Consider the following 60,948-nt stretch of genomic DNA (forward strand, 5'->3'; position numbering starts at 1 on the left):
TGACATTACACACATGTGCTCTTGGGCTATTTATAGAGCCGTGTTGTTATCTGCTCATTTATTTTCCTACAAATTGCAACAGGACAAACTGTATTGGCATAGGAAATATTACTGAATACAAGCAATGACTATTTGGTATTATCAGAAAGCTGTGTTGGACCAGAAACATTTTAAGAGCCAGTTTTCGCTGCTTAACTTCATCTTTCAAGATCTCCCAGGCATGGAAGCCCGTTTCCCCTACTGAATAAAAAATATAAAAAGGTTACTGTGACTTTTTATCTCACAATTCTGCCTTTTTTTCCTCAAAATTGCATAATACAAATACATAAATGATGTTTAGCTATAAACAAATTTCGGGAGGAGCACGCACTGATAATTAACGCGGCTGGCTTCTCGTTTCCTAATCACGCAATTATCCAACCAGAGCAAGAGAAGCCTACTATAAATTCGCACAAGCTTCTTACCTCGATATCTCGTTTCCGAGCATGGTATCCAGCATGTCCGAACAAGACCAATCGCCAGAAACCTACGAAATCGAGGACACCGAGCCCTCCACGACTCCGCTGAGCAAGCACGCTAACGCCCCGGCCGGAACTTCAAACGAGCGCGCGGCTTCGCCCAGAGGCAGAAAACTAACGCGAGTGACTATCCTTTCGCCAACGCGATTAAGATCACGTTCGCCTCCACCTGCCAGACGTCCTCAAGCTTCCCGGCTTCTCCTACCGTGCAGCCTTTTCTTCCGCTCCATCCGCAACAAAATGGACAATTCCGGCTTTGCGTCAAGCACTCGCAAACGCGAACATTCCGTTCTCCCGCCGCGCTAACAAAGCCGAGCTTCTCTCGCTGTACTCGACTTATCAAACAGGCGCAGCTTCGCCAAACATTTCTCCTCCAGCCAAAAGAAAGGAAACAACTAGAAGAAGCCGTAATTCTCCCAGGGAAGACCGAGAAGTCAGCATCTGCACCCGTATTAAGCCTCCGCCCACCAGGAGGCGGCAGAAGGCTCCCAGCTACTGCTAGCAAAGCCCAGGACCCAAACACCAGCAGCTCTTCCTCCAGTTTCCAGCAAACAACCCACGCAGCAAGCACCACGGCTCCAGCCCCCACAAGCCATCAGCCTAGCCTGTACCCACTCTGTTCATTGGATCAGTTGAACCCACACCAACAGTACTCTGCCCAAGTCTCTCCCGACCATGCCTGGCAACCAGACCCCAATCCACTGTCCGTTATTTACCAGCCTCAAGTTTCTCCTATTCCTCCAGGACCTAACTCGTCCATTTCTGTTCCCACAGCCCAGCCAGCCATAGGTGCCAGCACAGGCACACAGATGCCTCCACTGACGATCCCAGCCGTACCACCTCCTATTCCTCCTCCCCTCCCCTAATTTTCTGCTACCAGTCTGAACCCAGGTTCAAGACCCCCCCCCCATCATCTTTACACACCTATTCTTCTTTACCTCCCTATCTTTTCCACTCTTTTCCCTAGATCCCCTGCCATAGCCGCCGTGAGCTCCAACCCACCCCCACAAGTAGCTCCCATGAGTTACCCCCGCCAACTCTCCCATCGCCCACCACCCTTTCTCAGTATCCACTGCTAACCTTCTTCCTATGCCCTCAAATGCCGCCGCTTTGACCCCACCCCGTCCCCAATTCCATCAAAGCACAGATCCTTGCAGAAATCCAGGATGCTGGCACCAGAAGCGGAACCCTATGCAACCCAGGTGCTTCTCTTTTCACAACTAATATTCCAGCGAACCATCCTTTAAGGTCCCTCCTCGAAGCCTCCTCGACTCAATCCTACAAGCAGTTTCTCACAGAACCCTGCAATCTTACCTGACCGCTTGGAAATGCTTTAAATCTTTCCAGGCAAGGTATAACCTCCAATTCCTGATTTTTCCTGCTATCCATCACTTCTTTCATCTCCTTTCTTAACACCTCAAAAAAAAAAAAAAAAAAAAAAAAAAAAAAAAAAAAACCCTGCAAGTCAGTTCTATTAAGGGCTACTTGAGTGGTATCCAATTTTCCATGAACTCATCCACGGCATCGCCTCACCTCAAATAACCAATGCTCAGACTTCACTTTTTAATCAAGGGCATCCAAAGAAGGCATCCTCCCGATCCGACTCAAGGATGCCCATCACCCTCGAAATTCTCTCAAAATGCATATCCACCCTCCATGAGAGGCTACTCTTCTATCCATACTGCTCGCACTCTCGATGCAATGTTCATTCTGGCCTTTTCGGTTTCCTCAGATGTTCAGAATTTACAGTCAACTCCAGATTCGACCCAAATATTCACCCCACTATTTCCGACCTATCTATCGTAGACCACTAAACCGTATCCTTTTTCATCAAACAAAGTAAAACGGACCAGACCAAAAATGGGCATTTCATATGTATTTTTAACCTCCAAACTCCTACTTTTCCCCTTCAAACACTTCTAGCTTTCCTCCAATACAGGAAATCCCAAACTAAAACTCCACTCGACCCTCTGTTCACAGATGATTCCAACCACCCCGTATCTCGATTCTGGTTCCAAAAGCACCTCAAATCAGTCCTATCTTACTGCGGAATCCCAAAAAAAAAAAAAAAAAAAAAAAAAAAAAAAAAAAAAAAAAATTTCTCCACACATTCCTTCAGAATAGGGGCAGCCACCACTGCAGCAGAGAAAGGTCTCTTCCAACAGCAAATCCAAACCCTCGGCCGCTGGTCTTCTAACGCATACAAAAGCTACATTCGTTCAGACCAATCACTCATCAAAAAAGCCCTCCAGACCCTAACCAGTCCCAACAGAACTCCAAACCTACCACCCCCGCAGGGGATCACCCAAGGCACGGCATCACTCCTTCTACAACGGCCAGCTCTCGCTGTATACGACCAAATACAAAATCCGCCACGCAGGCCACACCAAGCAGGAACATCGCACCCACCGCCCTGGGACGGCTCCGCTATAAACAGCCATATTCAAAATCTGCCACCACAGTGGACATACCAAGCAGGAACATTGCACCCACCGCCCTGGTCAGCTCCCGCTATAGACGTTCGTATACAAAATCTGCCACAGGAGTGGCAATGCCAAGCAGAACATCGCATCCACCGCCGTGGACCGCTCCGCAGCAAGCGACCATATACAAAATTCGCCACTGCAGTGGCCAGCTCAAGCAGGAACATCGCACCCACCGCCATGGACCACTCCGCTATAGGCGTTCGTATACAAAATCTGCCACAGGAGTGGCAATGCCAAGCAGGAGCATCGCATCCACCGCCGTGGACGCTCCGCAGCAAACGACCATATACAAAATTCGCCACTGCAGTGGCCAGCTCAAGCAGGAGCATCGCACCCACCGCCATGGACCACTCCCGCCGTAGATGACCCTATACAAACCTGCCACCGCAGTGGCCAACACAAGCAGGAGCACTGCACCCACCGCCGTGGACCGCTCCCGCCGTAGATGCTAATACACTCCCACCGCCTTAACAGCGGACCACTCTAGCTAGAGTACTGCACCCACCGCCATGGACCGCTCCCGCTGTTCACGCGACAGTATACAAAACCTGCCACCGCAGTGGCCAACACAGGCTGGAGCATTGCACCCACCGTCGTGGACCGCTCCGCTGTAGATCATGGTATACAAACCTGCCACCGCAGTGGCCAACACAGGCAGGAGCATTGCACCCACCGCTGTGGACCGCTCCCTCCGTACACAATAGCACACAAAACCTGCCACCACAGTGGCCAACACGAGCAGGAGCATTGCACCCACCGCGCGGACCGCTCCCGCTGTAGATGACGGTATACAAAACCTGCCACCGCGGTGGCCAACACAGGCAGGAGCATTGCACCCACCGCCGTGGACGCTCCCGCCGTAGATGACGGCATACAAAACCCGCCACCGCGGTGGCCAACACAGGCAGGAGCATTGCACCCACCGCTGTGGACCGCTCCGCCGTAGATGATGGTATACAAACCCGCCACCGCAGTGGCCAACACAGGCAGGAGCATTGCACCCACCGCCGTGGACCGCTCCGCCGTAGATGACGGTATACAAACTTGCCACCGCAGTGGCCAACGCAGGCAGGAGCATTGCACCCACCGCCGTGGTCCACTCCCGCCAGAGCGCACACTTGCACCCACTGCTTCTAGCAGCAGACCGCAAAGCCGGAGCTCTGCACCCACCCGCCGTGGGCAGCTCCGCCAGAGGCGGTCATTCACACAAGCTGCTATTACAGTGGACTGCTCTAAGCCGGAGCCCTGCACCCACCGCCGTGGACCGCTCCGCTAGAGACGCACACTCGCACCCACTGCTTCTAGCAGCAGACCGCAAAAGTCGGAGCTTTGCACCCACCGCCGTGGACAGCTCCGCCAGCGGCGGTCGTTCACACATGCTGCTATTACAGTGGACTGCTCTAAGCCGAGCTCTGCACCCACCGCCGTGGACCGCTCCGCTAGAGACGCACACTCGCACCCACTGCTTTTAGCAGCAGACCACAAAAGCCGGAGCTTTGCACCCACCGCCGTGGACAGCTCCCGCCAGCGACGGTCGTTCACATGCTGTTATTACAGTGGACTGCTCTAGCCGAGTACTGCACCCACCGCCGTGGACCACTCCCGCTAGAGCGCTCACACGCACCCACTGCCTTCAGCAGCAGACTGCAAGCAGGAGCATTGCACCCACCGCCGTGGACCGCTCCCGCTGTACATGACAACATACAAACCCGCCACCGCTGTAGCCAACACAGGCAGGAGCATTGCACCCACCGCCGTGGACCGCTCCGCCCGTATCGACAATATACAAACCCGCCACCGCGGTGGCCAACACAGGTAGGAGCATTGCACCCACCGCCGTGGACCGCCCCGCTGTACACGACAATATACAAACCCGCCACCGCAGTGGCCAACACAGGCAGGAGCATTGCACCCACCGCTGTGGACGCTTCCACTGTAAATGACATTATACAAAACCTGCCACCGCAGTGGCCAACACAGGCAGGAGCATTGCACCCACCGCCGTGGACCGCTCCCGCCGTAGATGATGGTATACAAAACCCGCCACCGCAGTGGCCAACACAGGCAGGAGCATTGCACCCACCGCCGTGGACCGCTCCCGCCGTAGATGATGGTATACAAAACTTGCCACCGCAGTGGCCAACACAGGCAGGAGCATTGCACCCACCGCCGTGGACCGCTCCCGCCAGAGGCGCACACTCGCACCCACTGCTTCTAGCAGCAGACCGCAAAGCCAGAGCTTTGCACCCACCGCCGTGGACAGCTCCCGCCAGCGACGGTCGTTCACACATGCTGCTATTACAGTGGACTGCTCTAAGCCGGAGCATTGCACCCACGCGCCGTGGACCGCTCCGCTAGAGACGCTCACTCGCACCACTGCTTCTAGCAGCAGACCGCAAAGTCGGAGCTTTGCACCCACCGCCGTGGACAGCTCCCGCCAGCGGCGGTCGTTCACACATGCTGCTATTACAGTGGACGCGCTCTAAGCTGGAGCATTGCACCCACCGCCGTGGACCGCTCCGCTAGAGACGCTCACATTCGCACCCACTGCTTTAGCAGCAGACCGCAAAAGCCGGAGCTCTGCACCCACCGCCGTGGACAGCTCCCGCCAGAGACGGTCGTTCACACATGCTGCCATTACAGTGGACCGCTCTAAGCCGGAGCACTGCACCCACCGCCGTGGACCGCTCCCGCAAGAGACGCTCACATGCACCCACTGCTTTTAGCAGCAGACCGCAAAAGCCGGAGCTCTGCACCCACCGCCGTGGACAGCTCCTGCCAGAGACGGTCGTTCACATATGCTGCTGTTACAGTGGACCGCTCGAAGCCGGAGCCCTGCACCCACCGCCGTGGACCGCTCCTGTAAGAGACGCTCACTCGCACCCACTGCCTTTAGCAGCAGACCACAAAAGCCGGAGCTTTGCACCCACCGCCGTGGACAGCTCCCGCCGGAGACGGTCGTTCACACATGCTGCTAATACAGTGGACCGCTCTAGCCGGTACTGCACCCACCGCCGTGGACCACTCCCGCTAGAGACGCTCACAACATTTTCATGCCCACTCTCCTACACCTACATAATATCATCCTAATACCATTCCAATTTCAACTAACATATCCATGCTCTTCCTCCTTTCTAGCTAAGCCAGTAGCTTTTTTGGGGGGCCGCTTACACGTGTTTTCGGCTGCTGTCTTAATTGGCTTTTTGGGGGGCACTCAGGGATCGGGTCGGACACGAGTCCTGTCGCTTTCACGGACAAGAGGAAAAACTCTGGACTCGGTAGTCCACCTAGTTCGAGCCCTCTCCTGACAGCTCGCCAAACACGCTTACTTTTTACCGTTACTATGATTAATTATACGTAAGTGCGAACTCGTGAAATGATGTTTAGCTATAAACAAATTTCGGGAGGAGCACGCACTGATAATTAACGCTGGCTGGCTTCTCGTTTCCTAATCACGCAATTATCCAACCAGAGCAAGAGAAGCCTACTATAAATTCGCACAAGCTTCTTACCTCGATATCTCGTTTCGAGCATCCCTCCACCACCCCAATCTCCATTCCTCCTAGTTCTACTATCCCCTCTCGGGGCACTCAGGGATCGGGTCGGACACGAGTCCTGTCGCTTTCACGGACAAGAGGAAAAACTCTGGACTCGGTAGTCCACCTAGTTCGAGCCCTCTCCCTGACAGCTCGCCAAACACGCTTACTTTTTACCGTTACTATGATTAATTATACGTAAGTGCGAACTCGTGAAACTTGCAATTGCGAGTTATAAAATCAGAATTGCAAGATGTGAAGACAGAATTGCGAGTTATAAAATCAGATTTGAGAGATATATTCTGAGAACATAGTCTTTTTTTCTTCTCAAAACTGAACCTTATAACTCACAATTGCTAGTTCATCTCACAATTCTGAGAAAAAAGCGACTTTATATGCAATTCTCTTTTTTTTCTTTCTAACTTTCTAACTCGAAATTGCAAGTTTTTATAACGCAATTCTAAGAAAAATAGTCCGAATTGTGAGATTAAAAGTAACCTTTGTTACATTTTTTATTCAGAGGTGGAAACAGGTTTCCATACCCAGGCCTCTGACAAGTGAGTAAATTCTCTTTTTTTTACAGCACCGATGCAGTATCAATTCTTTGGCATCACAAGTATTCTGTGTTAAACACTATAGGCTTTTAAATGACTGTTATTTCATTTAAATGGCAGTTATTTCATCAGAAGGTTGTTTATATTGCAATTAACCTCACATTCTATCAATTCCAGACACACCGAGAGGAAAAACTGTAATCAAACCACCAGCAAAACTGTGTCGTTTGTCAGAATGATGATTCGCCCCTAAGTGGTGCACCTTCTCGTAACCTGACGGATGTGCCGCGAACATATAACAATACATCATACATCCCCGAGTCCACTGGGAACTCTGCAGAGGATGCATATTAACCGTCTGAGTTCATGCCATGAAGGAGAGAGTGAAAATGACCTAGTTTAACGGCCTCTAATTCACCTTCACAAGCAGTAAAGGGAACGGGAAGGGGGGCTTGCTTGGAAGAACCGGGGCCCACCTGCTCAAAAAGAATTAATGTATTTCAGAGGCGAAATTCAGTGAGCTCAGCATACTGTTGTGCAGTGTGATTCAAGACTCGCACAGCGCAATACATCATAAAGACGCTCTAAACATCCTGCAGCTGAAGTAAAGCGAAAGCCTTTCGGATCATCAGATATTGGTGTAAAAAGTATGTGCATGAAAGAGTAACAGTGGAGAAGGTCTTTTATGGAAGTAACCAAAATGCACACGATTTGTCAAGCCTTGTGTAAAAGTTCAAGAACCCGTCAATGAAATATCAATTGGATGCTAACGTGAAAATTGGAAAGGATGCACTCCCCTTTAAACTCTACTTGGTTGCGACCCATTTTTTTTTCTTTACAAGTGGACACGGCTAGAAGGACAATTGACTGAAACTGAGAGTATTTGTCACTTAGTGAAATGGATTTATTTGTTGGAGTTGAAGATGTTAAGCATGATCTTTCATAGACCTGGTGTGCCTAATAATCGCCATCTAATTTAACACGATCGTGCCTCTTTATGTGCCATGTTTCACCCTCTCAGAGTTAAGAGAAGGAACCTAGTCCTCCCAGACCGTGTCCTCTCGAGACCTGAGATCTTTCAACAAATTCGACAGCCACAAACAGCAACAAGTATTTAACCCGGCTCGTTCGGTCCTCTCGACTTCTGCAAGCCCTGCAAAAACTGCAGCATTTGGCAGCCGCCCCACTAGGCAAGCGTAGGACGGTGGGCTCAGGAGTAAACAGATAGAAAAGAGGACAATGTAGACTCACCAATCAGAAGTGTGACGACCAGACCGGCGTGGACCACATCGCCGGACCGCGCACACCTGTGCAGGAATGATCTTCTGTCTTGCAACTCCATGCCCGCTGTCTGTCTGTCTGTCCTTGGTCAAGTCCTCCGCTGTACGTCTTTGCTGGGATACTGTAGGTTTTGAGGGGCCACACGGTGACCCGTCGCGACTTTCAGCTGAGGAAGTCTTTGCCGAGTACCTCCCTGTCCTCGATCCTCCTTTGCAGTATGTCCCGGTAAGGGAGGGAGAGGGAACTAGAGAGCGAGGAATACGGAGGCAGCACCTGATCCTCTGATGGCTCAGTGTCTCGCTGATACTCTGTCTCACTCAGCGTGGTTGTAGACGCAGGAAACGCTGCATTCATTTAGCGGCTGCTGCGGCGCAGAGCTCCACTTTCAGTCTGGGGAAGAGACTGTCGGTCTTACCCCTGAATAGGTGCCGCATGCTGGGATGAGTGGCCAGAGGAGGGGTGGAGGGGGGCCGTGTGTGTCTGTAGCCGGCGCAGGAAAGAATGAGCCACTGCAGAGGCACGGGACGAGTGAGAGGGAGAGAGAGAAAGACGGAGAGAAATAAGGGAGGGCGGGAGAGTGTGTGAGGTGGGGATGGGTGTGTGTTGTGAGGGGGTATGTCTTTTAGACTAATCACATCTGTGGAGATCATAAAACCTTCAGTGTGTCCCGTTATAGCCTGTGCCTGTGAACATGGGATTCTTTCTTCCTGCCCCTCTCTGTTTTAGTGTCGGTGTGTGATTGTATAATTTCTTCAGTTCGGTCAGTTCTCTTCTCATTATTCTACATTTGCTACTGCCTCCTTTGGTTTTTCTTTCTTATCCGTTTGCTGTAAGTTTGTTGCACTGCCGATACATTTTTATTTTGTATTTTTTTGCTCAGAGGTTGCTCTTTCACATCTTAGGAGGAAGGTCAGACAATGAAAACAATGCGGGCCAAAAACTGCAAAAAATGTCCCAGATATTAAAATGTGGGGTCCAACATGTTTCTGTAAAAAAATGTTCTTCCTTTCATTTATCTGTTGTATCGTCTGCTCTAGATCAGTTTTCATTCTTAAGAGTGCCTTGTGGGTAAAGTACAGGAGTCTCGTCCCTTATTTAAAAAAATACATAAGAAATATATTATATATATATATATATAAACGAAGAGACTGCATTTTAACAATTTTATATATATATATATATATATATATATATATATATATATATATATATATATATATATATATATATATATAATACTGGTAATAAAACTGATAATAAAATTGCAATTCAGGAATAATAGAAAAATAAAAAAGGATGGCTAAAAACGGAAGATATCTGTCAACCTCAAGATATATTCCTGTAAGTCATTCTTACGTTCTATTTAGTGTGTTATGTGGCCTTCATTATACTGTACAAGCAATTGCGAATGATTGAACAAGTGAGTAATTTGGGCCAGCAACAGTGAGCGAGGGGGTCCAGGGGATTAATATTGTTCCATTTATTAAAAAGGTTAATTTATGACAATTCGCAGGAGTGTTTCCCTCCGATGTTTCTTCCAAAATTCCATCAGAGAATAAAAAAAAAAATTAATCTGTGTCCAGTAATAATAAGGAGCTAGCAAATTACCAGGGATATCACAGCCCAAATAATTTGGTCTTGAGAATAGTTTGTTCATTTTAAAATCTTAGGTATCTTGGGAAATTTTTTGAGACATTGTTGGGACCTCCTTTTAAACTCAGAAGGAGACTTTTTTATTAAACATTATTATTATCATTATTTTATTCCACCCCCTTCCTCTGAATATCCAGCTCTATCTGTCAGTTTCTCTATCTGGTGCTTTGCCAGGTCTTGAGTAAAACCAACCACAAACTGCCCCACAATGCAGGGCTGGATCAATGATTAAGGTTCCAAGAAAAGAAACTAGATCGAACACTGACTAGGCTTGACTGAAATACTAAATATGCATGATAAATGAAGTAATGGACACTTCTGAGTCCTGTAGTATCCCAGCTGAGCTCATTCAGGATATCAAATGTATTATATAAATAATTTATGATGCCGTTTTAATCTTTGTAGTAATGCATCCAAACAGTTTTGTTTTCCACAGTGGCCATTTCAGGCTTGTAAACAGATGACTGGCTGTTGAAACCTCTCTCCATCACACTATTTATATCCAAAACCCTCATAATTTATATAATAATTATTTACTAAATAATATTGTTCAATTCCATAAATATGATCATTATACATTTTTTTAATTTAATTTATTTTATTTTATATTATTGTAGAACTGAATTTATCTATTAGGACAATGGCTATTCTTCATTTTAGCTCAAAAATGATTGTATTTTCCCTATTAAATTCACGATTAGTCATATCCTTTTTATCAAGCATAGCCCCATATATATATTCTTATCCCAAGAAAATGTTGAGTTAAGCATTCTGTTGCTTCAGCTCACAGACCGCAGTCTTTTCATTGAACGTCTCATGCTTACTGTACTCAAAAACTGGCTCAAATCTCTATCTCTGATTGGCTGAATGGTGCGCAAATACTAATGTTTATCATTTTTGCGCCGTCGCATCTTTGAAAGATGAAGATGCTCGATCTATTCTATACATATTTCAAAGCAAAACTGTATCCGTGCTGTGTTTTGAGTTACATCTGTGAATCATTAGGTATTCATAGAATTTTTTTATCAAATTTCAAATTCAGCCATTGCTAAAAGTTGCATAAAAACATAACAAAGAGTGGAAATCCATCTGCAATCCATCTCTTTATTCTTCTAAAAACCTGTCTCTGTGAGTCTAAGCAATCTGAAACGTGCTAGCTCATGGATTATTTGATTATTTGTGTCTCATCTCCCCAGAATTGCAAAAATTGGATTTAAACGACAGATGAGCCAGCAGTGCAGCTGTTAAAATGGAAAGCTTAATAAATGGGGAAGTGGTCTGGGACCCTTGTGGTCATAGTTTTATAGACTGAGACACTCGACTCGGCTAGTCAATCACTTTGACCGTTCGAGAGGGGGACAAAAACATAACAGTTATGACTCAATCATCAAATAAATGTGGCATACTATAGCCATCCTGGAATTCCTCACAGTATTTGGTTATGTTAAGATGAATATACGCTCGGTTTCTGATGACTGTGATTCAATCTTTAGGCCTGATCGTGGGGAGCATTTGCTGATGAACAGCGCCGTCGCTTGATGCAGATGTGACACCAAAAAGAGACAGCAGCTGTTTCACAGACATATGATCCAAACAGAGACATACACACACACACACACACAGATATTCTGACAGAATTTCGTCCTGTGTGGGCCGATGTGATTTATAGTATAACACTCGATATCAACCCCCTGTGGTCACACTCTTGTACACACACACACACAAGCGTATTCAGGACAATGTGACCTTGGGAGTCCATATCACAGCATATGTGTGTGTGTGCTTGTGCAGGGTGGAGTATCAGAGAGAGAGAGAGAGAGAGAGAGAGAGAGAGAGAGAGAGAGAGAGAGAGCAATTCCCATAATGCAATCTACTGTATAGAACCAGTAAGAACGAGAGAGATTGGACAAGAGAGACCCACTCACGGTTGAAGAATGGAGGAATGGATTAACAGGACTGAGTTTGGGACACTTTGGAGCAAGAAACGCAATCATGGGATTTGGATCGAGATTGACCGCGCGGCAGTAAAGGAAAAGAGAAGAATATTTTATTAACGTGACCTAGGTATTGATGGATTTCATTTGGGGCGCCACGCGTAAAATTATATGCAAGCAACTGAACGCGCCAAACGCTGTCAACGAAAAACGAGCGGCGATCGCGAAGATGCCGGACTCCCCCGGACTGCGCCGGAGAGGGAGCATGATGTTGCAAAACTTAGCCAGAAGGGAAAGGCAGAGAGGGATGGAGGGGAGGGGTGGAGGAAGAGGAGGAGAGGTGTGGAGGACAGCAGGAAGAGGGAGAGGTAGAGAGAGAGAGAGAGAGAGTCTCTGCATTTCAAGTGCTTAACAGTGACCTTAGAATCTCCCTCTATGTCTCTAGCTCTCTCGCTCACTCTGCATTAAAGTACAATGCTGCAGTTCTTCGTCCCGGGAACTACTACATGAGTGCCTGCAGCCCTCCCTGCCTCAGTTTCTCTCTTCCTCCCTGTTTTTCTATAACTTTATGATGCGTGGACGGTTAAGAGTGATGCTGAGGCCTGAGAGAGGAGGTGAAGTTTGGACTTGTGGGCAGGACGGGTTTCACAGGACGGGGCTGCCCTTTAAAATCTGTTTGAATTTGAGAGCGAAGACTTCTCGTTTAACGGTAAGTTAAACAGTCCTTTTATCCGGTCGTGCTTTGAATGCATGCGTCTGGATCTCTTTTAACTCTAGTTTTTTGCTATTATTCGGTGCATGTAGTGTAGACGTTTCTTTAAGAACTATTTGTACTTGATCTGATACTTCACGTTTACGTATGTTGGTGTAACTTCATGCAGAATTTTTAAATCGAATGATTTAGATGAAGCATATGTTTAGGTTCACTGACAAATGTTCAAAATTATGTTGGATTTGTGGAAAATGTATGTGATGGAGAGACGCTTTTAATGATTCTTTATACACACACAAGGAATGACTCACAAAGTTCATGAGGAAATGTAGCAATGTTTGTCAGCATCAGTAATGAAAAATGGTCCTAATATACATTTTCATAAACCAAATACACTTGAGACACAGTTGAAGGTGAGGCTATGGTGTTAAACACTTGTCTTGCAAAATACTAATATAAAAGTGTTATATGTTTAGATGATTGCTTAGATGTTGTTAGATGAAGTTATACAAAGAGATTAAATGCATTTTTTATATGAATAACGTATATAACGTGAATAACATTTGCCTCAAGTATTTAGATTTGTGTTTTTAGGTTACCGTTTATTTCAATGTAGAAGAATCAAATGGTCACATTTCTATCCGTTTATGAAAATGGCATACGCTTCATTAATTAGAATTTCTTTGAAAGAGAAAGAAGACGAAAATGGAGAGAGAGGGAGAGAAAGAGAGAGAGAGAGAGAGAGACACTTCAAAATTTACTCTTGTACACTGACAATATGTGGAGAAAGTTGGAAAGAGGAACCCTTATGGAAACAATACTACTAATAAATACTTTGTTGGGGTAGTTATTCGTGAACAATAACTCTAATTTTGAAAGGAAGGTATACGAAAATGAGATTTTCTGACTATTCTAAATAGGACTAATTGTAGAGAGATTGATTAGCTGAAGGGATTCTGCACCAGTTTGAAATTACATTTGTCTTTCTGACTCACTGTAAGAACAGAGCATATTAAAACATTAACATTAAAAAAAAAGAAACTTTTATCAGTACTGATCAAGAGATCATAACTCATACTTAACTGAAAGAATGACTTAAAGCGCTCAGCACAGATTTGTTTCTAAATTAAGATTCCCTGATTTTTTAACTTTAAGCTGTCGTGTTGTTGCGGTCTGATTTTGCCACTTTGATAAATATCTATGTATATTTGCATGCATGAGTCACCTTCACTTTTGCCTGTGCAGCAGTTTTCTCCAGCAGTAGCTGCTGTTCATCACACTGCGGAGTCAACCCCCTCTGCCAGCTTCTCTCTGTAGAACGTATTTAAAACACCTGCACGCCTACCTGGTCCAAATTTACATCTTCTGCACATTGCTAAGCACAACATTCACCTTTTTTTACATTTTTATTTTTATTTTTGAAAACATAGTCGGAAATGGCTTGGATGGCTGTAAAAAAAAAAATTAAACAATCGATATTTCGATGCAGTAATTGCAATAATTGCATTATTTGCTTTTTTATTGTTAGTTCTAAAAATTTTAATCTTTTTTGTATTATTTTAATGGAATGGGCCAAATCTCTTTAAATATTAGAAAATACTTTTATTAATAAATAATTTTTAGTTAAAAGGTTTAAAAAAGAGTCAATAACAAAATGCTTTGTTTCATTGTTTTTATTGAAAAAACAATCAGTGATGCAGCTCTTATTTATGGTGCAGTGCAAGCATACAGTATGTATTTAAAGTAGGCCAGAGTCAGACATTCAGCGACACACTAAAACAGAGGCATGCATGATGGAAAAACAAGCAAAAAACTGGTCCCCGAACCATTCCAACCAACCTCACTGGATTGCTGTCATTGTTTATGCCCACAGAAATGTTACGTTTGAACGATCTTGTTGTACAAATTAAAACTTGAAGGCAAATGCATTAAAGAAGACATCAAGGCAGTACAATCAATAATATGGTATCATGATTTCATCATATATGTGATAAAATTCGCCTTCAGCATAATACCAGGCTTTTAACAGTTCAATAACCCAGTTGTTACATCATTACATATGAATATGTGCAAACAAGTAACTAGGATATGGTTGTCTAATTCTAATAGAAGATAATCAGGGATTTAGAGTAATGCTTCCTGGCAACTCAATCTATGAATGGCAACCACTAAAGTGCTAGCCATAAAATCATTGTGCCACAGTCTGGATTTCACAAGCTGCTTAATGTTAACTGCTGCGCAGCAAATCAAATTATGAGCTTATGGTTTTGTTATATCCTTCAGAAGACTTTTTTGTCGTTTTGTGGATGCCTGATGTTGCTCATATTACGTAAATATCTAATACATGGTAAATACATGTGTAAGTGAACAAAGTAACTGAGTGTCATTGAATACATGATTATCATTGGATACATAGCAATAACAGTTAACAGCAATGATTACACAATACAGAAATCTCTGTTTAGGTTCATGATACAATAAAGCATTACTGAATTAAACGTTAAAATCAACAATGATATAGATACATTCCATAACAGTGAATTTGAGTTCAAAATGGAGCTAAATTATAAAGGTAACACAACAATCCTTCATGATACTTTTTTATATAACAAGAAGCAGTACAACTTGATTTATTTAATACTTATTGGAGTACAATATGATTTAGGAGTGTAATTTAAAATAAATAAATAAATAAAATAAGCCAGTCAGAAGGGGATTGAGTGAGTTAAAGTGTGAGTGAACAGAAGCCAGTGTGGGTGTCGGCTTTGCCCAGCAGAGGGTGGGGCTTCCTGGCCACAAAATCACTGTGGCTCCAGGCTTTGGGCCTGTGCTGCATGAATGCAGTGTTACAGCATGCACACCAAGCAATATACATGAAGTAAAATGAATCCTGACATACTTTACTCCTATGGTCTGTAGGCAAATAATGTATATCTTGTACAAGGATTTATATCAGAACTAAGAAGAAAAAAATGTAAATGAGCCTACATCTTTATGACATTGTCTTCAATTTAAATATACAGAATGTTTAAATTAGACATATACTGCTACTTTTCAACATCATCCAAGATTACGATATACAAACATATTATATATTTTTTATATATTTATTTTTCATTGAATATAGCTATTTAATACTCATGTTTCCTGATCATAACACAAAATACTATTGAGGCTATTCTTTGAAATTGTTTGATTTAGCAGATGGTATGTAGGGGACCTGTCCCTTCCCTACATAATCTACTACACAGTCTGCAGTCTATTACCACGAGTCCACTAAAGGTTTACAATCACTGTGTTTCAAACTGGATTACCATTACATGATGGATTCCCAATTACTTGAAAGTTTACTTCAAAGTTTCTTATTTAATCTGTATGATGTCATACAGATTCGATTTTTTTAATTCCTTTGATCAAATGCGCATTCCTTAATCCATTATCTTTAATTTGCTTTTTACTCAATTTAAAACCATTTTAGCCTCTTTCAGAACAGATTATATGATGTGTGAAATTTGATTATGAGGCTAATAAATTCAGTATTGACAAAAAATTAATTCCACAGTTTATACGTTCAATAAGATACTCAATTAAAATAAATTCACACATTCCCAATAACACACCACAACATACATGTTAAACACAATTGGTAATATTAACAATCAAATTTCTGAATAGGTTGTTTTTTGGCTTTTATCTATAAATAGATTTATATAGATGTAACTTGCCACATAATAATTGCACCTGAAATGATGATGCTAAGTGTGAAAGCAATGTTTTGGAAATGGCATTTTCCATAAATAGGGTACAAAATAGCTTCATTTGTTTTTCTTCAGGGTTGTAAATTAGAGCAAATTTAGCATAAATTAAGATGTCACAGAGTACAATATTTCTTTGATCTTTTGTCTATTTATAATTGGGAAAATAGAGATTATTTACATCCAAACTAGCTTATTTTTGGGGGTCTCACACATTTGTTTATTTACTTATTTAGTAAAGGGGGACATCTGTTTTAATAAGTTTAGTAAAGAAATTAAGAATTCACTCACTTTTACTTTAAATTTTGGATCTGTTGGTGGGGGAAGAAGCTGAACAGATTTGGCATGCCCAAACGTACTGTGAGGGTCTGTTGGGAATGGTCCCGAGGGAGCTTGGAGACATTGAGTCCGAGTGGACTATGTTCTCTGACTCCACTGTCGATGCAGTTGTTTGGAGCTGTGGCTGTAAGGTCTCCAGTGCCTGTCACGGCAGCAACCACCCAACCCGGTGGTGGACTACGGAAGTAAGGGATGCGTACTGCAGACTGCAGCCCAGGTGGTTGTGGAGGCAAAAACTTGGGTCTGGGAGGAGTTCAGTGAGGCCATTAAGGCTATCGGTTGGCCTCGAAGAGGTTCTGGCAAACTATTCCAGCGCCTCGGGAGCGCCCTGCTAGCACTGTAGCCAAGTGTAAAGTTGCTGGAATGAGAATCAGCACCTACAAGTCTGAGGCCATAGTTTTCAGTCAGAAAAGGGTGGCTTGTCCCCTTCAGGTTGGTGGGGAGGTCCTGCCTCAGGTGGAGGAGTTTAGGTATCTTGTTCATGATTGAGGGAAGGATGAAATGAGAGATTAAAAGATGGATCGGTGCAGCTTCTGCAGTAATGCAGTCAATGTACCGGTCTATCGTGGTAAAGAAGGAGCTGAGCTGCAAGGCCAAGCTCACAATTTACCAGTTGATCTACGTTCCTACTCTCACCTATGGACATGAGCTATGGGCATGACCGAAAAGATGAGATCCTGGATACAGGTTGTTGAAATGAGTTTCCTCCATAGGGAGGCTGGGCGCTCACTTAGAGATGGGGTGATGAGTTCTGTCACTCTGTCAACTCCTCCATTTTGTGAGAGGCCAGCTGAAGTGGCTGGGGCATCTGTTCCAGATGCCTTCCGGACGCCTCCCTGGGGAGGTGTTCCAGGCATGTCCCACCAGGAAACGCCTGGGAAGATACGCTGGAGGGACTAAGTCTCTCGACTGGGCCTGGGAACACCTCGGTGTTACCCCAGAAGAGGAAATGTCTGGGGAGAAGGAAGTCTGGGCATCCCTAGTTAAACTGCTATCCCCACGACCCGACCTTGAATAAGCGAAGAAGATGGATGGATGGATGCTTTTTTGTGATTTTACTTGTTAGATAGTCATGAAGACCAAGTCCTCTTAGGAAGAAGTCAAAATCACCATTAACAAACGAGCAAAAAAACCCCAAAAACATTTGTCATGCTAAGTTTCATTTTTGATAACAAATATGCAATATATAATAGGTCGAAATAAAGACAACATAGCATTAATGCCTATAAAGGCTTTTAAAAATGTCATGGAACAGCAAAATATACTCTATTTGTGGAATGTGCCAGATGTTTGTGCAAATTGATGATTTGTTTTGTGCAAATTGTGTGTATCATGCATAAGGAAATTGTCATGCAATGATTGTACATGTTTTGGAGGTGTGCTATGTGCTGTCAACTAGCGATTTATAGATTTTGAACACTGATGTGTAGTCATGGTCCTGGCTTAAAAGTCTGCTGTAAAAACAGCATAAACTTTTAGACCCAACGGGGGGAAACTGGCATAATGAGAAGGCACACACACAAACACACACATTATGCTTTTACATCCACTTGAGAGGTTGTTGAGGGCAGTGATTTCTCAAGAGACTCTTAAAACGTATAAACACTATAAGGGTAAAAACACTTTGGCAGTTGTAAGAAGGACCTTGTGTAGTTTAAAATTCATCTCTTTAGAAAATTCTCAGCAGAAATACTGGATGGCTGATATTAATAGTGCTAATAGTGGCAGTAGTTGAAGAAAAAAAGAAATTACTTGGCTTTGAAAAAAAGGGTGGTCCAAACAAAGAGTTCTGCAGGAAGTTATTACCTTAACCTGTCGTTTTGAGTGGAAGAGGCATTTTGAAACCCTTTTTGTTTTCTCACTGGTAACTGGACACCATGGCACTGTGGTGGAGATCTTCCTATATGACATGTTTGACTGCTACACGAGAAAACCGAGGAATGTTGAATGAGACAGTTATAGGATGAAGAGTCAAACAAGTTTTATATATCTTCGGGAAGGAGGCTTAAATTTCTGAAAGGTAAAAAGAAAGAATGCACAGACATGAGAAAATGTTGAATCAGCTTGTTGAATATAAGCTAATTAATCAATTCATCCATTTGTGGTTATTTTGTAGGAAAAATACCATTCAATTTGGGAAATATGCTTATAGTACAAATTTTTTCTTTTTTTAAAATAAAGACTAATTCAAGCTAGAACATGTATACTAAAACGTCACGAAAGTTTGAAAAGTTGTTTAACATCTGAGTGAGTTCCCCTTCAGGAATTGGAGCTGTGGCAAAATGCTTTGGGAATGCTTGGGCCCCGAAACATTTGTGGAATCAGTTCAATAGACAAGAGGGTTGACGTGAGCAACCATTAAGCATAAAGGTGCACCGGCATACAGCGAGTGCATCTGTGGGGTGTGTGTGTTTGTATAAGCAGTCAGTCATGAAAAACTCTGTATAGAGAAGTGATATTCAGCTAGAAGCTGTATTTGCCTTCAGATCAGAAGTCCACCCTGTGGTTTCTTACCCCAGGAGACACAGAGAAAAATGCAGACCCGCCACCACAACCCCTTGCATATGAGGAGCTAATGGTGGTTGTGATTTGTGCTGTAGCCAAGCTTAAAATCGACTGCCCAGTCCATAAGCAGGGTGTTTATTGAAAAAGTAAACTTGATGAATGTTTGTTAATTACAACCTTTACGTTGGAGCATTCTATTCTTCACCGATCTTCACAACGAAAGTGTCGAGATCCTGACTCTTCAGCCCCACTTTCACAAACTATTCTAAACATCATGGGATTGAATGATAAGGAATATGGGACTAGGCCAGTGGTTGACCAAATGCTAGCAAGCTATCTCTCCTCGGTTTCAGCCTCATCCCTGAAGCTTTTCACCAGGCCAGTAAAGGTTGGCAGGGGGGTATGCGCTCAAGCCTCCTACACCAGCTGGTACACCAGATCCTTCTGTGGGCTCAGAGAAAGCTCCTCTCATTCAGAGCAGTCTATATCCCTGGGCACCTCAATCAGGAAGCAGAAATCCAGTTGAAGCAGGAGCTGAGGCTCGGGGAATTGGAGGGAGTTTGGCTAGTGTATTTATTTGTGTGTCGCAGGAAACGATACACTGTCTGCTCTGGTTCTCACCTGCCGAGGCTTCGTCTGTATTCTTTTCCCACAATTGCTCTGCTCCTAGGAGTTCCGGAGTATGCCAGCACAGGGTTCGTCTTTTACTAGTAGACCTGCTCTGGTCAGCCCAAGTATGATTCTCTGACCTTGTGTCCCTTCTCAATGGATTTCCATTGGAGATTCCAATTAGGAAGGACATCTTCTCTCAGGCAGGGGCACCATTCTTCACCCCAGTTGGTACAGTTCTGGAGTGTTTGAATGAGCACATGTCAGTATGTTTATCTTCTTCCATTCAGGTATAAATGGCCATAGCTGCTTAGCACATCCTTCCAGTTGATCAGACATTGTCAAGGCACCTGTTCTTCACAAGTTTTCTCCTTGGCACCCAGAGGCTGATGGCAGTACAACGCACCAAGGTGCCCTCATTAGGTGGCTCTAGAGGCTCTCTGCAATGTACCTTTTGAACATAATAACCAGGTCCCTGACAAATTCCTCATGCTAAAAACAGTCTTTCCTTGCTATATCCTTCCTTAAGAAGATAGGGTGTGTGGTGTCCAAACTTCAGGCATGATTAGGGCTTTCCTTTACCTGAGCCTCAGGTATGTCCATAAAATACCCACATCTGTGCTAGGGCCCATTGTACTTCTGTCCTCTTCTCTTCCAGGAAGCAGTTCAGGAAAGACTCAATATGTTTTGTCCAGTGAGAGCACTGTATGATTATGTCCACAGAGCTGCCCCGTGGCATAAGACAGGTCATTTATTTGTTTGCTTCAGTCTGCCTAAGAAAGAGGTTTGGGCGGCTAAGCAGACCGAGCTGGTGGGTGGTCAAGACAATCACACTGGCCTATGAATCCTCTGGTCTCTCATCATCCATGGAGTGCACTCAAAGCTTAGTATGGTGGCCTCCAAGGTCCTGACAGTGGGTGTGGCCCTTCAAGACATTTGTGCTGTGGCAGGCCAGTCCCTTCCACACACTTTTATAATCTGGACTTGACATCTACCCCAGGGTTCCAAGTTATCTTGTTTTGATGTACTTGCCAGATACACACACCAGACAGGGATTTGGTTATATGACACAATGGGTGTTCTCGTTTCCAAAGCATTTAAAGCAGCTCAAGTTCTTGATTGAGAATGTTTTGGTTGAGAATGTACATATGTAACCATGGTTTCCTAAGGTAAACAAGATGCTGCATCTCATCCACACACTTCATCATATGCTAACATGTGCATTTGCTGGTGCACCTTTTTGCTTCCTGATTGCTCACATCACCCTGCACATTTTGGACTGATTCCTCACGTGCTTCAAAAAATGGTCTTCCAAACACATTCCCAAAACATTTCGACACAGCATCTTGTTCCGCTCGAATAACTATGGTACATACATAACGTCAAGACATTTTTTTCTAATTGTTTGAAGTGGTTCCAAACCACTGATTCAATTATTCACTTGCCTCATTATTAAAAAAAAAATCTAAATATCTATCTATCTATATACACAATATACACACATATATTATGTACACAACAAATATATTCTGGATGCCATTAATTCTGATTAATCATTTGACAGCACTAATATATAGAAATGATAGTTTCTTTAGGTTATTTTTTAAAGGATTATTGGAAGTCATTACTTGCTTATTTAATTATTTAATTTATTTATTCTTGTTTTCTAACTCAAACTGTTTACAGTATATGCACAGCATATATACAGTTGTATATAAAACAGAAGTGAGGAAATATATTTTAGGAAAGTACTGTTTTAGTCTTTCTACTTCATGATGTCACATTCAATGTGTTACTTACCTTTTTGTAGCCGACATTTACTAGCAGCTACCAAATGTTTATGTACAGCAGGTTTATATAAAAAGTTTATTTATAGGTACAAAAAAAAGATAATTACTAGTTACATATTTTAAAAGAACTCAAGTGCAGGTCACTTGCAGTTATGGAGAGAAAAAACAACAAAAAAAACATACCACTATCACAAAGACACCACAGAACCCAACCATGTAGCACGACTATAAACAGACTGATAGAAACCAGGTAATTCAGGTAAAGAACTCAAAAACATAAAGAACAGGCTAATGAAACAAAGATGGAGAACTTGAAAGGGCTACTGTCAACCACATTCACATGACCCACCAAAACACACTTGCTAGCAATTATTTTTACCAGAATGTGTAGGATGGAGCTCCACCATCCATTAGGCCTCCATGGCTAAGATGGCGGGTTAGGGCTGTCTGTTTCAGGATTCAAAGTAAGCAGTTTGTTTATAGAGAAGAAACTCTTTATTACAAAAAAAGAAAAGGAAAAAGAAACAAATTCTTACTTTGTTGCTTCTTCTGTGCCTCCTTCTCCATCTACTTTGCCCTCTTCTTCCATCTTCTGCTCATCTGAGATCAGCTCCTGGTTCTTATGTCTGCGAATACACTTCACCACGACCATGGACAGAATAAGCAAAGCTAGAATTCCCCCCACAGATGCTCCGATGGCAACAGCAATGGTCGAATCTCTTGGTGGTGGCACTGGGCAGAGGAAGACAAAAATTGAGGAAAACAACATAAATCAAGAGTTGACGTTCTAGGCCCAGGAAGATCATAAAAATAGTTAACATATGTAACATCAGTGTTTTAACAGTAATAATTTATGAACAGTGCTGTGGAAAATTACTTTTTAAAAGTAATGCATTACAATATTTCACTTGCATAACACTTATTATAAAATGATTAGTTTCATGGATTCTGGATTCTTATTGGTCAGCAGCTGTGTATTATTCACGATACAGCACGGGTATGACCGCTTCACCCACTGGTTCTGTGTATCACTGAGCAACACCCTTAGCAACATAAACAATCGATAAAATGTGTATTATGTATTTCGGCATCTTTCATCTTTAATTTGGAGACCACGCCATTCCTTGTCAAATAAAAGCTTCTCATGTGGATGTGTGTGCATGTCTGTTTGAAAGCCTGCAGTTTCTGAAGTGGGGAGGGAATATCGCTGTATCTATTAGTTTTCTGTTTCAGATATGTCCACATGTCTATTATTTTACACTGTAATGATGCTTGCAATCTCACGCTACACTGCCAATCTTGATGTTTTTTTCATGCCTTGTGATATTTTAAAATAAGCAGCGGCTATTTGAACTGTGTAAATAGCAACAGATGCTATTTAGACTAAGTAAAAACAATTTCTTTTTTAAATGGCCGATGCTGAATAGCAGTATTGTTGTGTATTGTAGGGATATACTATTTACTCTAAGTGCAAATAGCAATATATTTACACAATGAAAAATAGCAGTATTTAGTTATTTATGCAAAGCATAGCAATATCAGCACCTCAGTATTGTAGTACAAACTGTGTGCACAAACATTATTTTATTTATATTTTATTAAAATCCCTCTCTAAACCTAACCCTAACTTTACCTTTCTTAGGAGTGTTACAAGCTGTCAGTGCATAGATAAGATGCCTAAAGTAGCAAAGACTAAATAGTGTTGTTGCTGGTGCCATGTTTTGGACAATCAGTATAAAAATAAGTAGTTAAGTTGTATTTATAACACTGCTGCAGAACAGTGCAACCCAAATATTAAAGTGTGTTCAGCACATTTACGAAGGATTGATTTCTGATTCTGCAGAGCAGCCTATGCTGGCTGTGCACAGAAGATATAAAGAGGGACAGTCTGGTGCTTCTGACTCACAGTCTGTAAGTTAATTACATTTTCTTATTAACAAAATCTGCTACTTACTATTCAAATATGGGTTTTGAGCAGTATAGCTTGTTGTTTGTCGTTTCACTGATCATATGGTATGTTATGGTCATGTTTACGAGGCTTATGTGATGCATAAAAAACAGTACTTATAATTATTATTTGTAGTGTCTCCACTAAATGCAGCAAATAGCGCCGGGACATCTCATTATAGTGAAAGGCATAACATTTCCATTACACGCCTGACGTATTTGGCCAATCACAATACACTGGATAGCTGGCCAATCAGAACACAGCTCACTTTTTTAGAACAATGAGCTTTGTACGAAAACGTAGTGTTTTTTGAAAACCGCATTACATCAAATACACAAAATAACATTATTTTTAGCAACATCATAGGACCTCTTAAACATTATTCTCTGTAATAATCCAAAAGCCACTAGAAATGTGTCTTTTTGATGAGTGAACAACCTCAAAAATACATCAATGCAGCACTCTTTTCTAATTTTGGGCTAAACAACACCTGCAATTAGGTAACACCATTCATCGTGGCATCTCCTAAAATAACCCGTTTAGAGCTTTTTGGGCCATACTGAAGCCTTACATTCAGTCAGGACGAAGACCTGGATGGTGCCGTTGCCCGGAAAGCGGTCTGGAGGGTTGCGCACATAGCAGTTGTACATGCCCTCATCCGTCAACTGCACATCTAAAATAGTGATGGTCAGGTCGTTTTTATCCAGGTTTCCAGAAAATATGACTCGATCTCCAAATCGGCTCGACTTCAAAGGTGTTATCTTGTTCTTATAAGTCATGAACTTGGAAAAGAAGACATTTTGAATCAAGAAAGATTAAGACTTGGAATTTGTGTAATTTTAAAGAATTGGTAAGACAATGGTATTAGCGTGTTTAGTGTTTTTGCCTTACCATTTCTTCTGTGCTGTTGCTTGTCTCCTGATAGGTCCAGTTCATGGCAAACTTGCTGGGGTCCAGCTTGTAGCATGAGGTGAACGCACAGGGGATTCTGACATCTGTCCCGTTGAGAGCAAGGATCTGTGGTGGCACCAGCACATCCATGGAGTTCACTGGACAGGCTATGAGAGATGCAAATATACACAATTCGAATTCCTGACATCTGACTGGTGAGATACTTCTGTAGATGCATGCATAGTAACATTTTATTTTGATGGTCTCTTTTGAACATTTTGTTGATAGTAAGTAGCATTGCACCTATGTCAACTAACTTTCATTAGAGTATAAAACAGATTAATATCTGTTAACTCTTTATTGTGAATGATCTCCCAACAGACATTCTACTGACTATAGTTAGCTTTTCAAGAACATGTCAACTTATTTTAACCCTAACCCTACCAGTGTACTAACACTCTACTAACAGTGAGAGTTACGTAGGTGCAACTTTACTTATAGTCGAGAGAACGTGTTAAAGGGATCATTCAAATAAAATTTAACTGCATGTTATGTACGTGCAATTCAAGTAAATTAAAATGTCATTTTAAAAAGTTTGAGTAGTATCATATATCTTGATATGACAATAAGAGATTTATAATAATTCAAACACTTTTAAAGAGTTTAGCATAGAATGGTATGGGGTTGGTATAATTTTGTTTATGAAAGAAGTCTCTAATGCTCACTAAAAACAGCATTTATTTGATTAAAAATATGGTAAAATATTGAGAAATATTATTTGAAGTTAAAACAATCAATTCCATTTAACAATTAAATCAAATTGCTTAAATTTAATTTATTGCAGTGATTGTAAATCAGAATTGTCAGCAGCATTACTCTGAAGTACATTACATGATACTTGAGAAATCATTTTGTTATTCGCAAATTTAGTCCTTAAGTATTATTTTTACTTAGTTGAAATTAGTTCGGCTGCCGTTTTCTTGTGTAAACTGAATTATCTGTGGAATAGAAAGATAATAGAAAATCACTCCAAGACTTGTTTGTAGAGGCTTCAAGCCACTTTTGATTAATTTAAGGCATCCTTAAATGGAACCCCATCCCTACACCCTCCCTGCGCTTCTCTGTGTCCTCATTCTGCTCTCAAGGTTATGGTTAAAGGAGAAATGTGGACAAGGTACATTGTGGAGCTGGATATGCATGCAAAAATAAATACCACACACACAAATACATACATAGAAATTGTAATCCATTCCTAGTTCAAAAAAAAAACAGTCAGTGATCTATTAGATTACACATTTAATCTGATTACTTTTAGATTACATTTGATCAACCTTCTTTTTATTCACTTTTTTTTTTTTTTTTTTTTTTTACTTAAAGCCTTTTTGGTTACTTTTAGATAATTTTTGATCTAACTTGTTTATCACATAGATTTCATTTCAGTTCATTTGTCTACTGCTTGCACGATGCACATATTTTTGTAAGGAGCTGAATCAAAAACCCGAAATGCAATAAGACTAATCTGACTCCAAAAAGAGAGTAAACACAACCACCCCTCCCTGTTGTGTTTATGACACCCTCCTCACCTCTGCTCTTCCTGCTTCCCCTCCTTCTGCCCAAAAGACTTGTTTTAAAGTTCATTAGGAATAAGGCATTATATGTCATGTGTCTTATTAACCTATTGTTCTTCACTTTCATGTTTGGCTTCATTTAAAAGGTCTCAGTGCGATCGGTAAATTGGTCTCAATTTCACAGTAATCACTTATATTATGGAGAAGATTAAGAACTTGGTAGAACTGTGTTCTGTTGAGAAGGGGGTGTGTCCTCCTTTTGGGTCTCTGAACGTGTTCCAGCCAGGTGTGACACTGGAGCACGGGAACCTAGACACCAAAAGGTTTTTATAACTAAATTTGGTATATCTTTGTCTGGTCTGAGTATATAAGGAAAGTGACAAAACACAACAAGGTGCGATTCTGTAGCCAAATACACCATACTATGTAATTTTCTAAAGACCAGGTATAATGACCTTTTAAGTTTATTTTACTTTGTTTTGTGTTATTTTTGTACTGCTGATCAGTTGTGCAAATGTCTATGAATTATACCAATTTGGAACCTATTCTTGCCTGGCAAAATAAACGTCAATCTTGGTTAACTTATAATATTGTCTGAAATAACTTTTCTAGTAGGTTAGTGACTTCTGAGGTTTTCCTCATTGTTGGCGTGCTAGGGTGAGTCAGATCAACGATCGATGGATGGAGCCGTCTTGAGATCTTGACTTCTGGCCACTAAACTGGCTTAGCATGCTATTACTTAGGGAACGCATAAAAAATTACTCTTTTTGAGTCTATTGAGGAAATGGCTGCATTAAGGTAAGCGATCTACGGGGTAGCCTCTGACTAAGACCTGGACTAGCCCAGATGTGTCGTGAGTCTGTTCTGGCCAAACAAGGTCTCTAAGCGACCCAGACTCCTAACGAACGATAAGTCGAAAGTAGGAAGTATTATAGCATCCACTTGTCTGAGAAAAAGTTAACATCAGTGTGAACTGATAGCGATATCTATGCACATTGTTGCTGTTTTATTCCATTTTAATATCTGAACATTAGTGAGAAGAAAGAAAAAAAACTAAACATTTGCATATGTGTATAATAATAATAATAATGACCCTAAACATTTAAACAGTGGTGCAATATAGCATAAAAACGTCTTATTAAAAACATTACAGCCCGAAAATCTGAGACCGATCAGTAAAACGCATTCTGTAATTTACATTTTCACTTAAACATTAAATATATGGCACCAAATTTTACATATTTTAATATGTTTTACAGTATTAATGTCATTCTACTCTAAGCAATGTGTTTATGATTCCTAAAATAAACCATTGTTTTTCCAGTGTTAACAAGTTCAATGTAAATAAACGATTTATAATGTGTATCTGTATTAAGCATACTGTACACTACATGTTGCACTGCTATTACTATGATCATTAATTTCCCATATATATATATATATATATATATATATATATATATATATATATATATATATATAGTCTAAAGGTTTATTCCTCCACCTCTGCACCATTTCATCCCTCTGCAGTCAGGAGTTTTGTGTTTCTGGACAAGTTCCCACTGCTGCAGCAGTTATGCTTTATCGGCCCGGCTCTCTGCAGTAGTAGCAGCAACTTCGTCACACCCTCCCATCCCATCCGTTCCCCACCCCCTCAAAGTGCTGCAGTTTAGTCCGTCCCCCTCCCTTTAGAAAAATCAGGTGTCCTCATGGATAGAGAGCAAGAACTACAGCAGCTGTGTTCAGAGAAACACACACACACACACACACACACACAAACCTCACGCATATGTGAATAGCTTCGGTAACTATTATGATTTATAGTGCGCTAAATCCAGAATGCTAACAAGGCAAGATCTGAACTATACGGATATGCAACAATACATTATAAACATGGCGTTTTTTTGTGCTACAAATGATGCGGTGCTGCATCGTGTCGCTGTATAGGCTCTCGGTGTGGGCTGAAACATGTTCACACACACACAAGTTCAGCACAAATACACACACACACACACATGCAGAGTCAGCACTCGGCCAGGCGTGTTACTCAATAGCAGCAATACGTCAATGTCGTCTCCACCCACCCTTTTACCTTCATGTATATTTAGTCCGTTTCTCTCTGCGGTCTGTGCCACAGCAGAGACGCTTTAAAACTCCTTCGCACGCACCATGCACATTTAATTGCAGAATCCGTGCATTTCTCAGGAGATAATAGCCAAACCGTTGTAGTTTGAACGCTACAGTGAATCCTGCGTATCTGTATAACTCTTGCTTGTAAATGGTCGGGTTTATATAAGAGGTCTGACTAACATTGACATCTCTAGCCCACTCTTGGGGTACCGATTTGACGGTTATATATCAATATTCACCGGTTCAGAGAGCTGTAGGCATAAAATACTGCAGTGGAGCACTCTCTCACACAACGGTCCCTGACAAACCCCATCCCTACACCCTCCCTGCGCTTGTCTGTGTCCTCTTTTTTCTGCTCTCAAGGTTATGGTTAAAGGAGAAATGTGGACAAGGTACGTTGCGGAGCTGGATATGCATGCAAAAAGAAATATTACACACACACACACACACACACACACACACACACGCATACAGTGCTGGGTAGATTACTTACATATTGCAATCCATTCCTAATTCAAAATTACATAACAGAAAGATCTATTAGATCCCACATTTGATCTGATTTACTTTTTTATTTCCTTTTAGATTATTTTTGAACTAATTTGTTTATCATATAGATTTCACTTCAGTTGTTTAAACGATGCATATAGTTTCAAATCAGCTTTAAAGAAAACGTGTTTGTTATCACCTGACCAAACCGGAAAACGAGTCTCATAGCATCCATCAGTGATATCTGATACTGATATCTAAACAACATTAGCATATGCGATGGCTATTAGTTATGATCATTGATGCGTGCGCTGGCCTACTAGAAGGAAACGATCTGTTGTGCGTATACGTCGTTCGTTGTTTACACTGCGCCGGCTTTTGATCATCGTCTTAAGTCCTCAATATATTGTCACGGTTTCATTTATGTATGATTTTTTTGACTCTCAAAGCCGTGAGTCCTATTGGCTGCCGTTATATGCCTGACAGACTGCAATAATTTGAGTTAAAAATCTTTGTTTGTGTTCCCCAAGTTACCCACATCTTGGATGCACTGGGGGTAATTTTTTGGGTGCACTATCCCTTTAAGTTCTAATAAGACTCTAATCATACGAAAGCATTTAAAAGCATGCACTGCTTAAGCACCTATAGTGTCATTTATTGTCGGAAACTGCAACGGTATGCACTTAGTGGTATGCATTTCGAGTCTTCCGCATTTGAAACATTTTTGTCTACATTTCCAGACTCAATAAGTAAATATGTTATCATTTACATATAATTCTATAATCCGGTTAGCTGAGCAGCGTTCTAAGTGTGCTGATATACAGTCTAATAGCACTGAGATGTTTCACTGTTCCTTTCACTTCTTACTCATATTCATGTGATTTTTACTAATTACCGAAAATCACCTTGTTAATTTCAAAAGTGAACAGAACGAGGTTGTTAAAATGGATACAACCTACGACAAATCTGCTTAGATAGTTTCAGCACAGCACATTTGTTTCTGCCTAATGGATCAAATATTGTGTGTCAATCCAGACATCTGTATCTCAGTGAGAAGTAATATACCATATGTTACCATACAGATAACCGTGTGCTACTGCAGTTGGATCCTATCTATCGATCCACTATTCAGAGTGATAATTCACCCCCAAAACGAATATCATGTCATGAATTACCCACTTTAATGTCTGTCATCAGTCACCCAGCCCTATCTCCACCATGTCTTGAAACCAGACCTTTTGAAACACAAAAGCAGTTATTTACAGCAGAATGTCCACGTTGCTCTTTCCCATACGATGGCAGTGAATGTTGACCGTGACTCTCGATTAAGTGAATAACAAAAAGAGTCTTTCGTGTCGCTTTTTTGTTCAGTTTTTAGCTCTAGTTTCATTCTATGAAAGGAATTCCGCATGATGTTCCACAGAAGAAAGAACGTCCTATCCTTATTTTTAACATACCGTGACTGTTTGTAACCTAAATGTGCAAGGCTTCCAGGTGTGAGTTATTTCAAATGTATAGTTATGCTGCTGGATATTGCAAAGTGGTATTTCTTATCTTGTCGCGTTAATTCATAGCTGGTTTGTAGTGCAGACAGTTTTGCAGTTCACCACGCTTTGTTATTCTAGTTCTTCAGCAGCTGATAAATTGGAAGACTCACACATTGACAGGAAATAGCTAACTTCTGCTTTTAAAGATAAGGTGGATGGTTTTGGACTAACATGATGGTGAATAAATGCTGACAGACTTATATTTGCTATGCTTTATCGATCTAAACACTACGCTACCATTCAAACGTTTGGGGTTGATATGTTTTTGAAAGAAGTCTCTTATGAGACGAACTTGTAGACAAAATTATAATAAATAAATAAATACACAATTAATAAAAAATATTAAAATATAATGATATAAAAAAATAATATAAAAACTGTAGCGTAGTGTAAGTTTATATTGAAAAAAAGAGGTGTTTTCAATAGAGAAATCGAATTCAATAGCTTTTGGGGCTTGTGGAATAATTTAGTATTTTCCAGGAAGCTGACTGAAATGTATTATTAAATTCAATCATCTGGAGTAGAGGATGCCACACAAATGTTGCTGAAAGCCATAGTGTTTATCTGTATAACTGAATATGGTATTGATATGCAAATCATTTTACCAAGGGAAGAACAAAAGAAAAGAAAAATAAAACATGCAATAACATATTTGAACACTTAAGCCGCATTTCTGAATGTTATTGTCGTTTTTTAAAAAGTATTACAGTGCCATTTATATTTAAATAAATGAATCTGAGCATGTTAATACATGATACATGCATTCTTATGGACATTTTTCATCTACGTTTAGAAAATGTCTAATAGCGATATGGCCATGTCATTTAAATTTATTAAATAATATAGGATTAGAAGTATGAGGATTTTTGGAGGTAGACAGTTAAGTGAAACTGGCTTTGAGTTATAACTGCAGGTCATGTCTTTTTACTGTCACTGAAAAACTGGGTTTTACACCCTCTAGTGGCTTTTTAGAAAAACTGCATTGTTTGCATTTGAACTTGAATCCAACTTCCCACTTCAGAGGTGTGAAACTCTTCTTTTTTCCCTTTAAGCTATGAATAAAAATAATGAATTATAGTTCGTGGACTATGCCACATGGATTACGCACAAGAAAGTAGGTCATCTGCCTTCTGTTGAAATACATAATCCTCATGCAACCTTTAACAGAAACACGAGGCCACAGCTATAGAAATAAACATGTTTGCCAAATTAATTAATTTAACTAGACATTATATGTTTTATCTGCATTTTGAGCAGAGACATATTAAAAATGTTTCTACTTTTTGTTTCCTAAAAAAATGCACACAGATTACAAAACAAACATCACATAATGTATATAAAGTTATATATATATATATATATATATATATATGTGTGTGTGTGTGTGTGTGTATGTATGTATGTATGTATGTATATATATATAATTTCCATCACCTAAAAGTACTGTATTTTTATAAAGTATTATTAACGATGATGATCGTTATTCTTATTACTGTCGTTTAAATTCTCTTTTATCAATATCTTTACTGAACAGTCAATGGGAGGGAGGATGAAGTTCAGCTTATATTTTATTCACAATAAGTACAATTATGTTTTGTTCCACCAACGAAAACAGATTAAGACGAAGCAGAATAGCAGTTCTCTCGTTTTTGAGTGAATCGGCGTTTTGAAGGAATCGTTTTAGAGAAAGATTCTATGACTCGCTCATAGCGCGTTCAATTGCTGCCACCTACTGGTGTAACGATGTAACTTCAAGAAAGACTCGCTGGTAAAACAGTGATCCAAACACTACCTATTGACAAAATACGACACGTTCCTAATCGCACAGTGTTAACAGATGATTAATCCAGCCTACTATTTCTTCTGTGGCAATGAATATAGAAAATAATTATATATATATATATATATATATATATATATATATATATATATATATATATATATATATATATATGTGTGTGTGTGTGTGTGTGTGTGTGTGTGTGTGTGTGTCTTGTTTACGTTCCATAGTCAAGATGAATGCCCTCACAATTGCTTCACAATCAAAACAGTGAATGCTGATGTGCAAAAAAAAAAAAAAAAAAAAAAACTAAAACAAAAAAAAAACAACCACAACAAAAAACCCCATCACAACAGTGTCGCTCAATGTTTCTGTAACAATGCTATGATGTAATGACACATTCGTAATTTCACGAGCATCCTTCAACGCATACGCACGGCTAGATGAACACATCTGTCCTCCTGATACACTGAAATGATTTAAAACGTCGAATGGAGCGCTTTAATCCCCCCCTCATATTAGAAGCTGTTTTACTTACCCAGAATTACCATCATTGCAACACAGGATAATTTCAAAGCGGACGCCCACTGCGCTTTCCCAAAATGCAATAAAATAGGCATTTTGGTCGATGACAATAAACGTAGCGGAAAATAATATCTGAAAAATCTATTTCTTCGCTTCAATTGTACACAAAAGCGCGTATAATGTTTATATTTGTGCTATGATATGGCTGGCAGTGTCTGTAGAAGGAAAACTGGTTGATAGTATGGTTGTGGTTTGCCTTTTGAGGTGCTTCAGGGTTCGGTTGAACGGCGTTACAGTACACTATGAGAGCAGCAAATAAAACACGATAGGACTCAGTTTTGCATTATGAAATAAAATCTGAACGCATATTTATATTACGTGCCTCTCGTCAACTGAGAAAACGAAAACAAACAACGCACGAATCTGCTTGAGGAAAAACCAAACGGCCGTTGACGCAAAACTAAGTAATGAAGCGCTAGCTTGCAGTAGGACCACCTCTCCTCATCTCCTCACTAATGGACATCAAAGTGCACTAGAGATGAGCAGGAGGTGGAAATACACATGAGAGATGAGAATGGTGCCAAAAAAATACGATGATGATTATTAAAGATATACAGTAGGCGGTTTGTTTATCGGTTTAGCGAAACGAGAGCAGATTCGTCGAGGGTGTGCCCATAATGGTTAGCCACTAGCTTTATGATGATTTATAAAACTCTTGGTCTGCAGTTTATCAAATTTTAAAGGACAGTTTGCTTTAATACTTGTGTGTGTGATGCTTAGAACCACTTCTCCACTGTAAGAAAATTGTGTTGTTGTTTTTTTCAGAGACAGAAACAGAAGAAGTGGAAGTTTCATGCTAATGAGAACTCGCTGAGAAGATACTATACTAACTATATTGTCCACTGTCGCCATCGGGTAGATGATGAAAGAGGTGCATGAGGAAAAAAACATTTATTATGAGGGATAGCGTAAAAGTCAGCTGGTGAGTATTGAAAAAGAGTTTACAAAAAAGTCCTTTTGGGGACTATATAATGCGTATCTGACAATACTTACTTACTAATTTAAATAATCGCTTATTCTGTGTCTCATCTTTTAAGTGATAAATCTTGGTGGCAGGGGACGTATACGGGTTCCTCGTCATCCTTCGGCTTCCAATCGGAAGGAAGGAGTCTGCTGCGTCCAGCTGTGACAGGAGCATCTGGTGCCAATGGGAAACCATGCTGAGAATACGCACAAACAAAAAGCATTTTACATCTCGTGAACACACTTTTTTTTTCTGTGATAAATGGTAAATAGTGTGTTTACACATGAAGGGGTGTATGCATATACACATTTCACTCAAAATAATAAAGGTTCTAGGCATTAAGAATAGATTTAAGGTGTATAATTAATGTCCACATGGAATTTTATTGAGTCTATAATTATGTTGTGATATACTATGTGCTTAGGTTTATTTAAAATACATTCAATGTAATGAAGCATTAATATTTATATAATAAATAGGCTATAGATGGTTTAAAGAGAGTTTTAGAACTTTAGTACATCTTTATGTAATATCATAATTCTGTTGTCCATGAAATATATATTGAATGCACTTTTAAGCATAAAAGCTTAAATTCAATTTCTGTTGAAATGTGTATGTCACTTCTTTTTTAACCTTTTGTAATTTAGTTTATTTCATACTAACTTTGTAATACTGAATATATTTAAATTACAGCTTTACACACTTTACATGCTAGTCAGGACGCCGAATAGAAACACTTATTTAAAATGTACTTTGCACCTAAATGTTTAATTTGAAAACATTGTCACTTTTTGAAAGTGTACTGAAGTGCGTTAAGAAACATAGTGTACTTTCACTGAGTACACTTAAGTGGACTTTTAGTTCATTGAAACGCTATACGCGAAACAGGTTTCTAAAAATATAGTTTTACGATTTAAAGTGCGCAGCGAATATCAGTTATGCACACTTCTTTTTCCACGAGCAATTTCAAATCTACTCAACATTAACAGTAAATTCTACAACTCAAATATTCACGTTAATTTGTCTGTTTCATATTGTGTTTTCATGTCCATACCATGGTAACATAGATGTTATCTGGACTGCCGGGAGGACTGCTCGCGTCCGCAAGGTCGGGCATGCTGAATCCCACCTGAGACGAAATTTAAACCAAAGAAAGTTTGATTCAATTGACTTTACCACTACAGAAAGCAAAGAGAGGAAATGAGAGCAGACATACAGAAGTAAGTAACGTAGATGTGTTACCCTGTATGTCACTCCCTTGTCTTCACCGTGAGAGCTGTTGTTAACCACTTCTATATTTTGCCTAATAGAAAATAAAGCATATTAAGCAAGAAAAAAATGCCTTGCCAGCTGCAATTTCTCTCCGTGAACCGACAGTGACTTACTTTGAGTTGTTTTCTCTCTGGGTTGATCTGTAAGCTTTCCTCCCCAAAAACATGGTGCCTATTAGTAACACGAGCCCAGCCACCGATGCCAGAGACGGCCACCAGAGAGGAGGTGTCTGCAGACGATTCACACCTGGAAGGATTCTCCTGGTCAGTGCTGGGGAAAACGAAGAAAACAACTTGGATCTACTGCACAAACTAATTCACAAAGAACAGGTATTTATTGTACGCTGGGTGTTTATAAGCAAGCTACGCAATGCAAAAAGCACTCAGTAACTAATATGCGCACATTTGGGGTTGTGATATTTATATTTAGACTAAAAAGAACAAAAAAGTATGTTATGCTCGCAAAACATTCATTTGATCAGAAATGCAATGAAACACTACGATAATGTGAAATATTATAACAAAATATTCCGCAGTCATTTCTCTGCTCTTTAGCGTCACATAGAAATATATTTGAGCTGGTTGCTCTTTTTAACAAATTCAAAGGCACTAAACCAAACACAACGATTTATGTATTCTTCATTAAATTTATATACTGCAAATTGTACATTTAGCATGTGAACTAAACTTAAATGAATTAATACTACTACTACTAATAATAATAAATAGGGTAGACCCATCATCTACACAGTCTATATATGGCCATCGGTCCTGTCCTCTAATCATACTATCACAGAACATCCACACATGCAGTTGAGTAACTCTTTGAAATGTCAAGCATAACTAAACATTAAACAGATCTTCACACATTTCTGCATAAGCCTCCAATTGGACCAGCATCAGCACTGGTTTAATTAGCAAACATTTCATTAAAATAAGACGAATTTCCCTCATTACTGTTGTTTGGGATTAACTTATTGTGTTAATTTACTGGCTGTGTAATAATGTCCCAAATCTTTGTCACGTGAACAACCGGCCCACGAATAAACAGTACATAAACTGTTGAAAAAAAGAAGGGCTTTCCTACCTGATTGCACAATGAGGTGTGTTTGGTTCTTGTGAAAAATGCCATTGAGACGCAGTCTACATAGATAAGTTCCATTGTTCTTATCGGTCACGGATTGGAGCTGTATATCAAAACTCCCTAATTTGACATCTCCCTTAAAAAACACACCAGGAAGTGGCACAGTTCGGTTTCTGATGTAGTAGAGGATTATTTTTGGCTCAGAGGAGATATCCTGGGTTTAAAAAATACAGAAATGTAATAATTGCACAAATGATACGATACGAATAAGTAAAAAGTAAAAATAAAAAGTGTAATGTATGTGTGTTTCTGTATTCCTAAAAAAAAATATATACCATGAATTCCCACTCCACACTAACAGACATGATGTCTAGAGGTCCAGGACATTGTGAGAAATTACATGACAAATGGACATCCGTCCCGGCTTTAACCTTCTGGTCTGGACTGGTCTTCACACAACCATAGGTTCCATGTACTGTCGACCGAAAGCATATTATATTGAAAAAGTAAATCGATGCTTAATACGCTTGATTAAAATAACGGATCAAAATAATTGTGCTTACCTGTGAAGATAAATACTATAAACAGGCACCGCATAACTGAGCATGAAGACCCTGTGAAGTTTGTTTTCTTCTTTATAACGGAATACATAAATATGCTTTATTTTAAGTAAAGGCCAGTAATTCCAAGATCCAGAAGATCTCGTGTATGGAGTCCGGATCTCGCATGCCTCAACATTTCTTTGCTTCCGTTAGAGAAGTGCTATATGCCATTTCCTGGCACATTCTGTTGTGGTTAATTATCAGTGTAAAAAAAGAAATTACCGCATCCTCTGTGGTCAAGCGCATGATCAGAATAAAACATGTTTCTCCTTTGTGCACATAGTCCTTTTGCTTAAAGAGAGCTAATCAGCACTGAGAAGCAGGCCTAGTTTCCTTTGATCAGGTTTTATGCATCCTATTCGTAAACACAGCGACAAGTACATTATTCAAACTATCTCTTTTATGTTCCACAGAACAAAGAAAGCGTTCAGTTTTAGAACGGCATGGCTAAATTCCGGTGAGTAAATAATGACTATCCTTTTAAGGAACGGAGAGGAGGTCGGTCAAATAAACTTTTCCACAAATAGTAAAAACGAATCTCTTTCGCCCTCTAGTGTATCGTTTGATGTCAGCTATATTAGATTGAAGAAAGCGAGAGGAGTTTTCCTCAGGAGAACAGAGACATCATGTTAAACGAAGCAGGTACATCACCTGAGGCAATAAACAAAGACATCTGTCGCATTGATCGATTTCTTCTTCCTGATTCAACTCCTTTAGCTCTCACAGAACACTTTGCCATTTCTGTTGATTTGACTGAAAGACACGATTGTCAGCTGATGATGTCATTACATGGGTCAGAAATTTCATCGGCGTTGTAAAAGGAATTATTCATGAACAAAACTTGAGCGTCGCGCCGAATACAACGTTTGTTGTCAAACCGAAACAGTGCTTACGCAGCAGCTATCTGAATCACTTATGATTGAATCATTGAATTATTCATCAGATCATTGAGTCTATTCACGAGTAGCAGAATATATAATCAATTATTTGCTACTGAACGCACGCGGTGGCCAGATGTTGGAACAGAACAAGCCGACTTTAATGCGTATTAGATGATAAAACGATTATATGATGCAAGATGCAACAGTGGCGGTATTCATGGGATGTATCGCAGTTCGCAAAGCCAGCTGCAGCATCTAGTGGCTCTCATAATGCAAATTACAAGATTCAGAATAACCTTTATTTATATGCAGTGTGAGTCTTCTTGGTGGATCCTGAATTAATTAGATAATGAGAAAGTACAACCGTGATAAGATATCCATTTGGATGGTTTTTGGAGACGAAGAATATTTCTTAAGCTATAGCTTAAAAAAAGCATTAAAAAAGTCTTTCTCTCCTCTCTGAGCAGATAATCAATGGATATTTGTTGCTACATCATAGCAGGTTACAGTTGATCTAAAATTAATACATAATGTTATGTAATACATACAACGCAGCCTCTTTCGGGTCATATAGCTTGCGATGAAATGTGCCTTATGTGTTTGAATTGTATTGCACTTTACTATGTACTAGTAAGTATGTTGTTATGTACTTCTGAGTTACTGTATCTATCCAGAGTCTTGTCTTTGACTGTGCAGGCCTAAGGAATAGTTAAAAAAATGAAAATGAAAAGCTGCATGTTTGTAAGAAACAAAATACATCAAGACATTTTTAACTGTAAACCAATGCATCCATATTATATCACTTTCTACATCGAAAAGGTCAGCTTGTCTGAATCAGGGGAGGAATATGCACAAATCAGGCACTCTTTACAAGCAAAAACATGTATGTCAGTGTGTTTTGATGTGAGAGGACAAAAGGTTTCATTGTGAACCTGTATTTTGGCCAGAAGCAATAGTTCACAGTTCAAATGCCTTAGCAATGTCCCTCCTAAAGCACGGATCCCATTCAAAACAAAACCTTAGAAACACTAAGGGGTTAATTATGGATCTTTTTGACATCAATTGACAAACTGGAGTTGGATTACTTGTGGATTATTGTGTTCGTACATTTATTCGTACATTTACACTATATCGTACATTTCTCCCAATCTGGTTCGATGAGCAAACAAATTAATCTATATATCCGCTTGCTTGGCGAGTACATTTTAAGGAAATTTTCTTTTTTGGGTGAACTATTCAATTAACGAACAAAGATGCAGATACCTGGTGGTCATACTTGTTAATGCATTCATCTGTCTGACACCGCAACGAGACTCTTTGCAGTGTAGTTTAAATAAATGGTCTTTTTGCACATTGGTGAAACTTTTGAAAAGGTCAAGGACAATTAAAGAATTCATTATGTGAGTCCTTTAAGAATGAAAATAGACACATTTTTCATACAGCGGCTGAAATAGCAAGGATCGAGGCAATAAATGAGACTGTCTTCGGTTTACAGTAACAGTCTATGTGTTTCTTCCACTGACAGCTTGTTATTTTTGAGCCAATTGGCCGGTCCCATCTCAGAGAACAGCATATGTCTGTTCAATCTTGTACCTTTAATATTGCTCATGGATTCGCAGTAAGTTGGTAAATTGTGGCGCTTGCATTAGTAAATATAACTCAACGATTTCGCTAAGTCGCATGCCAGAATTCCTTAAAACTGTTGACATTAAAGACTTAATTAAGAAAGCAGATCCTTGTGATTGGTTTAACTATCGGTCTATTTCACATATGTCTTTTATCTCCAAGGTACTGGGGACTGTTGCTCAGCAACTGAGCTCACTCTTGCACAGGAGCAACACTTGTGAGATGTTCCACTCAGGTTATAGATTATCATAGAGGAAGTGGCTGTATTATTTCATCCAGACAACTGCATAGACAATGGAAGATTGAAATATACATTTCTTTGAGAAAGTTCATTTCATAAGTACATGAATGTTTCACTGAGTTTAGTGCACTCGATGAACTATTGACTGAAAAGTTTCTTCAGTTGGTAGATATTGTAAAGGGAGAGACTTCCTTTTTATTATTATTATTATTGCCACTGAAGTAGTATAATACACAGAAATTCATTATGCAATGTCTTTTCTCACTGCACTGAAGACAAAGGACCAGTACGTTGACCAATGTGCTGTGGGAACACCTAGTAATACCAAAAATTAACAGAAAGTAAGAAAATAAATGTTGATAAGGTTCATAGAAAAGAAGGATGGCCGTGCTCGTAACTGTATAGCTCATTATTGAGAAATTAAAGGCATAACAGTGGCCCACCTCTTTAGACAAACAGTTTTTTGAAGCTGCGATATGTTGCATGTCGTACAGCTCCCACTCTTTTTCAATCCAGGCATTGTATGATGGAGGGTCAGGTTTTAACCTTCTGCATGTAATGCACTTACTGGCTGGGCGTACATCCAGAAGGGCAACTAAATGGTCTTCGGGGATTGCATGATGAAAGATTTCTTTAAGAGCCTTAAATACCTCTTCCCGAAAGGTTCTTCATTATGGACATGACCACAAAATACGGGTGTGGTTACAAACATACTGCACACAGTTTCTCCAACACTTGTCCAAACATTTGTATCCTAAGAACATGAACATAAACCATATACATAAACCCACATAGCAACTAAAATAGTTATTAAATGAGCATGTGTCCTATTTGGTTTAAAAATTGCCTATTAGTGTCTCATATTTTAGATCAGTAAATGCAATTTATGCTGGGGTTAAAAGTAACCATGAGATTTTTTCCAATGCATCGTTAAAAAATGCCCATTGTTCTATGCCAGTGTTTCTTGTCTATCAAATTTAAAACCATTTCATAGCTAAGTATTTCTTGTTATAGTCTTAAATTTAATGTACTTATATAAGTATAACAGTAATCAGCGTGGAGTACAACTGTAATTTAACCAAATGAAAGGTTGAAAACCTTCATAATTTCAAAAATGTAATCAAATGTGCTCGGTTACATTGCTTTCAGAAAGTAATTAAAATAGTTACACTGCTTATTACATTTTAGGGTAACTTATAATCTGCCAACAAGTAACATGGTCCTGTCAATAAGCAGCATCATTTTGGACAATCTGAAGTTGTGACATCATGGACAATGAAAACAAAATTGGTCCCAAAAGGGATCCTTGAGGGATCCCACCTGTATGAGAGGCTAGAGGGGATCTAAATTTATCCAGGGTAGGTTATATAGGACTTAAACAATTTTAAAACAGTGCCATCAATCCCTACCAACTGTTTAAACTGTACAATACAAAGCAGCTATTTATTATCAAACAACTACATAAAAAACCTGCTAAGGCAGTCTTGATGGGACAGTATCAAGTAAAAATCTGATGGTCTCAATTAGTCAACTTTTTCAGCCATGGTGGAGAGATAAAGAAGTGTTATCATCATTACAAACCTTGTGTCACATAGTTGGACTCTGTTTTTGTTTTCATGTGCCATGTGTTCAGTGTGACCTCATTTCTGTTAATTGTCTTATCGTGTTCAGCTGTGTCTCGTTTATTAAGTATTTACTTTGTGTATTTAAGTCCTGTTGTTTCAGTTCAGTTTGTCCGATCTTGTCTATATTATGCGTGGTTTAGTTTGCCTGTCTGCCCACCTGCCCGAGGTGTTCTTATGTCTTTGTAGGTGAATGAAAGTCATTGAAATTACATTATACCTTGCTTTTAACTCAGGCTAAAAGTGTGCTTGATTCCACAAGGCCAAAACATTTGCGGGTTCTGCTAGTTATAAAGTGGAGATTCCATCACAATTGATGCACGTCCCATATGTGCTCTGTCAGATTCAGAAATTTTGTTGAATTTAGAGGCCAAGGTAAATCCTTGATCTCTGTCATGTTCAGTTTTTGTTTTGGTACAGCGGCAGGGTGCAAGGTTTCCCAGAGAAAAGCACTAGTTATGTGTTTTTCTCTCTAATTTGCTGAGATTTTTTTATTCCACAAGGACAAAGTGTCCGTAGTTATAGAAAAACTGCTAGAATACCCTTTTGTTTACACAGCCTTGTTATTCTATATAGTGACTTTACTGTCGATAGCCATTGTCTAGTCTATCATCTGGTGTTTGTGCACTTGAGACCAACATCTATGGAAGTAATGCAAAGTCCATCCCAACTGACCCCCTATCGATTGCTCTCCATTGATTCAGCTTATGCCCCTCTTTAACTTAAACGCCATTCATGATGCTGGTCTCTTAGAGGTGCCTCTTTGATGCACAATTACGCCCTTCTGATCATAACGCTGCTCTATCTTTAAAAGAGTAGTAGATTGTCATCACATAGATGGCTATATTTTTGTATATGCGTAAATCAGTTTCCAGGCCAGATTTCTCTGTACTGTGGAAGTCGACTGCTTTCTTGCGTCCAATTTTCTCTTCTTCATCAATTCAGAAACTGATTTAGAACAACTTGACGTGGCGCACGTGATTTTGTTTTGCATGCTCAACCCCAGAAAATGCATTTGATGGATTTCTTGTAATACAAACACTAACCACTGGAATGCAGTGTGGTACCACTCAACGCACCAGCTTTTCCGCAACCCCAGAACAAACAGATGTTAGCATGTGTGTTGGCAATTTGTTAATAATTTATGAGAAATTAATTAGCATTCTTCTAATTACCTCATGAATATTCCACCAGGCCGTTCACAGTGTTGAGGAGTTCGAAATGGGATTAGCAGTAGCACACATCCTGCTGCACAAGATCAGGAGACCTCTTTTCTGCGATGTCCTGGATGTTCAAGTCCAGTCAGCGCTTTGGAGCTCAGCTGCATTAGTATGTGCAACGCAGGCCAGGTAAACTGGTCCTGGGCCAGCTGAAACGAGCATCGGGTCTCTTGTGTGCTTCTGAACAACAGCAGAATCAATGACAACAGGAAATTGCTGATGGGAGACTTTGGCCAGACTTCACCCAGGAGGCCCAGATCAAATGAGGGGCCTGTGATTATCTCACCAGGAGATTAGTGTGAGAGATCGTAAACCACGGACAGTAAATAAACACTAGAGATGAAGTGGGGTCTTTTTTTTTATTGTGGAAAATTATTACTTTATCGATTTGGAAATAAGGCTTTGCGATGGAGACATAAAAACGGCAGAGAGTCTATCGATTGCAAATGTTAGTGGAATAAATTAGATTATATGCTGATTAATTAATTGCAAATAAGTGTAAAGAAATATTTAGAATTATAGCACCAGAGTACAAATAATACTAAACTGAAGTGGTTTAATTAATAAATATGTATCTACTTTCAAATTTATTTAATGCTATTTTAAAATCTCTTTTATTTTTATTTTAAGTATTCAATTTAATTTTTGTTTACATTTTTATGTGCTTTTAATTATTTTTTTTTTTTTGGTGCTAAAAGCTCACAAACGCTGGAAAAACATTTGGAAAAATTAATCCTTGAACGAATAAGGTAAAAATAAATTTTTATTGTAAGAAAATTAAAGTGTTTTTGTGGACCTTGCATGCATGTTAACCCGTTGTTTGGGACTCCTAAAAGCTTTCAAGTACCATAATAGGGTCACTTTAATATACCCAGAATATATTATGCAAAACAATAACATATATTTTGTATGTGATTAATCACAATCAATTAGTTGATTTGGCACTAATATATATATATATATATATATATATATATATATATATATATATATATATATATATATATATATATATCTGTTTTTCTTTTGTTTGACTCTATCGTAAACTAAGCCATTTAATGAAGGGGAATAAATTAACAGGGAAATTAAAACAACAAAAATAACGAACAAATTAAATTGAATACAAATCTAATTTATTTAGTCCCCTACTTGATCGGCTTGTGTTGGTATTATGGTTAATCTCCAGAATGGGAAACAATCCCCAGTTGCTCACTCTTATTGTTCTTTGTTTTCCCATTGCAAGTTTATCTCCGGCAATCTGGCATCCTCTCTATAGTCTTGAACTCTCTCTGCTCTCGTACTACTTTTCTCTGTTAATGTATCCAGCTTTCACACATATAGAGCGGATGAGATTAAGGGATTGTTGACAACAAACAAACAGATTACTCGGTCAAATGTTTGTATAACATGGACACTCTCTTCACAGTTGTGTAAGCATCATCCTTAATGAAAATAATATCTAGTACGTTTATTCAACACACAACAAAACCAGTTCCTAAAGGGTTTCCATACCAGAAAAAATCAGAAAATTATGCAATAGACATAGAAATAATCTAAAGAGTGTCTGAAAGATCTGTTGTTAAAGTCTTTGCAGATATCTGCTTTTTAAACTTTAAATTAATTAAACAAACAAGATGAAAGTCTGCTCATTTAAACGATTCAAGTTTCATTTAAGGCCTCATGAAATGGTTTGATGAATGCAAATTTCTCTTTTATGTTGCCGTTTCAGTTCACATCGAATCCTATAGCCTTTCTATTGGTCGAGAAAGAATCTATTTTGCGCCTGTTTAGAAATGATAGAAGTTGTTTTATGGTATATTTATTCTTAATACGCCATAAATAAAATATGCTAACTAGTGCTTTTGAAATTACGTATCACATGAATTAAACTAAAATGTTCAAATGCCTTTCTTTGTTTTCATTTAGCTTTCAATGTAAGTTAAAAGATCACATCAATAGACGCAACTAAACTCATCAATATACATAATATTATAATGATAATAGCATTAGTCTCAGTCTCAGACATCTGACATCAGACATGGCTGAACGTCTGATGCATATGGCACATAAAAAAATTGTCGTCGGATCGGTTAAATTATACAGAATTTCCACGAGACGTGCGTGGCGTTCTTTAAAGCTGCAGTCCGTAATTTTTATCGTTATTTAAGAAAGAACATAACCAGACTAGCTTATAATTATGTTTTCTAATTTTAGTGGTACAAGTAGGTTTTTGCGGGAAATTCGAGCATGACACTGGGTCGTTACATCATGTCTGTAAACATAAAGAAGCTGTCCCGGCAATTCGCCTGAGGATCCTGCAGGTGGTGCGTTGTTTAATTACAGCCTATTCTCACAGCAGCTGGAATAATTAACATTATTTTAATGGCGGATTGTAATCCAGAAAGGATTAGACGAAACACAATTCAATTAAATTGAATTATATTCCAGTTTTACATGTGCTTCTAATTACAGCTAGCCTGTGATTACACAAGATTTGTATTTTAAAGACGACCGTAGTTTGCTTTTTGGGTTAAAAGTTCAAATTTAATGAATAAGACAGTCAGATTAGGCTTTACATAAATTGAAGTGTACGTGCTAATAGACGCTAAATGCAATGTTGTGCAATGCTGTTGTTAACATTAATAATTTGAGAATAAATCGGATAATTTGCAGGGTTTGATGTGATATGAGCAAATCAGTCATTAGATGTAATCACCTTAGATAGCGCAATTTTTCCACAGTTAGAACAAAGTGTGGCTTATTACTCCCTCAGAAGACAATATCCGGTGAAAAGTCATATTTCCGTCACATATTCCAAGACTTGGCTAAATCTGTGATGACTAACAACAGGATTTACTCCGGTTGCAGTGACTAAAAGCTACACACACTCCTCTAAACAATAAATTCATCTGCCCTGGGGTACAACCCCACGCATGGAATATAGTTCTGCAATAAAACGCAATTTAAGGTTTTCAAACACAGAGGGCGACAAAGAGGCAAGACGTACAAACTGCAGCTTTAACAGTCTGCCTGGAAACAATTATGCTGTCATGCCAAATTCCTTCACGGAAGAAAAAGCTGTTGTGTTTACAACTGTGACCCCGTGCGCTTATTAGGATCAAGTACATATTCAAAAGTATGTGAAATATTTAAATTTCATGGCATAGAATCTTTAAAACACCTCCAAGAGTTTTACACGCATTTTCCCACCCCGAAATGTGATGCTGAAAGAATAAACTGTGATTGGTTGTTTGACATGCGAGCAAATTACCTCATGGTCGGGCCTTGGCCAATGAATGTTGTCGTGAATTTTCAGCCTTAGGTGAACTGCATAACATCGTTGAACTAAATATTACACATAAGCAAATCGTGTTTCGTATTCGTTAATAAACATTTATTAACAATAAAGATCCAAAATAAGAAATTACAAATACTTTGTTGTAATTCAAAAATGTGATGAGTCGTGCAGCAGTAATAACGTAATAATAACATGTACAATTTCAAGCGGAATTTATTTCATCATATTTACAACATAGTTTATCGTATTTAGTTTCATTAAATGTCAGTAATAAACTGCATAAATTATAGCGATGCCGAAGAATGTCCTTTTTCCCAAACGTGTACAGTAGGATATAGTTGATACAATAACTCCTCATAAGTAACAGTGGTATACTGCCCCCTAATGGCAAGTTGTGAGGTGAGTCTGCGTTCCTCTGCATTTCACATGTGGAAGCTGCTCTATCTATCTATGTATCTAAATTAGACACCCATGCGATTCAGTTTTAAGTACATGACTATATAGGCAGTAGGCCGCTTCTTAGTCGTTGGAACAAAGCTCCAGTGTGTGAATGAGCTTACCTTTGTATACCCTGTGTATGTGTGTTTTCCCATGGCTTTAGCTTTCTACACTTCACATCCTGGACTACACATACAGTACCACTATTCATTCATTTCCAATGAAAAATACATCTATTGTCCAAGTGCATCAATTCAGCCATACACAAGCCGAAAATAAAGCAATATTCTTGATCTGACTCATCTCCAACAATAGAGGATGTTTGGAGAGATGTCTGTTGTCCCTTATTCTAGAAATTTTTGCATAAACCCTGCAGAGTTAATGATATCTTTAACTCCACAGTGGATCCATATAATCTTTGTTTTGCCAGTAAGTGAGGGTCTGGGATCAGTAGGAGAAAACCCCCAGTCAACACTGGGCGTAGAGCATGTGCCTCTGTTGAGATATGTAAACGTAGGGCTGATCAATTATGCAAAGGCACAAAAGGAGGTCTGTGGACAATGATGCATCAGCCGTCCTCTCTGAACTCTCTCCCAGTAAAGCAACTGTCAGTAAACCGCTTGAGAGGATCAGCCAAAGAACAGAAGAAAAGACCTAACCAGCTGAGATTGTGGTCCTAAATGAATGTTAAAAGTATTTTATAGATTTTCCTAACTCCTAAAAAAAGTGGATGGCAAAATAACAAAGCCTACAGTTTATCTAAAGCCTAAAGTCTATAGTTTACAGTCATTGTTATCGTTATAATTCTGTTTCATCATGTCTATATCATTACCTTCACTAATATCATTGTTATTATTATTAATATTATCACCATCAACTATTATCTTTGTTATTGTCATCATTATCATCATAATTACCACTACCGCCAATCCCAGTATTTTATCATTAATATTGCCAATTTCACTATCATCATCATAATCACCACCACCACCATTACCATAAACTTTTTAAATCATTACCACCATCATCATAATCATCACCACCACCAGTTATTGCCATAATTTTAATCATTACCACCACCGCTGTCATTATTACCATAATGTTTTTCATCACTACCATTATCATTTCCATCATTATTACCACCAGCCTCCTCCTCATCATCATTGCAATCATCACCACAACCACTGTTATTATTTCCATTATTACCATCACTTTCATTATTATCATCATCATTCTCATCATCGTCTTTATAGTCATAATCACTATCAGTGTTGGTAGTCATATCATCATTACCATCATTTTTATCATTACCACTGTCATCATCGTTATCATCATCACCACCACCACCATCACTTTTGCCATTTGCATTATTAGTCCTCACCATTTACATCGTCATCCACACTCACCACAACTATTACCAACATCATTATCAATAATCACCTCAACCGCTGTCCTCATATTCAGAATCACTCTCTCTTACAACTTATATCATTACCACTATCACCATTGCTATCTTTTCCATCATTACCAAAATTATCAGCAACGTCATCGGTACCATTGTCATAATAATCATCACTGTCATAATCATCACCATTAACAATTTATCGTTTTAGTTGCTTGTTCTAAAATCCGCCAGGCAATGAAGAGTATAAAGGCTTAGGCCTTGTTGAGGCCACTTCTGAAAGTCTGCAGGAGACACATATAATATTAAAAATCTGGGACCCCCAGTAAAGGTTTGTTCCTCATTTCTCTGTCTAGAAGATGAAAAATGGAGATCCCAATTGTGATTTCCTTTTTTCACCCTTCCAAATGGAATACACTCCACAGACTTTGCAAAGGTCCATTTCAGTGCTTCTAACTCTCAAAGATTCTTTGCAATCTTCATGTGAGGAAATATGAGTCATGTGAGGTCTCTCTTTTGAAACAAAGCGATCATTAATTTGAGGATTAGCTCTCATCTCTCCTCTCTGTCTGCCTCTGTTTGCAGGGCAGAATCAGGCCAACAGCACCCGGGGCCCATCACTTTGAAAGCTGCTTCCTGCGGCATGCTGGCCTTGTGTCAGAAATTGGCTTTTTGAAAGACATCTGACATCCACTGGAGAGTACAGTGCTGTAAAGGGGGAGGCAGGGAGAGAGTGAATAGATCTGGAGCATAACATGTTCATATCCAGCCCAGCATTTTAGGGCATGAATGACCTTTAGAAAGAACGTGATCTACTCAGTTTCAGCCTGTGATGCTCATTACTGGCCTGTTTGGGTTAATGAACAACAGCCTTTCTTTAAGACCCTTGTTAAGAAATATATAGAGTTACAGTGCATTGTTATCACCTTTCACTCAAAACATTCTGTAATCATCTTCCAAACATAAAACTCATTTGGAATTTGGCCATCTTGGTTCATATAAAATATAAAATACATAGGATCTTTTGGATGTCCATTTCTTCATGCCTTAACTGGACGTAATAAGTGTAATAAGATTACAGAAACTGGCACAACACGGCTAGAACCAAACATGACCAGTCAAAATCAGTCTTACAATTTGTAAGTTCTTTTTCCAGCTGTGACATTGCAGAAATAAGTGGTTATTGGCCTAAAAGATGCCTTCCTAGAAAACACACGTTCTGATATATAAAATTGTCAAAAAGACCAAAAAAATGGAAACGGTCATCATGAAAGCTGTATTTGACCTCTAAGTATCAGAGACTCAGAAGCCCCAAATTCAGTATGGTCCTCTTGTGGATAGAGCCAGATCAGAAGTCTCTGACTCAAACTATGATCGTGGATTTGCCCAGAGATTTCAGATGAGAGCCCATCTCAAATTGAGCGACACAAAACAGCAAGTGCTTCTAACCTCCTCAAATAGTCTTTCATATGGCACACTCATTTTTTGGCCAAGATTGCTTAAAAATGCAGTTACTTCTTTGCCTACACTTCCATCAAAATCTGAAAGGAATCCAATAATACAGTTGGTCATGGCAGCCTATTTAGATTAAGTGGTATTTAGGTCATTTCTTTAAAACTAACTTACTTATGCGTGTATATTTTCTTCTAGCAGTTTCACAAATTGCACTATTATTGCATACAAACTCAGGTTTAATGAAACATCTTCAATCAAAAACCATAGCTTTTTATATTATTTTGCAATGCAAAAGTAAGCTATATTCTTCGATTGTGCGAGACTTCTGATTCATTAGTCACTACACAGAATAACAAAGTGTAGTTAACAGCACACTTATTTGAGCTACAAACCACTGTTTTCGTAATTACATCGATGCAATTATAAATACCAGTTTGCAGCATCAGCATAACAAGCTGTTTTGTATGACTAAAAATAACCGTAAGCTGCTGATGACACTAGAAGGCTTGTGCATTCAGGATACAAATAGCCGAACGCGTTCTTACATTAAAAATAAGGTGGATATCAAGCGACATTTATGCTATTCCGAGCAGAAGATGGCAGCTCTGTATGTGACAGGCACTTCTGTTAATGCCATTGGCAGAGTGATAATGAGGCGGTATGGCGCAGAACGGCTTGAGCTGTGTCCAGTTCATTAGAAGCCGACCATTCCGTGACACGACTTGCCAAACGCAGACTGACCCCGCTTGTCCAGTAATGAGCCTCTGGTAAGGTCAAGAAGCGGAATGAATTAATATTGATACAGCTCATAGAGGTTGGTGAATTGTGAGAGAGCGCTTGAGAAGACTGACCATCTGGAGAAGTAATATTTTTGGCTGGCGATTTGAATGAACTGATGGAATAATCAGCTAAATGTGGGGTTGAACGTGACCGCTGAATACTGAGTGGCGTAGGAGAAATGGTTATTGACTTGTCGTTAAACAGTTGCTTTCCATGTTTCTCATATCCTCAGTTGTCAATTTTTAGACACTGTGACATTAAACATTGCTCTCTTTGAACATCCCATCCAGCAGGATGGTGCGTGATTAGAGTGGGGCTTTAAAGTATTTTGCATATTCTTTTTAATGATGCTAAGATGTGTAGAATTTACAAGCGATGATTTTAAAATTCTTGGGAACTTAAAGGATAGTACGCCAAAAAAATTAATAAGCATTCATTATTTCATTCATTATAAGTGTTAAATAGTTTCAATTGTCACAGGTAAAGTGAATAACATTGATCATATCCTTCCAATGGCAGCTGTCAAGGGGTGGGATATATTAAGCAGCAGGTGAGCAGACATGTTTGGAATTTTATGTGTTGGAGGCAAGCAAACTTTAGTCCTTTTCAGATGGTGATTGTTTCTCATGGGCACCTAAGCTATTTTCAACATTTACAGGGGTTACTGTAATGCGATTTTATTGCTGTTTCAATCTAGAATGTCTGTGTTTTTCTCCCACCACCCAGGCATGTAAAATGACCAGCAAAATTACCTAGGTTGTGTCATAATTGAATTGCCATCCAAACCCCTTACTCTGAGTTCACAAGAAGCGATCAATTCAAAATTCACGGTTTGAATCTTTTTTGAGCACTGCTGACCACTGTATGGTAATTGTTGAACTTTGCTGCAATTTGCATGCATTTCAGACATAATTACTTTCCAGCATTTCACTGATAAAAGTGTACAACAACAGGATTTCCGTTACTACGGCTGTTAACAACAAAAAGAAAGAGAATTAAAAAAAACACGTACAATTTTAAAATTGGCCATTTTGATGACAGCGACAGGCAAATCATGCGGTTGGTGCATTCAAGAGGGTTGGTAGCTCCGCCGTGCATAGTTTAGCATCTGAATGCATAAGCTCACAGATGTCCACATTGACTACCTTCCTCATAGGGCTTTTGCCAAACAGTGATGGCTAGACAAAGCTGGGTCAGAGCATTTGCAAAACTTGTCTTGGGGACTGTTCTAGGTTTGCGGTGGATAGTACTTACAAAAATGGTACAAGAAGGACAACCAGTAAACTGGGGTCATGCTTGCCAAAGGTAGGTGTAACTGAAGCTCAGATTGCTTAAAAACCATGATAGAAAGATGTTAGAACACAGCATATCTCAGTTGCTGCACAGGAGCATCAGAACTGAACCATGGAACAATGGAAGAAGGTTGCCTTCTCTAATGAATCATGTTTTCTTTTAGATCAGGAAGATAGCTGGGTGGGTGTATATTGATTACTTGGAGAAGAAATGGCAGCAAGGATGCATTAAAGGAAGAAGACGGGTTGGCAGAAGCAGTGTTGTGCTCTGGGAAATATTCTGCTGCGAAATCTTGCAATCATGTGGATGTTATTTTGACATGTACCACCTACCTGAAGATTGTTGAAGACCACGTACGCACCTTCATCGCAGAGGTGTCCCTGGATACCAGTGGCCTTTTTCAGCCGGATGATGAAGCTGCCATATTGCAAAAGTTGTTCAGGAAAGGCTTGCATGGCAAAAGGTTCAAGCTTTTTCCTTGGCCTCCAAATTCCTCAGATCGCAATCTGACTGAATATCTATGGGATTTGCTGGACCAATAAATCCAATCCATTGAGGCTTCACCTCACCACTTGCGGGTCTTAAAGGATCTGCGGCTAATGTCTTGGTGCCAGATACTGTAGCACAGAAAAATGTAAGGACAATGAAATTTAACGGGAACAAAAAATGTTTGATTACCAACATACCTCAAAATATCTTAGTTGTATTTTAAACCAAAACAATATTATCTTAATATTATCTTTTAACAAACACACAACAACAAAAGTCCTGCTTATGCATATTTGTATAATGGCAGTAAATATCGGTCATCTTCAAACTCAGAAAAAGAAATGAAAACTTAATTAGTGCCAGAGTTTATAAATTATGTACTAGGATTATGCCTGAATAAAAAGTTTTACTGACTAATAGTTGTTCATTTAATCATTAGTCGGTTAATTGCACATTTCCATTCATTTAATTACTTTGATATGTGTATGTGTGTGTGTGTGTGTGTGTGTGTGTGTGTGTGTGTGTGTGAGAGCAAGAAGGTACACTTAAAAAAAACAAAAAAACAGTAAAGGCTAACAGTAAAAGTAAACAGTAAAGAGAATGTTCTGAACATCCAATAGAGCTTAAATTAAAAACTTATATCTTATCATCCACTGTACCATTTTTTTAACACCATATATAACATTTATAACAATATAATATTTTCTTACACACATACATATGCTTATCCAGTGGCAGCTGGTGGGAAATTTTCTAGGTTGGGCGTCACATCCCAAAAGTTTTGCCTACAACCCAATATGATTTTCCCAGTATTACAAAAGGAAACGTATTAAGACATTAAACATTTTAAATAAAGAAAATTGACCAAATTCAAGACTGGTGACGATTCTCACAAAACTATTTTCTGCAAGCTTTTTTTTTAAATGAAAAGATTTAGTTTATATTATTTCTAATAATAATTCAAAATTGATTGTATACAGTGCAACAGCAAAATCCGTGAAGATTTTTATTTATTTTGTGTTTATTTTTTTTTTACATTTGTTTGGACCATTTTCTGTATAGAAATAACTACGTCCAGCTATGTCTAAGTCCACCTGCAGGACCACACAGAGACCACTTAAAGTTACTAATATACACAGATCTGTATTCAGAATTATTAAACAGAGCAAAACACAATTTTAAAAAAAGTAAATAAAAACATTATTAATTTGTGTGGTGATCTGAAGGCAGCTCACCATGACTAAACAGTGTTCCTCAGTGTCAATATTGATGCCAATATACACCATTGTACATAGCAAACTTCTATACAAAATACATGCTTCTTCAGCGAGTGTCAGATCATACTGAAATGTGCTCATAAAGCTATCAGAGAGCGCACTTACACGTTTTGTTTATTTGCACACTAATAATAACAGAGTCACATGCATCTAATGGTGTAAGTTATGAAGTTATGACTGACTACAATCATCTTTGCCATCATTGCAATCGTCATGCATCAAAACTTCACTGGTAAGTTACATAATATATATACATATATATATATATATATATATATATATATATATATATATATATATATATATATATATATTTGAAAAGCATTTAATTCCATTCTTATGCAAACACGAAAAATTCCTTTAAACACCAGAGCAAGTAATGACTATGAATAGCAAGGGTATATTTTAATTATTTATTAATAAACTACTATTTTCTGGGTCAGTGTCAGCTGCAAAGATGAACTGGATCACTATCTCAGTGGATGCACCTTTATGGAGACATGCATCTTTAAGATTTTTGTTTTCAATGTCTCATTTCTCAGTTTTGTTCATTTCTGCATTGCCTAACAGTTCACAGAGACACACGGCAGAAACCATGTCCTTTTGAACCATTTGATTTCTTTATTTTACAAAAGCACAAAGTGGTTGTGATTGAGTATACACACATTAAAGCTTTGTATGGCGTATTACCCTTAAGGGGTTAGTTCACTCCAAAAAATGTATTCTGTCATTACTTGTTCACCCTCATGTTGTTCCAAATCCGTAAGACCTTAGTTCATCTTTAGCTGAAATCATGCACAATGGCCAAAAAATCAGTGACAACGATATTTATTATGCTATTATGTAACTGTTTTAAATAAGTGATTATCCTGCTTATTACACAGCTACCTAACACATACACTATAATTAGACAATAAATATAGATTTGATTCAAGGGAAAAAATATCTATTAAGGTTTAATAGCAGTATTCAGCTTTTCAAGAGTATTCGGGCAGAGGCCGCAGCTTTGCTCATCTGAACAGCTCAAACACACACCGCTGGTTAAAAAAAAAAAAAAAAAAAGAAAGGACAATGTTGATGTGTCACAAGAGTGACAGTGACATTGTTTACTCTCTTCGAGAAGATAACCTACGAATAACGTCCTTATATATCTCTACGCATTAAACTGGGATTTGAGAAAGTATTTCAACATCTAAATTCCACACGTCACCCTAAATTCACATAAAGCTCTTTATTGCTTTCAGCAGTTTTGAATACGTCAGATACAGACTCACAGCCGCCCTACATGAACTAAACATGAAAGAAACCTCCTCTGATTGCAAGTGGCTCTTCACACTGATAGGTCGGGCATAAGACAGCATCCATCGCTGGTCTTTTCAGTTCAGTGCAAATTGAACTAGCATTATCTCATGGGCCAATCTCTTATCTTTCGGCCCTGAGATTTGCATAACAAGCGTAGCGAGGGTGACACACTGCTGAATTTATGTCCTGTGACTCTGAGCGCTTTGAGCTTCCCATGTGAGCTCCATGTGTCATGTTGAACATGGCGGATAAAGAATGAGGTGAGGCAGGCCTGAGCCAAGAACCCTCGCATATTTGAATGTTCTGACCTTATACAATTTACAGCTGCGCCAACACGGCCTGTTCTTGGCAGATCCATTACACTGAACTGGGACGATGCAAGATGCATGCAGAGGTGAGTGGATATATTTCAAGGGTCAATATTAGTAATTAAGCAATCAAGTCTGATTCTAAGACACTTCCAGCTAAGAGGCTTGTAGGTGTGTGGAGTATCATGCAAGCTTTTGTAGCAAATTAGCTCATTAAGGGACATGTATAAAAATACAGTTAATTATGATTAATTACAATTATTTATATCAGCTGCCATTAGTAACTGTAGCAGAATTACATTGCCGTCAACTAATCCGTCCGTTCAGTGAACATTCAGTGTAAGTTCATACTGTAAGAAGAGCTTCTTAGTATCAATGCAATAGCAATGTAGCAAGAGTCTAAATTGTAAAGGGACATTAATTTGCAAGACAGAACCAGAAACTAATGTAGTATGTGCACAAAAGTTTTATCAACTAAACTCTAACTCGCATAACTAAACACACGAGCATAAATACACTCATATATGGGGAAAGTACAAAGGCTTGATAGTAAACCATCAGGAAAAGCAGCTATGAAAAGTCAGTTAACCACCTGTAAACCATCTATAAACCATTTATAACGCGTCTATAACTAATATTGAACCTCTGTTTAGTTTAGTTAAATGTATAATACTTGCATTGCCTCATTGGTGAGGGTCCAGATGCAGTCTCAGATGAAAGTTTTGATGGTTCTAAGGTTTTGAACTTGCAATCCTGTTCTTCTTGGTTTGAAGAGCATTGAACTCCAAAGTCCTGCCTTGACTATGACGATTGGGAGTTTCTTCTAAAGGGTTGCAGAGGTGCTCAATTTCTCATCTTCCCAGTGTCCAATAGAACCATTATGTGACCAGAATGCGTCCGTTCAGAGAAAGGTTTCCTGTAAATTATCCTTTTTTGAGGACATTATGCGTCTTTCCAAAAGAGGAATGGAGTTCATGCATTCATTTAGGCAATACGCAACTGTTATAAGTTGGTTGCCAGTGGAACCAGAGGCCTGTTCTGGCTTTTGGAGATGCATTTTGGGGGAAGACACATAAGAGATTATTTGTTAAGCATAACAAATAGTTTGTGTCTGATTGGTCCAAATGCTACACTTTTGTATAAACATTCTCAGCATACTCTATTATGGATGACAGCACAGCACAGTGTTTGAATTAAACCAGAGCTTCTGAGAAAGCACTTCTCGTCTATTAAAAATAATAGCAAGGTTTGTGTAAAAACATAGCATTTTATAGCATTCAATTAAAGAGGAAAAAAGGCCACAGGAAAAAACAAAAGGAAAAATCAAAGTGAGAGAGAGCGATTTTGTAAATTTGCAATTTGCTCCATACAAACGAGTGCATAGCTATTATTACTTACAGTACTTTTCCCCCCTCAAAGTTAATTCATGCACAAAATTAATACAGTGACAACAATATTTATGATGCTATTATGTAACTGTTTTAAATAAGTGATTATCCTGCTTATTACACAGCTACTTGACACATATATTATAATTAGACAATAAATATTGATTTGATTCAAGGGGAAAAAAGGTTTAAGCCGCAGTATTCAGTCTTTCAAGAGTATTGGTGCACAGGCCGCCACCAAAAACGTATACTCATATTTTAATACTCTTTTTGCTTTTACTTTGTTTGTTTTGTAATGATACAAAACAGTTTGACTGATTATAATTATAAAAAAGTGGTTCATTTATGAATCTGACATCCCTAGTTCTAATTCCAAAATATTATCAGGGGGTAATTATTCTCATTATATAGTAATCTCTGGGTTTTATCAGTAAGATTTTACAGGGGCACCGCTTTATTTCATTGGGCTTGTGCTCACCCTGGTGCTAAAAATGCAAATATGAATGGGAATACGCTTACATTTTACTCATTATTTGTGTTACTTCAAGTAAAGGTTAAATTATTTATTTATTTATTTATTTTTTAAATGAAAGATCAAATGGATAAACAATGCATATTTATTTTCACTACCTTCTTACCAAGGGTATGAATAATTTTGAGCACAGCTATAAATAATGATGGGGACATGAAATATTGATTTGAGAGGATCCATTAAAGTGCACAAAGCACTCGTTCTTTCAACACTTCAACAATATTATAATAGGTCTAGTACTAATACCAAAGTCCTTTCATTTTATTGTAAGCACAGACAATAACTAAGGCGCAAGATGGTATCAGCTGTGTTTGAATGAAATGAGAGAGAGAGATGAAAGAAGGCAGCCCTCAAATATGCAGATGAAAAGTCATTATACAACTTTGCTATAGACTGTAGTCAGGGTAGCACTATATAACAAGAATTGTGAGGGATAAAAGTACAGTGCTTTCGATGGATTGTGCTGTTGTTTAACATGATACTGATTGTGCAGCTGAAAAAAAAATCAGCAGACAAAAGCTCCAAAGAAGTGAAAAGTACATGATTTAGGACCTTCATACGGTGTTAGCTGCTGTAATGACTATCTCTCACTGCTTCATTTTCATCTGTGATAAATTCACTATGGCATCTAACCTGGACAAGGACATTATCAGGGAATGACCAATTAGATCAAGTAAACCTGTCCAATTAGAATCCAGAGATCTTGCATTTCAAGCCATTGATCACAACCTGACATTATTAACAATTCTAAATGTCCCTCCATGAATATACTTTATAATGACTAAAAATACTCTATCACTTGAAATTACATGGCATCTGCAGTATGAATAATTGTCTGGCATTCATGCCAAACCAACTCTTGTGAAAACTGATTGGAAGAAACTGAATTGACCACATCTGTCAGTTCTCTTTGGTGTCTACGCGACCTCGACCTTTCTGTAGATATCAGAGTAATCGGCAATGGTTACTAATATGGCATTTATGCATTTCACTTCCTTTTCTGACTAAATAAGTACTGGCACTGAGATTGCAAGAACAAAATGAGTGTCCACTTTGTAGAATGATGCATCGCAAGGACGCAGTCGCTTCTCTGCCTGGATTTGAACAATGTCGGGTTAAGAGAATGTTTTTCTTATGCTAAGTGGGGGCAGGCAAGCAGGCCGCCGGGCCTACGGCATCAAAATCTGTGGGCTGAGGAGTGGAGACGGGAATAAGAGGGAGGAATGAATCAGCGCACTCGCCACTGAAATGTCAAAGCAACCTTGTTCCTGTTAAACAGTTCCTGTTAAAAAGCATTATTTTCATCCATTATTTCTTTATTTTGCTTATCCCTTCAGGCGTTTTTTTTGCTGTCTCCGGTAACACTTTATTTTAAGGTGTCTTAATACAGAGTAATTACCTAATTAGGTACTTAGCAGTTGTCATTGTACTTACATGAAATTAAATGTACTCATCATGTAACTAAGTTACAGAACAGCCTATAATTTTATAGATGTAACAGGCAGCTACCGAGTCTGTTACACAACTACTTACACTTAAGTACAGTCTTGATACACTTTATTTTAAGTAGCTTATGCCTGTGTAATATTCTTAATATTTTTTATGTAATTAGAAAGGTATTACATGTATTTACGCTGTGTACTAATGGGTTAAATCAAACTAAGGTGCAGCTAGGTAAGGTGTACAGTATGAATACACATAAAGTTACTCTTAAGTATAATCTTGATACACATATACTTCAATTTATAATCACATTGTTTAAAGTCTGCAACACATATGTAACAGTCTTTTGGTAACTTAAGTAGTTGGGTGTAATTGTAAAAGCCTATTACATTTACATGCTAAGCACATTTTGTTTTAAGTACAGCGACTACTACTAAGTACTTACTAGGTAATTACTCTGTATTATCGAAACCTTAAAATAAAGTTTCCTCACAAAGCTGTGGAAAATGCCTCCCCTGCTTATAGAGGATACAATAAAAAAATTTGTCCTTGATTAGCCAAATATGTGGATTCAATTCATTTACACCTCAAGAGAGGTATTAGTTCTGCCCATTTGGTGCTTCAATAAATCGTCTCGCGTTCTTTCGCCCCCACCCAGTCAGGCTGAAGTGTTTATGGCTGATTGTCTGGGCGAGATGAGAGATGGAGTGAGTGTGCGAGAGACGCAGTGCCGCTCAAGATGAATGATTTGAGGAGAAAGTGGCAGTTTCTTGGCGACTCTAGGTGCCAGGAGAGCTTTGAGGGTCAAAACACACGCCACAGCGGGATGGATTTCATTTCCACTTCTGAACTACCAACTGCGTGTCAACTGCTTTCAATGACCCTGATCTCCTGAAGCGACCCTGAAAACAACACTATACAGAAATTATGACACAATAAAAGATGTAAACAGAAGTTTCCTTCACATTTTGAAAACATAATGTTCTGCACCTGTGGGAGAGCTCCGTAATTGATGTTTATGTCCACTTACATCATTATATCTGAATAATAACCTTTTCGCCTTCGCTTATTTACCTCAAGTGCTGTGGCACAGTAATTGCATACTTAGCAATGAAATTGCCACCATATTGTGAGGCCGCCCAGACCAAAGATACACAGATTATCCAATCAGGAAGACCAGCTGCTGCTGATTCCCACTTCATTTCGTTCTTTGGAGCAGCAGCTCTCGCCCACTTGACGCCTCGTATTAGAGACTAATGAGACCCTCGGCTAACTGCAAGTTTTAGCAGAAACTTCCTGTCAATATTATGCAGAAAATTAAAACACTCAATTGCTGTCTTTTAGTGTAATCGCGGTCCGTATTAAAAGGATAGTTTAACCAAAAATGGTCGGTTTAAAGCTGCATGACAATTATCTGACTGTGGGACATAAAACAGGTCCTTAACAGAATGTCTAAGATGCTTTTTGTTCAAGCACAAGTGAATGGGAATGTAGTTACACACACACACACACACACACACACACAGTTTTCATCCGAAATATCTTAAATTGTGTTCCAAAGACGAACAAAGCTTTTACAGGCTTGGAATCACATGGGGGTAAGAGATTAATGACAAAATTTTCTTTTTCAGCACTAAAACTCAATTTACGTTAAAATAAGTATGTACTCCAGTGGTTCAGAACTGAAATATCCAGGGACTGTCGCTAAATACTCTATCATGCTGGAAATGTACCCTAAACCTACCCGATAATGTTAACAAATGCAAAATCATAGTTACACAGGATTTGAAAGAGTGGTCCAAGTACATCTCTGTACTCCTTGAGCTACCAAATAAACCTGGTGTCTATGAAAACCCATAGATACAAAGCTGGATATATGTGATGCTAATGTTCATAGCATGATATTCTATAAGTAATTGTGCGAAAAAAACGCTTTATTAATCACAGCTCAGTATCTAAAATGTCTATTAGAAGGAATAAAACATGTCTGAGTTTAACCGCCTCTACTTCTTTTAGAAATTGCAGCGATATGTACCTGTTGGTACAAAAAAAAAACTCCACCATGTACGTTCACGCCACGAGAACAGACAGGATTTTAATTCAAATGTAATTAGAATGCCGTTAAGTTTCCAAAAACATAAGTTCACACTTTTGTTGTTTTAAAGTGTATTGTTTTGTTAAGTATTTTATGTACTAAAAGAATGCTAAAGTTAGTGAGCAGTGAGAACAATATCTCCTTTATTGTATGAAAAATAGCAGCTTTCTTTTTGAGTCTAGAATGGTTTTGTTATCTGGTGAGATGAATGTATACCCTACAGGTATGTGCAGTTGATCATGTGCATGGAATCAGTGCTGACACTCCCAAGAATACTTCAAATCCTTTGACCAGCCGGAGAGAGTTCCTTATTGTGACAATGAGCTCTGAACAGCCGGCAGTTACGGAGAAATATGATAGAAGTGGAGGACAGAGTTATCTATCGGGCTGTGATCATGACAGCTGTATTTTTTCCCTTTTCTTTTACGCTTAGTAAGTTCTCTGTAACTGAAGGCCATCCTGACTGGCTTTTATTCCTCCTCCTTCTTCCTCTGCCTACACTCTGGAAACTGTGAATAGAGGGGAGCTCTAAAGAGAGGCAATTTGCTTTCACAGTCCAGAGAGATGAAGATATAAAGATGGAATGAAAGAGAGTGAGAGCGTGTCCCAAACCCCTCGGGTTCCTCCACAACACCCACTCACCACATACAACATGTGACTGGAGGTGAGGACGTGCACGCATGAAGGAAGAAAAGAGGTAGTAAGAAAACAAATATAAACAGCATAGAGGGTTTAAAATGGAAAGACCTTGCCAATTCACTCAAACGCATTGCTGTTCCAAAATTACATTTTTTACATTTTCTTCTATAGAAACTAAAGCACAGCATATCAGTTACCGGCCAATATTTAACATTCTTTATTGGTCAATATTGAATGTATTATGTATGCTCATTTTCCATATTTTTACATTTTAAATAATGCTTAAAACATAATGTATTAATCAGCATATAATATTATACCATATTTAAAGGTATTGTCGCATAGACATGTATTGAATTTGAGCAATTCTGAACTATTTATTTATTTATTTATAATAAATGTATGCATGCATGTACATTAATGTTACATATGCTAATGCATTATTAAAACCAAAATTCATGAATGTTAAATAAATAAAGATGTCTTTTTAATTTAATTTAATGTTACTTTGCAATTAACTGTAAAGTGGACTTTATGTCATTCAAAGAGACATGAAATATCAATGCTGTCCATCTAGTGTGTTTGGAAAAGTGTTGTGGAATGCAAAAATATATGCTGTCTGAACAGCTCCAAAGATTTACGTTTCATATGTGCATATTGGCCAAACTTGTAGCAGTACAATACTACT

General features: G+C 39.0%; 2 protein-coding genes and 2 long non-coding RNA genes across 9 annotated transcripts in view; 2 read left to right on the forward strand and 2 right to left on the reverse strand.

The window, feature by feature from the left end:
- Positions 1–8,914, reverse strand: part of scn4ba (sodium channel, voltage-gated, type IV, beta a) — a 29,310-nt gene extending 20,396 nt beyond the window's left edge. The window contains exon 1 of the mRNA XM_043258402.1: positions 8,346–8,914. Coding sequence (XP_043114337.1) covers positions 8,346–8,436 — 91 coding nt within the window. The 5' untranslated portion in view covers positions 8,437–8,914. The remainder of the gene's footprint in view (positions 1–8,345) is intronic.
- Positions 8,915–14,332: 5,418 nt separating this feature from the next.
- On the reverse strand, positions 14,333–37,035 carry scn2b (sodium channel, voltage-gated, type II, beta). 6 transcript variants are annotated; one of them, XM_043258958.1, is made up of 8 exons: positions 36,493–37,032; positions 36,265–36,404; positions 35,933–36,143; positions 34,960–35,116; positions 34,791–34,877; positions 34,629–34,703; positions 33,608–33,770; positions 24,523–24,678 (listed from the first exon to the last, which is right to left on the reverse strand). In XM_043258958.1, the coding sequence occupies exons 1-8, from the start codon at positions 36,578–36,580 to the stop codon at positions 24,667–24,669; spliced, it is 933 nt and encodes a 310-aa protein (XP_043114893.1). In that variant the 5' UTR covers positions 36,581–37,032; the 3' UTR covers positions 24,523–24,666. The 6 variants fall into 6 exon arrangements, 5 of the variants coding, with proteins under 5 accessions (XP_043114896.1, XP_043114895.1, XP_043114893.1 ...); XM_043258959.1 differs by having other exon boundaries at positions 24,543–24,678; positions 34,817–34,877; positions 36,493–37,025; XM_043258957.1 differs by having other exon boundaries at positions 34,629–34,877; positions 36,493–37,035.
- Positions 33,089–34,171, forward strand: LOC122358955. The gene is made up of 3 exons (XR_006252663.1): positions 33,089–33,230; positions 33,376–33,532; positions 33,648–34,171. It is a non-coding gene; the product is annotated as an uncharacterized LOC122358955 (long non-coding RNA).
- On the forward strand, positions 35,110–37,409 carry LOC122358956. Its single transcript, XR_006252664.1, has 3 exons — positions 35,110–35,175; positions 36,945–36,988; positions 37,086–37,409. It is a non-coding gene; the product is annotated as an uncharacterized LOC122358956 (long non-coding RNA).
- The last annotated feature ends 23,539 nt before the right edge of the window (positions 37,410–60,948 follow it).

The sequence above is a fragment of the Puntigrus tetrazona genome, chromosome 15 (assembly GCF_018831695.1).
Source record: "Puntigrus tetrazona isolate hp1 chromosome 15, ASM1883169v1, whole genome shotgun sequence".
Lineage (NCBI taxonomy): Eukaryota > Metazoa > Chordata > Actinopteri > Cypriniformes > Cyprinidae > Puntigrus > Puntigrus tetrazona.

What these genes read in the sequence shown, in the direction of transcription:
- scn2b (XM_043258957.1), bottom strand. Translation starts at nt 36,580, where the DNA reads ATGTATTCCGTTATAAAGAAGAAAACAAACTTCACAGGGTCTTCATGC. An exon ending in ACACCTCATTGTGCAATCAG is followed by an intron (nt 35,117 to 35,932) that starts GTAGGAAAGCCC and finishes CGTTTTCCCCAG; the next exon opens with CACTGACCAGGAGAATCCTT. An exon ending in CAGAGAGAAAACAACTCAAA is followed by an intron (nt 34,878 to 34,959) that starts GTAAGTCACTGT and finishes ATTTTCTATTAG; the next exon opens with GCAAAATATAGAAGTGGTTA.